The 72,089-nt window shown below is 42.8% G+C and overlaps 1 protein-coding gene across 3 annotated transcripts; it reads left to right on the forward strand.

Annotated features, from left to right (window-relative positions):
* The first annotated feature begins 243 nt into the window (after positions 1-243).
* PRPS1 (phosphoribosyl pyrophosphate synthetase 1) lies at positions 244-39,691 on the forward strand. 3 transcript variants are annotated; one of them, XR_013997332.1, is made up of 8 exons: positions 254-505; positions 21,506-21,689; positions 23,778-23,876; positions 26,334-26,458; positions 30,645-30,818; positions 34,535-34,694; positions 34,792-34,956; positions 38,037-39,150. XR_013997332.1 is itself a non-coding variant. In XM_081115354.1 (7 exons), exons 1-7 carry the CDS (start codon positions 384-386, stop codon positions 38,127-38,129), a joined length of 957 nt encoding a protein of 318 aa, XP_080971480.1. In that variant the 5' UTR covers positions 244-383; the 3' UTR covers positions 38,130-39,691. The 3 variants fall into 3 exon arrangements, 1 of the variants encoding a protein (XP_080971480.1); XR_013997333.1 differs by having other exon boundaries at positions 34,792-34,934; XM_081115354.1 differs by lacking the exon at positions 34,792-34,956 and having other exon boundaries at positions 244-505; positions 38,037-39,691.
* The last annotated feature ends 32,398 nt before the right edge of the window (positions 39,692-72,089 follow it).

Raw genomic sequence — 72,089 nt, forward strand, 5'->3', positions numbered from 1 at the left:
AAGAGCAGAACGTTTCAGCGCTCTTCGACCAGCTTCCCCCCCGCCCCCCAACTGCCTTGCTACCAGGGACAGGGCTGCTTTTAGCCTCTCCCCTTTCATGGCCTCCATCTAATAATACCTGAGTTTGCTGGTTGTGGGCAGAGCTGCAGCGAGGATCCGCCCGCTCGTTGCTTCTCAACTAATCGGAGCGAGTGGGGGTGGAGGCTTCCCTGCCGGCCCCGCCCCCTGGGCACTGGGCAATTTAGAGCCGCGCGCCCGCGGGAACGTAAGATGGCGGAGTAGCAATGCGAAGCTTTTAGTACTGAGTCTCTGGGCTGACTTTGGTTCAGGGCTTGCAGCAGCAGTGATCGCTGAGCAAAGAGTGCCTAGGGTCATTGGCCAAGATGCCGAATATCAAAATCTTCAGCGGCAGCTCCCATCAGGACTTGTCCCAGAAAATTGCTGACCGCCTGGGCCTGGAGCTAGGCAAGGTGGTGACTAAGAAATTCAGCAACCAGGAGACCTGGTAAGGGTGAAGTTGGGATCCCCACCGCCACACCTGCCCGAGCTGCAGGGCGACATGTGGGCGGCAGAGAGAAGGGGCAATGGGGCTGCCGCGTGAGTTCTAAGGGACAGGGTTTTGGGGGGAAGGGTCAGCTCTGAGGCTAGCGTGCTCTATGGACTGTTTCCGTTATTTTACCTCTCGCGGCGGGTGAGGGGGTGCCACATTGGTTCTCACCATGGTGGTGGGGTGGAGCCAAGATTGAGCTTGAGGAGAAGCTTCTGGGTTTGAAGGCCAGGGTTGGAGGACCCAGCCGGAGGATAGTGGCTGCCTAAAGCCACGAGAGGGGGAAAAACGCTTAGCCTGGGCTGTGGGGACACGTGGCTTTGTCGCTTCGCTGTTGAGCCACCCAGGCTGGACAAGTTCCTCTTGGACCAGCTTGCATGAGAGAGCGTACTGAATACTGAGCCCTCCTGGTGTTTCTAGATTAGAATCTAAGAAGCAGTTTATCAATTAGAAACTATGTTGTGTTTGGTATGAGGGAAATTAACATGTGTTGTAACATGTGCTGAGGGCGCCAAAATGATTACTGAGGACTTCCGTAGGTTGGCAAGCGTTGGCTTTCACAACTTTAGAGTTGCATGTTTAGAATATTAGAGCCATACTTATGTTAAATCTAGTTGATATGGTAATGATGCATTAACTGCATCCTCATTGCCAGCATCTTAGCTTGAGTCATCCAGAAAATCTTACGGAACCTTAATCCTGGAATTCTTGACCTTCCCCAAATGCAGCTACTGGTACAGATAATACAAAAACATATATTTTAGTAGTGAAGTCTATCCCGAATGGGTCCACTTCTCTTTGTGCTGTGTGGGAAATTAAGTCCACAGTTTTGAATGTTAAGATAATTGAGGAAAGATACTAATGGAGTCAAAGACCTGGATGACTTAGTGTCTTGCAACTCGATTTTTTTTCATTGCTTTGCTAATTAAAATCCCTCCCACCCCCACTTCCACCCTCCTGCACCTTGAGGGCCTCTTAGAGATAACTTGGTGTGTCTGGGCTTTTCCATATACCTTCCACCTAAATGTAGAATCCTCTGGTTCTGATAGGCCTACTTTATGTTTTGTTGTTACCCTGTTGATCAAATCAGAGCAGTGCTCACATTCTTAGGCGTCTGTTAAGGGGAAAGTTTATACCAAACCTAATGATTAGTTAAATAAGTTAAGATTGCTTTCAACATGTTTTCCTAAATGCTTTTATTTCCATTTTTCTTTCTTTAAACTTATTACCAAAGTGTAACTCTTGTTATACTTTGTAGACCCTGCTGATAAAAGCATTCATCTGTAGTGGACAGCTTCCTTCTGAATGTTGGATTATGCCACTGGTTGTGATGCAAATAATAGTGCAAACATTGATGCCATCCGTAACCAGGCAATACCTTAGTCAAAAGAGGCTAGTCAAGCTGCTGTCTTTAGCTTTGGCCACACCATTATGACTCATGGGCTGTATTAAAAAAAGAAGACAAAACATGACCAGACTTTGCAAATGGCAGTATAGCTAGGGGACAAGAATAATTTTCATTTAGAGGTTTTTGGGGGGATTTTTTTGGTCCCCTTATAAAACTGTGCTTATTAAATCCTTTTCTTATGCTTCTAGGAAAAATACAAAAACTTTATTCACCCTCTGTGTAGTGCAACACACCAGAACTTGAGACTATATTGGGAGAGAGGAGAGGGTGAGCAACTTATTTTTCAACTGATTGATTTATCTGAATTTATCAGCAATCTTAATCTACTTTTCTGAGGTGTAAGGCTGATTTCATTTTTAAACAACTGGACAGTAAACATGCCTGGAAACACTGGATAAGATTAAGCCCAATGTGGAAAGTTGCTGACTGGTTAGGTTTCTTTGTTTCTGGCTTAATCATTAGCTTTTTGGTTCTTTAGATGTTCTGAAATCCTCATTGAACATAACCAAGTATGTTGCATATGGAGCTTCCCCTCCTGACCAAACTTTGGCTTTTCTGCAATGCAGAAATGGTAACTGCAGCCCCGTGTGACTCTTAGAATCTAAAGATCATGGATAGGGCAGTTCAGTGGGTGCTGTGGGTCATCAGATGGGGAACTGCAGAGCCCATCCTCAAGTGAGACAGAGTTTTGCTATTTTCTGCAGTTTGGCAGAATCTCAGAGGTTGATGCTCTCTTGAACAGAATGGCTTTTCTTCTGAAGTCAGAAGCATCCATTACTGTCCAGTTATTAAAGAAATATGCATATGGTATAGCACATGCAAATAGTTAAGAGAGTTTAAAACTTAGGCCCTTGACTCAGAGAGCCTGGATCTGAATCCTTAGCCTTTCTTTGTCTCAATAATTTGAACTGTAAAGTGGTATCTACCCATAAAGACATTGTGAGGTTTGAAATAGGACTGAGGTTTTTAGATCTTTGTCCATTCAACACAATAAATGTTGGTAAGAAGGGGTGATGATGTTATTGCAGAAAATGTGAAATATGATATAGAAAAGAATGAGGGGTAAAAAGAAATCCCTCAAAATTCCACCATCCAAGACAAACTTCATTTTGATGTATGACCTTCCAGATGTTTGTGTGTGTGTTTATATACTTTTTTCCCAAAAATATAAGACACGTTATTTATAGCTTTCTTCACTTTGCAATATATTTTGAATAGTTTCTCCCCTTAATAATTATTCTACATGGTTTTAAACAACATTTATTTATTTATTTATTTATCCATTGGTTTTTAGAGAGAATGGAAGGGACAGAGGGGGTGAGAGGGGGGGAGAGAAAGTAAGAGAAACATCAATGTGAGAGAGATGCAGATTGGTTGCTTTCCACAACTCCCAGGGCACTTCACCAGGAATCAACGCCCCACATCCCAGACCCTTCAATGTGCGGGTTGACACTCTACCACTGACCTACACTGGCCAGGACTCAAACAGCTTTTAAACAGTATAGTTTGTTTTAGGGTTTTACCATAATTTTAGATAACCAAGTCCCTATTAGGTATTTCCAATTTTTTTTTTTTTTATGGAATAGTTTCAGGAATACTTTATTTTTTATCTATTTGATTTTAGAGAGAGGAAGGGAGAAAAACAGCGATTTATGGTTCCACTTGGTCATACATTCATTGGTTGATTCTTATATGTGCCCTGACCGGGGATGAAATCTGCAACATTGGCATATTGGAACAACGTTCTAACCAGCTGAGATACCTGGCTCAGGAATACTTAGAAAAGTAATAAAAATTGGGAAGAAGTATGCATCCAAACTGATCCAAATTTATTGATAACCTTCCCTTCCATTCCATTCCCCTCCCTTCCCCTCCCTTCCCGTCCCCTCCCATCCCTTTCCTTCCCTTCCCTTCCCTTCCCTTCTCTTCCCTTCCCTTCCCTTCCCTTCCTTTCCCTTCCCCTCCCTTCCCTTCCATTGAGGATGCTAGGCATCCCCCCCCATTTCCAATTTTGATCTAATGCTTTTAATATGAAAACCCTTGAATGTAAATCTTTGACCATTTCTTTTGTTCTCTCTTATTTAAAAGACATGTTTTTGTGTGTTTTTTAACCCTCACTGGGGATATTTTTCCATTGATTTTTAGAGAAAGTGGAAGAGAGAGGGAAAGACACAGAGAAATATCACTGTGAGAGAAACACATCGATTGGTTGCCTCCTGCACAAGCCTTGACCAGGGCCTGGGCAGGGAAGCAGCCTGCAACCAAAGTATGTGCTCTTGAACCCTTCACTGGAATCGATCCCAGGACCCTTGGGTCCGAAGGCCGATGCTCTATCCACTGAACCAAACCAGCTAGGACAGTGGTCGGCAAACTGCGGCTCGTGAGCCACATGTGGCTCTTTGGCCCCTTGAGTGTGGCCACGAAGTTTCAATCGCACTGTACGTACGCGCCCACACGTGGTATTTTGTGGAAGAGCCACACTCAAGGGGCCGCAGTTTGCCGACCACTGGGCTAGGACTAAAAAAATATGTCTTTATTAATTTTAGAGAAAGAGAAACGGAAAGGGGTAGAGAGAGACAGAAACATCAATCAGCTGCCTCTTGCATGCCCCCTACTGGGGATGGAGCCTGCAACCTGGTCTTGTGCCCTGACTGGGAATCAACCTGGTGACCTCTTTTTATATATATACTAGAGGCCCGGTGCACAAAAATTTGTGCACTCGGGGCAGGGGGGGGGGGTGTCCCTCAGCCCGGCCTGTGCCCTCTCACAGTCTGGGACCCCTTGGGGGATGACCACCTGCTGGCTTAGGCTCTCTCCCTGGGGGGATTGGGCCTAAGCTGGCAGCCAGACATCCCTCTGGCAGCCCGGGAGCCTTTGAGGGATGTCCACTTGCCAGCAGGGAGCAGGCCTAAGCTGCAGTCGGACATCCTTAGCGCTGCTGAGGAGGCGGGAGAGGCTCCCACCACCACCGTTGTATTGGCAGCCATCAGCCTGGCTTGTGGCTGAGCAGAGCTCCCTGTGTGGGAGCGCACTGACCACCAGGGGGCAGCTCCTGCATTGAGCATCTGCCCCCTGGTGGTCAATGTGTGTCATAGTGACCAGTCATTCCCAGTTGTTCTGCTGTTAGGGTCAATTTTCATATTACTCTTTTATTATATAGGAGTGCCTGGTCAGCCTGGGTTAGGGGTTGATGGCTGTTTGCAAGCTGGCCACAGCCCCTTCAGGGTGGGGGTCCCCCTGGGGTGCCTGGCCAGTCTGGTGAGGGGCTGATGGCTGTTTTCAGGATGGTCAAGCCCCCCAGCAGGGACCCTCACCCCATGATGGTGTGGCCAGCCTGGGTGAGGGGCTGAGGGCCGTTTGTAAGCTGGCCACAGCCCCTTCAGGGTGAGGGGTCCTGCTGGGGTGCCTGGCCAGTCTCGGTGAGGGGCTGAGGGCCGTTTTCAGTCTGGCTAAGCCCCCCAGCGGGGACCCTCACCCCATGATGGTGTGGCCAGCCTGGGTGAGGGGCTGATGGCTGTTTGCAGGCTGGTCACGGCCCCCAGCCACCCAAGCTCCCAGTGGAGGCTGGCTGGAAGCAGGTATCTGGGATTTATTTGTCTTCTGTAATTGAAACTTTGTTGCCATGAGCAGAGGCCACAGCCAGCTCAGGGCAGGCGGGAAGCTTGGCTTTCTCCATCACTCGGGCAACCAAGCCTCCTGCTTGCTCCAGCTCTGTGGCTGCCGGCCACCATCTTGGTTGGGTTAATTTGCATATAATTGCTTAGATTGGCTGGTGGGCGTGGCTTAGGGTGTAGTGAAGGTATGGTCAGTTAGCATCTTTGTCTTTTATTAGTGTAGATAATTTTTTTGATTGATTTCAGAGAGGAAGGGAGTTGGAGAGAGATAGGAACATAAATGATGAGATAGAATCATTGATTGGCTGCCTCCTGCACGCCCCCTACTGGGGATTGAACCACAACCTGGGAATCGAACCATGGCCTCCTGGTTCATAGGTTGACTCTCAACCACTGAACCAGGCCAGCTGGGCTCTTTGACCATATCTGATTATTTTCTTGGATAAATTTCTGGAAGGGGAATTACTAGGTTAAAGGCATATACCATTTTTAGGCTTTTGAATGTCTATTGCCAAATTGCCCTCCAGAAAAGTTGAACCAATTTCCACTCTGACCAGCAGTAATAACAATATTAGTAACAGTTAATGTATAGTGAGTACTTAAGATATGCTAGTCCCAGTGCTAAGCATTTTGTACACTTTGCATTTAATCCTTTCAACATTGCTATGAATAGTTACTCTCACTATCCCCGTTTTATGAATGAGGGAACTGAGATTTAGAGGTGAAGTAACTTGCCCAATTCTGGGTGTTGTCCTTTAAATTTTTTGCTGATACAATATCTCATCTGACTTTTAAAACTTTTATATATACTAAAATTTTTGACTCAATTCTCATCAAACTTTGGTTTATTTGGTTATTCTGGGTAGGCAAAGAGGTGAAAATTCTTAATTTTGGTTGCCTAAGATTTTCCTAAGAATTATATCCTTAGGTTAGTTAACTCCATGTATTTGGCATATGCCAAAATCTCTGTCTAAATTCTTGAGATTCTTTTTAATACCACCACATTTTAGATTACTTTATTTCCTCTTTGTGTTTCTTAACATCCCATGCTCATTGGATGCACTTATACCTGATGCTAAAGGAAAGAAAGGGTGAAGGAGAAGCTAGTTTTCTCATTGGATGGACATAGCCAATCATCTGGCCCAGGCGTGGGCAAACTACGGCCCGTTTGAAATGAATAAAACTAAAAAAAAAAAAGACCGTACCCTTTTATGTAATGATGTTTACTTTGAATTTATATTAGTTCACACAAACACTCTATCCATGCTTTTGTTCCGGCCCTCCGGTCCAGTTTAAGAACCCATTGTGGCCCTCGAGTCAAAAAGTTTGCCCACCCCTGAATTCTAGCCTCTTCAGAACAGCTGGGAGAATGATTGATCCAAAGCCATTTGGAAAACACATCATTAGCTAGGAGGAAAACAAGGCATATTAATTATCCTTTAAACTATTAAACCAGGCCCTGACTGATGTGGCTTAGTTGGTTGGAGTGTCGTCCTGTATTCCAGAAAGTGGTGGGTTTGATTCCTGTCAGGGCACATACCCAAGTTGCAGGTTCAATCCCTGGTTGGGGCATGTGCTGGAGGCAAATGATTGATGTTTCTCTTTCACATTGATATTTTGTTCTCTCTCACTTCCTCTTTAAAATAAAATAAATTGCTAATCCAGGTCTTTCCACTTGGACCATAGATTTGTGCACCCTAAATTATGTTAAGAGCAAATAGGTTTTAGGCACAATTGGTTTTTTTTGTTTGTTTGTTTTGTTGTTGTTTTTTAAACATTTTTTTTTATTCATTTCATAGAGGAAGGGAGAGGAGAAGAAAGATAGAAACATCAATGATGAGAATCATTGATTGGCTCCCTCCTGCGTGCCTCCCACTGGGGATCGAGCCAGCAACCCTGGCATGTGCCCTTGATTGGAATCGAACCCAGGACCCTTCAGTCCTCTGGCTGATGCTCTATCCACCGGGCAAAACCGGCTAGGGCTAGGTACAACTGTTGTACTGTCAATCACTACCTAACTTATTAGAGGAAACAATAAAAATAATATTAAGATTTTTTGAGGATTCAATGAACTATTTGTTGACCAAGCTGTATAATGAGTGTAATTCATGGCTTTTTAAGGCTTTTTAAAAATTTTTGTTTTATTGCTTAAAGCGTTACAAAGAGTATTATATATGTCTCCCTTTTTTCCCCCCTTGAAAGTCTGTACTCTATAATACTTACTGAGAGAGAGATTAGTCTTGACTAATGAAATTAGAATTATGCATAGTAAAACAAGGCAGTGTCCTGGTTTCCTTGTATCACTTTATTTTGAATATAGTTAAATAACTTTTTCAAGTTATTAGATGCATTTCTGGTCATAACATCCTTCTGTACTTAAGGGGAAGTTTTAGTCCTTAATTTGGCTTTGGGAAATGGCTTAACTGTTGGTTGATTATCATCAGATGCTATAAAGACACAAAAATGGTACTAGAACCCTGGCAGGGTAGCTCAGTTAGTTAGAGCATTGTCCAGATTCACCAAGGTTGCGCGTTTGATCCCCAGTCAGGGCACATACAAGAATCAACCAATGAATGCATGAATGGGTGGAACAACAGAATGATGTTTCTCTCCCCAACCCCCCTCAAATCAATCAATAAAAACAGGTACTAGTGATTGGGTTGGGTGGTGAGCTGGTGATATTTTAAGAATTAATTTTCAAACCTTATCTAATGTTAGAATATAATATTTAAAGGAATCATTTCCATTAAACCTATGTATTTAGCAAATGCTCTCTGATGTTTAAATTGGCAGTGATAATTTTAATGCCTTACCAGCTTTCAAGAAAGGATTTGAAGTGTGTTTCATGATCGTCAGCATACAAAAGGTTCATTAAATAGATACATCAGAAGCCTTATAGAACTAAGGATGATAGTAATTGTGCCAAGAAAGTGGCATAATGGGATTATAGAAGTTTAGTATTACTTTAACTGTATCCCTTGGCTTTCTAGCAGCCAAAGGGATAAAGGCATATGCAATTGATTATGTAGTCTTTTAAAAAATATTTTTATTGATATCAGAGAGGAAGGGAGAGGGAGAGAGAGATAGAAACATCAATGATGAAAATTATTGATCAGCCGCCTCCTACACACCCCCTACTGGGGATCAAGCCTGCAACCCAGGCATGTGCCCTGACCAAGCATCAAACCATGACCTCCTGGTTCATAGGTCGAAGTTCAATCACCGAGTCACACCAGCTGGGCGATTATGTAGTTTTTATTTTCATAAAACTCTTTAGATACTTCCAGGCAAAAATGTCCAAAAATTTTATGGGTGGGTTACTTAAATAATGATACTGAGTAACATGATGGGAAATGTAATCAGTGTGGTAGGTATTTTTATATTGACACTCATAGTTGAGGCATGTTGTTTCCTGTTCTTGGTAAAAAGAAAGCCTTAGAATAGATTGTTATACAATCCTTGATCTGTATTATCTTGGATCAATTGTCAAACTGCTGCTCTAGCTTTTGCAAGTGACTGGAGCATAGATGTCTGTTTACTTGACTGAAACAAGAGCCATAGGTTTCCAATCCCAGATGTCAAGGACACAGTTGACTTCTTTTTTTTTTAATATACTTTATTGATTTTTTACAGAAGGAAAGTTAGAAACATCGATGAGAGAGAAACATTGATCAGCTACCTCCTGCACACCCCCTACTGGGGATGTGCCCGCAACCAAAGTACATGCTTTGCACCAGAATCGAACCTGGGACCCTGCAGTCCGCAGACTGATGCTCTATCCACTGAGCCAAACCAGTTAGGGCCACAGTTGACTTCTTATGTGAAATCAATGTGCCTGACTTTTGTTCTTCCCCACGGAAATGGAGATTTTGGTAAAGGAAGTTCTATGGGGATGACTGGGTGGGATTAAAGCTTTCTTGAGTTTTGAAGTTGCACAAATACTTGAAGTACTTGGTCAGGACCCTAGAGTTTTGCACCATAAAACACAGAAGGGACTTTTTTAGCCTAGGACTTCTCAAAAGGCATGGAGTGTTATGCTAGTAAAGGAGACTGGAGAAGTCGTTCTACACTACTGCACCTTATAGAACATGCTCACCTCCAGGAGATGTTATTTAGTCTTATTTTAGTTCTTAAAATTTTTAATATCTTTATCCCAATATGTCCAAAATATTAAAATTTTAACATGTAGCCAATATAGAGTTTGATGTATTTTTTGTATATACATAGTATCTTCACAGTAAGGTGAGTATTTTATACTTATAGCACATCTCAATTCAGTTCCTCAGTCACACTAATCACATTTCATGTGTTCAATTACCACGTGAGGTCAGTGACAGCCATTTTGGACAGTGCCGTTCTAGGACCTACACTTTGGGAAACATGAAAGTTGCTCTTCCAGAAAGCCTTCCCTGCCTCCTTCCTGCCCATCAATTTGAATTTTGAAGAATGTCTTCAGAAATCAGTTTTGGCATTTGGCATAATTGAGACTGCTGACAGTTGTAATTCTTTAGGCTGATATTGGTGGTTAGTAGATGTCAACTCAGCTGGGTCCACAAAATTGCTATATTCATTATGTTGCTCAGTATCACTATTTCAGTATCCCACCATAAAATTCTTTGTAGCTATCACATCATGTTGGACCCATTAGATTATAGTTCTAAGAAAATTAAATATTAGATGAATATCTGTGAAGTGGTATGAGCAGATTTGTCAAATGAAGAAACATTGGGTGCACTTGCATGAAGTGTGAAATATGAAAGATGATAAAAGTCTTCTGAATTTTCATGATAAGCAAGCCTTGCAGAAGGTTCATATTCTGTCTAAAGTGAGTGGATCCAAGAGTCAGTCTAATCCTGAGGGGACATGCATTCATCCATTCATTTATTTTTTGTCACTAGCTGACTGGATATACAGATCAACATTACAGATCTGGTTCCTGCCTTCATAGAGCTTGAAATTAGGTGGAGGAGACAGAAAATAAACAATTGCATAAAAAATAGGGTGATAAGAAATTGTGATAAGTGTTCTGAAGGGAATAACCAGGGTGATGAGAATATAACTATGTCACTTTATTTATTGAACTTGATTATGGAACATTCCAAACATACAGAAGTAGAGAGAATAGTATAATGATCCTACCCACCCTACCTATCCTCCATGTACACATCACCCAGTTCAGTAGTTGGCAATTTGTGGCTAATGTTGTTTCATCTATTATTTCCCTTCCATATACACCCCCACAATTGAATTATTTTGAAGCAAACCTAGATATTATATCACCCATATATATATATTTCAGTAACCACATCTTACTGCCTAAAAATAATAGTTATCTCTTAATATCAAATAACTAACCAGTGTTCAAATTATTGTCTCTTAAACATGGGGTTTGTTTTTAGTTTGCTCAATTAGTATGCAAATAAAGTCTGTACAGTACAATTGGTTGGTATTTTTAAAAATATGTATTGATTTTTTTACAGAGAGGAAGGGAGAGGGATAGAGAGTTAGGAACATCGATGAGAGAGAAACATGTATCAGCTGCCTCCTGCACACCCCCCTACTGGGGATGTGCCCGCAACCCAGGTACATGCCCTTTACCGGAATCGAACCTGGGACCCTTGAGTCCACAGGCCGAAGCTCTATCCACTGAGACACTGGTCAGGGCGGTTGGTATTTTTTTCTTAAATGTTAATTTATTGATTTTAGGGAGAGACACCGATTTGTTATTTCACTTATTTATGCTTCTTGTATGTGCCCTGACCGGGGATCAAACTCGCAACCTTGGCGTGGGCAATGCTCTAACCAGCTGAGCTACCCAGCTAGGGCAGAGCGAAGATATAACTATGTATTTATATGTTTTGTTAATCCTCATCCAAGGATATTTTTTTTCATTGATTTTTAGAGAGAGAGGAAGGGAGGAAGGGAGAGAGCGCGAAAGCGAGAGAGGGAGAGAGAGGGAGAAAGGGAGAGAGAGATAGAAACATATATGAGAGAATCACATCAATTGGTTGCCTCCCAAATGCGTCCTGAAGAGGGCCAGGGGATCGAACCTGCAACCAATTTGTGCCCTTGACCTGGAATTGAACCTAAGACCCTTTGGTGCACAGGCTAACACTCTAAACTCTAACCACTGATTTATACCAGCCAGGGCTAAGGGAAGATATTTTGATTGGAGATCTGAGAAATGAATGAGCTAGTTGTAGAAGAGCATTCCAAGTAGTAGGAAGAGTGTGAATTATAAATTCACATGCAGTCGTAAAAAGTAATACAGAGAGACCTGGTGTACCATTACCCAGTTTTCCCTAAGTTCTGAAGCATAGTTTTTCCAACCTACAGTTTTCTTGCATAACTGTAGTATGATGCAACAATCAGGATATTGACATTGATGCAGCCAAGATACAAAACCATCTATATCAAGGATTCTTCCTGTTGACATGTTGTAGTCACACCCACCTTTCTTCTCCTCCTCTGTAGTTTTTCTTTTTATATTGCCACTAGTGACCTGGTACACAGCTTTGTGCACATTGAAAGGAAATTAATTAGAAGGTGGCCAGCGGGGCAGGACTGGGTGAGATGGGCCAGACACACCCTGGAGCCAACCTCCCGAGGTCCCTCCTCAGTGTCTGTGGAGTGGGGTCCCTCGGCCTGGCCTGCGGGGATTGGGCCAAAACCGGCTCTTTGACATCCCCAGAGGGGTCCCGGAGTGCGAGAGGGCACTCTGCAAAGTTGCTGTTGTACAGGGTGTGGAACGCAAAGTGAGCAGTAAACCAGATTTGGGGCCAACAGTGCCCCAGCAACAACATAATCCATGGCTGAAGATGGAATCACACGGCTCCTCGAGGAATCCGGCTCCCTCTTCTCTGATTTCAGGGTGTGTCACTCAAGAACCACTGCTACCAAGTCACTGCAGCTCAGCAGCTCCTGCGTTGAGCATCTGCCTCCTGGTGGTCAGTGTCATAGCGACTGGTTGGACAGTCGGACACTTAGCATATTAGCCTTTTATATATATAGATTCTCTGGTTTGGTATCTGGGTAATACTGGCCGCATAAAATGAGTTGGAAAATAATTCCCTCATCTGTTTTCTCAAAAAGATTTTGCTAATTCTTTCACTGTTTGGTAAAATTCTTCAATGAAGTTGTTTTAGGTTAGTCTTCTTAGAGGCTTATCAATTTTATTGATTTTCCTTCCCCCCCAAAACAACTTTTTGTTTCATTGTTTTATCTGTTTTGTTTTATTGTTTTAAATTTCATTGATTTCCGTTCTTATGGTTATTTTTTTCTTCCTTCTGCTTACTTTGGGTTTATATTGTTCATTTTCTAGTTTCTTTAAAAATTGATTTTAGAGAGGAGGGAGGGAGGGAGAGAGAGAGAGTAGAGAGAAATATCAATTGGTAACTGGCAATTTGCACATCTTAATCTCTTCCCTCTTTTCACCCATCCCTCCAACCCCACTCCCATTTGGTAGCTCTGAAAATGTTCTCTGTATCTATGTTTTTGTTTACTCATTTATATTGTTCTTTAGTTTCTACATATAAGTAAAATCATATGGTATTTGCCATTCTCTGACTTATTTCCCTTAGGATAATGCCCTCTAGGTCCATCCATATTGCCACAGATGGCAAGATTTTTTCTTTTTTATAGCTGAATAATATTCTATTGTACATATGTACCACTTCTTTTTTTTACTTTAAGATTTACATCTTTACATTTTATTTTTCAGTTACAGTTTACATTCAGTATTATTTTGTATTAGTTTCAGGTTGTATGACTTCTTTTTTTAAAAAAAAATATATATTTTTAAAAAAATATATTTTATTGATTTTTCACAGAGAGGAAAGGAGAGGGATACAGAGTTAGAAACATCGATGAGAGAGAAACATTGATCAGCTGCCTCCTGCATGTCCACAACTGGGGACGGAGCCTGCAACCCAGGCATGTGCCCTTGGCCAGAATCGAACCTGGAACCCTTCAGTCCTCAGGCTGACGCTCTATCCACTGAGCCAAGCCCGCCAGGGCTTGTATGACTTCTTCTTTTTTTTAAAAAAATATATTTTATTGATTTTTTACAGAGAGGAAGGGAGAGAGATAGAGAGTTAGAAACATTGATGAGAGAGGAACATCGATCAGCTGCCTCCTGCACATCTCCTACTGGGGATGTGCCCGCAACCCAGGTACATGCCCTTGACTGGAATCGAACCTGGGACCTTTCAGTCTGCAGGCCGACGCTCTATCCACTGAGCCAAACCGGTTTCGGCTGTATGACTTCTTTATCCATTTGTCTATCAATGGACACTTAGTTGCTTCCATATCTTGACTATCTAATCTAATAAAAAAGAAACATGCAAATTGACTGTACCTTCGCTATGCACAAGCCAAGCCCACCAGCCAATCAGAGCGACTATATGCAAATTAACCCATTGAAGATGGCGGCCGGCAGCCACTGAGCTGGAGCAAGCAGGAGGCTTGGTTTCCCCGGCAATGGGGGAAGCCAAGCTTCCTGCCTGCCCTGGATGGTTCTGGCCTCCGCTGAAGACAACAAAGTTTCAATTATAGAAGCTAAATAAACCCCAGATACCTGCTTCCAGCCAGTCTCCACTGGGAGCTTGGGTGGCTGGGGGCCATGGCCAGCCTGCAAACAGTCATCAGCCCCTCACCCAGACTGGCCAGGCACCCCAGCAGGACCCCCAACCCTGAAGGGGCTGTGGCCAGCCTGAACGGCCCTCAGCCCCTCACCCAGGCTGGCCACACCCTCATGGGGTGAGGGTCCCGCTGGGGCCCATGACCAGCCTGAAAATGGCCCTCAGCCCCTCAACCAGGCTGGCCAGGAACCCCAGGGAGGACCCTCACCCTGAAGGGGCTGTAGCCAGCCTGCAAACAGCCATCAACCCCTCACCCAGGCTGGCCAGGCACCCCAGCGGGGACCCCCGCCCTGAAGGGGCTGTGGCCAGCCTGCAAACAGCCATCAGCCCCTCACCCAGGCTGGCCACACCATCATGGGGTGAGGGTCTCCACTGGGGGGCTTGGCTAGCCTGCAAACAGCCATCAGCTCCTCACCCAGGCTGGCCAGGCACCCTAGGGGGGACCCCCACCCTGAAGGGGCTGTGGCCAACCTGCAAACAGCCATCAGCCACTCATGCAGGCTAGCCAGGCACCCCAGTAGGACCCTCCTTCCTGAAGTGGGTGTGGCCAGCCTGAAAACGGCCCTCAGCCCCTTACCCAGGCTTGCCAGGCACTCCAGCAGGGACCCCCCCCCCCACCCTGAAGGGGGTGTCGCAAGTCTGAAAATGGCCCTCAGCCCCTCACCCAGGCTGGCCAGGCACCCCAGCAGGAACCCCACCCTGATGTGGGACACCCTTCAGGGCAAACCAGCCGGCCCCCACCCATGCACCAGGCCTCTATCCTATGTAATAAAAGGGTAATATGCAAATTGACCCTAACAGCAGAAGGACTGGGAATGATTGGTCACTATGACACACACTGACCACCAGGGGGCAGACGCTCAAGGCAGGAGCTGCCCCCTGGTGGTCAGTGCGCTCCCACACAGGGAGCTCTGCTCAGCCACAAGCCAGGCTGACAGCTGCCAATACAGCGGTGGTGGTGGGAGCCTCTCCTGCCGCCTTAGCAGTGCTAAGGATATCTGACTGCAGCTTAGGCCTGCTCCCTGCTGGCAAGTGGGCATCCCCCGAAGACTCCTGGGCTGCCAGAGGGATGTCTGACTGCCAGCTTAGGCCCAATCCCCCAAGGAGCGGGCCTAAGCCAGCAGGTGGTTGTCCCCCGAGGGGTCCCAGACTGTGAGAGGGCACAGGCCAGGCTGAGGGTCTGCCCCACCCCCGAGTGCACAGATTTTTGTGCACCGGGCCTCTAGTTGTAAATAATGCTGCAATGAACATAGAAATGCATACCTTTTCAGATTAGTGTTTTGGGTTTCTTTGGATAAATACCCAGAAGTGGAATTGCAGGGTCCTTCTTTGTCTCCTGTTTTTGTCTTTGTTTTAACATCTATTTAGTGTGATACAAGTATTGCTACCTCCACTTTTTCTTTATTTGTTTCCATTTACATGAAATATATTTTCCCATCCCTTTGCTTTAAGGCTGTGTGTCTTTCAATCTGAAGTGGTTTTCTTATAGGCAGTATATGTATGGGTTTTGTTTTCTTATACATTCAGACATCCTATGCCTTTTGATTGGAACATTTAACCCATTTACGTTTAAAAGTGATCATTGATAGGTATGTAGTTATTGCCATTTTAGTATTCATATTTTTTAAATCCTCACCCAAGGGTATTTTTTCCATTGACTTTTTTAGAGTGGAGGGGAGGTGCAAGGGGGGAAAGAAAGAGAAACATTGATGTGAGAGAGACACATTGATTGATTGCCTCCCGTTTGCACCCCGACTGGGGCCACGGATTGAGCCTGCAACAGAGGTACATGCCCTTGACCAGGAATTGAACTCACAACCCGTTGGTTTAGGGGCCAGTGCTCTAACTGCTGAGCAAAACTGGCCTGGACTATTATTCATATTTTTGATCATTTTATTCTTCCTCATAAAGAAATCCCTTTAACAATTCTTATCATACTGGTTTGGTGGTGATCTCCTTTAGCTTTTTGTTGTCTGGAAATTCTTTATCTGTCCTTCCCTTTAAATGATTCTAACTTTGCTGGGTAGAGGAATCTTGGTTGTAGGTCCTGGCTTTTCATCACTTTGAATATTTTGTGCCAATCCCTTCTGACCTGCAAAGTTTCTGTTGAGAAATTAGCTGACAGTCTTATGGCAGTTCCCTTGTTGGTAACTAACTGCTTTTCTCTTGCTGCTTTAAAGATTCTCTCTTTGGCCCTGGCCTGGTAGCTCAGTTGGTTAGAGCATCCTCCCAATATACCAGGGTTGCAGGTTCAATCTCCAGTTTAAGAACATACAAGAATCAAACAGTGAATGTACAAATAATTAGAGTACAAATCGATGTTTCTCTCTTCCTCTTCCTCTCTGTCTAAAAATAAGAAAAAGATTCTCTCTTTAACATTTGTCATTTTAATTATGATGTGTCTTGGTGTGTGGGCCTTTTTAGGTTCATTTTGTTTGGTTCTCTGCATTTTCTGCACTTGTATACAAATACTAGTATGTCCTTTGCCAGGTTAGGGAAGTTTTCCATTATTTCTTCAAATAGATTTTCAATTCCTTGCACCCTCTCTTCTCTTATGATGTGAATATTGGTATGCTTGATGTCCTGAGCCCCCTTAAACTGTCCTCATTTGGGGGGATTCTTTTTTTTTTCTGTTCTGATTGGGTGTTTTCTGCTACCTGGTCTTCCAAATTGCTGATATGATCCTTTGCTTCATCTAATCTACTGTTTATTCCCACTAATAATATATTCTTAATTTCAGTTATTATATTCTTCATTCCTAAATTTTTAAATGTTTTCTCTGTCCATTTTTTAAAAATATTATTTATTTATTTTGAGAGAGAGAGAAACATGGATTTGTTGTTGCATTTATTTATGCATTCATTAATTGATTCTTGTATGTGCTCTCCAGTCTATCTCCATTTTTATAAGTACCGCGCGCTAACCGGTTGCGCCACTGGAGCTCCCCAGTCTATCTCCATTTTTATGTTTCCTATATGTTTGTTGATGTTCTCATTGAGATCATCTAGTCTTCCCTAAGTTCATTGCACATCCTTATAACCATTGTTTTGGACTCTGCATCTGGTAGATTGCTTGTCTCCATTTTGTTTAGTTCTTTTTCTGAAGTTTTGTTTTGTTCTTTCATTTGGGGACATGTTTCTTTGTCTCCTCATTTTGGCTGCCTCCCTGTATTTGTTTCTATGTATTAGGTAGAGGTGCCATGTCTTCTGGCATTGGTAGATTGGCCTAATATAGTAGACTAGAGGCCCAGTGCACAAAATTCATGCAGAGGTAGGGTCCCTAGGCCTGGCCAGCAATCAGGGCTCATCTGTGGGGTGACCGGTGGAGCGATCCGGGGGGCCCCCACTGGCACCCACCTTGGCTGGCCTGGAGCCTCCTGCTCACTGGCCCCGCCCCGCCTCCCCCACCAGTCACCTCCCTCTGGCACCCACCTTGTCTTGCCTGAGGTCTGCGGGCTGGGGGCAGCTCCTGTGTTGAGCGTCTGCTCCCTGGTGGTTAGTGCATGTCATAGTGACTGGTCATTCCACCTTTCAGTCGATTTGCATATTAGGCTTTTATTATATAGGACTAGAGGCTGGGTGCACAAAATTTGTGCACTGGTGGAGAGGTGTTCCTTAGCCCAGCCTGCACCGTCTCCAATCTGGGACCCCTTGGGGGATGTCTGACTGCCGGTGTAAGCCTGGTCACCAGCAGTTGGACATCCCTCTCACAATCTGGGACTGTTGGCTCCCAATCACTCGCCTGCCTGCCTGCCTGATTGCCCCTAACCACTCCCCTGCTGGCCCAATTGCCCCCAACTGCCCTCCCCTGCCGGCCCAGTCGCCCCTAACTGCCCTCCCCTGCCAGCCCGGTCGCCCCTAACTGCCCTCCCCTGCAGGCCTGGTTGCCCCCAACTGCCCTCCCCTGCTGGCCCAGTCGCCCCTAACTGCCCTCCCCTGCCAGCCCGGTCGCCCCTAACTGCCCTCCCCTGCAGGCCTGGTTGCCCCCAACTGCCCTCCCCTGCTGGCCCAGTCGCCCCTAACTGCCCTCCCCTGCCAGCCCGGTCGCCCCTAACTGCCCTCCCCTGCAGGCCTGGTCGCCCCCAACTGCCCTCCTCTGCTGGCCTGGTTGCCCCTCACTGCCCTTCCCTGCTGGCCTGGTTGCCCACAACTGCCCTCCCTTGCAGGCCTGGTTGCCCCCAACTGCCCTCCCCTGCTGGCCTGATCGCCCACAACTGCCCTCCCCTGCTGGCCATCTTGTGGTGGCCATCTTGTGAGCACATGGGGGTGGCCATCTTGTACAAGGGCATGATGGTCAATTTGCATATTACCTCTTTATTATATAGGATGTCCTGTGAGGCCCAGTGGGTGTTCCAGGTGTGTCCCTTATATGGGTTGTGTGTACCCTTCTGTTGTACTTGAGCTTTGATTGCTTTTGGCAAGTCAGTGGGAGGGATTAACCATTAGGTGGATTGGCTGTGAGGAATGGCCATAATTATAATGTAGGTGCTATTTGGCGGCTGACCCTATGGAGCAGGACTCACATAGGGTCATTCTCACATAGGGGCATTCTTGTGTCTGCTAAGTCTGCCCTTTGGGTGTGTCATTGATGAAAAGCCCTTGGAAGTGGCTTGAGTGGGTGTTCCGGGGCGTGTGCTCCCCTTTCTGCGACCCGCACGGGAAAGAGAGCTTGAACGGTTCCTTCAAATGGAGGTGTATTGAGGATTGAGAAAATGAAAGACAGACACAAAATAGAAAGTACAGCTGGGCCTGGGTGTGCTTCTGTCCTCTTCTGGCAGAGAGGTAGAAAGACCAAGTCCCAAAGCAGCTGTTTATTTTATAGTCCCAATTCCTCAAAATATCTGGAGGTTTCACTAAAACTCAAGATAAGGGAGGTATTCCAGGTACTTGACTGAATTTACATAATAAAAACCCATTCCCAGCACCTGGGCTTTGAAGAGTCCAGTTGAAGGCATTCTCACCTTTTGGCCAGAAATGTCCCCAAGGTAGGGCTATGCCCAAGCCTTGGGTTCAGTCAACATAACTTAAAGAAAGCCATGGCACCTTCCCTGGCAGGGGGCCTCCCAAAGGTGGGCCTGCAAATTGGGTGGGACAGAATCTCAGGGGATCACCAGGGCAGAGCCAACCTTGTTAGCTGATTGATGGAGACTCAGACTTGGCATCTGCCTATTCCTGCAGGCTGGATGGGGGAAGGCTCAGGGAAGGAACAATGGCTTCTTACAGCACTTCTGTCTGGGATAAAGCTTTCCTTCCAAGCCCTCGCCTTTAAGCCAGATAGTTCAGTGCCTCTCTGTTAGTCCCTGGTGCTTTTCTAGCTGCTGCCCCAGTGCTGGAACTCGGAGTCCATCAGCAAGTAAATTAATGTGCAGGCCCTTTAAGAGGACCCCCTGGGACTCCAGCAGCCCTCAGTCTCACTTGGACAAATCTCCTCAGCCACAATCCCTGCTGGTTTTCACAACCAGAAATTGTGGGGACTTTTCTTCCCAGCACTTCTCTTCCTGTGCTGGGGAGGCTTGTGTGGGGCGGGACTCCACCCTCCTGCTCCTCCAATCCATTCAGTGTCTTGTCTTCACTCCTTCTATCAATCTTACAGCTTCTTTTGTATATCCTTAATTATAAGACTTCTGTTTAGCTAGACTTCAGAAGGTTATCAATGATCATTGTTTTATAGTTTAGTTGTAATTTTGTTGTGGTCGTGGGAGGAGACTAAAATAATTATTGCATTTAGTGCTTAAAGAGGGTTTATTTCCAGGAATCTCAATGTCTCTGTTCTCATTTCTGGTTTGATTTTTTACGATTTGCTTTTATTTTTCTGGCTTTACTATATAGACTAACCCCATTCTTTTTAAAATTAGGTTTCTTTTCATTGTTATTTGAATTGGAAAGAAGTAAACATTAAATAATAATTACCACCTGTATTAGTTTTTTCTGGCAATAGAATTATCGCCTATTGAAGTTTTTCTCTTAATGTTGCCAACCATTCTGATTTATGCTTGTCTACACATACTACACACATATATACAAATGTGCATCCACAAACATCCCCAACTAAAGAATAAATAGGGGAAATGGTGTTTTGAGTTGTTATTACTGAGCTTAGTTTTTGTTTGTTTGTTTGTTTGTTTGTTTTTGTTAATCCTCACCCAAGGATATTTTTTCATTGATTTTTAGAGAGAGTGGAAGGGAGGGGGCGAGAGAGAGAGAGAAACATCAATGTGAGAGAGACACCGATTGGTTGCCTCCCACATGTGCTCTGTCTCACCAGGGCCAGGGATTGAGCTTGCAACTGAGGAACATGCCCTTGACTGGAATCTAACCTAGAATCCTTCATTCCACAGGCTGACAGCTTATTTTTAAACTCTAAGTTATTATTGTTAATGAACCAAGTATAGACATTAACATTTTCATTTTATGGTAAATGATAACCCCACAATTATAGTAACTTCCTATGGAATTTTCATGTACAAAATATGTTTTATTGATTTTAGAGAGGAAGGTAGAGAGAGAGAGAGAGAGAGAGAAAGAGAAACATCTATGTGAAAGAGGATCATCGATTGGCTGCCTCCTACACGCCCCCAACTGGGGATCGAGCCTGCAACCTGGGCATGTGCCACGACCAGGAATCGAAACAGCAACCTTTCGGTACACAGGACGAAGCTCAACCAACTGAGCCACAGCGGCCAGTGTTTCCTGTGGAAATTTTTAAAACAAGACTTATTAATTGGACCAGAGTATAGTTAGCATAGAATGAAGGTAAGGACCAAATGTGTTTTCTTCTCAATATGTACCTGGCACCTAGCACAGTGGCTGACAATGGAACATTTAATATTTGTTGAGTGAATGGCCAATATGGTAGATGTGATACTGTCTTCTGTACAAGGCATCTTTATAGAGCAGAAGTGATTCATTCCTTATATAACCTTTCTACTTTTGTTATATATGGACTGTGATAGTCACAGATGCTATATCAAATTTGCATTCACGTCTTGTACCTGAAATGAGATATAGGCTGTCTACTGAAATTATGGTTCAATTACCTGTGAGTACTTTAGCCAATATTTTTCTGTCATTTCCCATATAAAAAATAAGTAATATTTGTATAGTGTACTGGAGTAAACTGAGGCACTAAACTGCTTCTGCAAAAAGGGCCATCCAGAAGTCCAAGGCAATAACTGTTCACATGCAGCTGTAAACCATTCATAGCATACTGGTAGAAAGCTATGGTTTTTAGACCTTATTGTCTGTAGAAGTATAGTGCTTTAAAATCTATTGTTTTTGTTGCCCTTTCCTGTTTGTAGTGTTGAAATTGGCGAAAGTGTCCGTGGAGAGGATGTCTACATCGTTCAGAGTGGCTGTGGTGAAATTAATGACAATCTAATGGAGCTTTTGATCATGATTAATGCCTGTAAGATTGCTTCAGCCAGCCGGGTTACTGCAGTCATCCCATGCTTCCCTTATGCCCGGCAGGATAAGAAGGATAAGGTAGGAGCAGAATCTCCTTTATTAAAAAAATGTTTATAAAAGGAGACTTATGTAAGATTTTAAACAATAAAGACTTTAAATTTTAAAAAAATGTTTTTAATCAGGGGAATCATGAGCACTTTCCAAAAGTCACAAAAATAGTCCTTAATCATCAGATATATATCTTTTTATTTATTTATTTATTTTTAAATTTTTTTTTAAGGGGAAACAAAGTTTATTGAGAAATAGATGGACTCTGCAGCAGGGAGGTCCAAAGTGGGTTGCCCATCAGATATATATTTAGAGGGGTTATTTATTTATTTATTCTCTAAAGTTTTACATATGTCTCCTTTTTCCCCACTTGACCCCCCTGCCCCAGCCATTCCCACCCCGGGCAAGCCCCCACCACCCCAGTGTCTGTGTCCACTGGTTATGCTAATATGTATGCATACAAGTCCTTTGGTTGCTCTCTAACCCACGCCCCTACCATTTGTCTCTGGATCTATTCCTGTTCATCAAATTATGTTGATCATTATATCCCTATTTAGAGAGGATTTTTAAAATCACATTCTTTTAGGCGTTACCTTTTCTTTAAAACAATTGGCATGTGATTGGTTTGTATAAAGCAACACATTTGTAGACTGTATATTTTGTTCTAGTCATCATTTGTGACTTTCAGTTAGCTCACTGCTATTATTTAATTATATCAGTAAGACTAAGCTCCAGCTCCCATGGAGTAGAATATTTTTTAAACTATTGTAGATCCCCTGGGACCCTAGTAAGGTTATAGTTGTGACCTTTTCATAAAACTTGAAGTCTGTTACATGAATACTTGGTCTCATTACACACACACACACACACACACACACACACACACACACACACACACCTAGCCTTAGCCTTATCTGGTATATTAAAGGACAAGGTATATACATAAAACTTTGCAGGTCTATTTTGTCTGTTGTAATCAATGCCCAAAATTTACATACAGTGCATTGGAGAAGGCCATATATGCACCACTATATCCATAGCAGCATTACTTACAATAGCTAAGTTCTGGAAACAGCCCAGGTGCCCATCAGTAGATAAGTGGATAAAAACAAACAAACACTGGTACATATGCATCTGTAAAAAAGAAGGATCTGTTACCTTTTGAAACAACAGGGATGCACCTGGAAATTATTATACTAAGTGAAATAAGCCAGTCAGAAAGAGACAAATATCACATCATCTCACTTATATGAGGAATCTAATGAACAAAATGAACTGATGAACAAATAGGCCCAGAGACATGAAAGCATGGAACACACTGACAGACCTCAGAGGGAATGGGGGGAGGGGGGTGAGATTAACCAAAAAACTTATATGCATACATGCATAGCCCATGGACATAGACAATAGTGCAATAAAGACTTAGCGTAGGGTGGGAACTGGGCAGAGGGGGACAAGTGGGAGGGAATGGGGACATCTGTAATACCCTTAACAATGAAAATAAATTTAAAAAAATGGCAGAGAAACTGAAAAAAAAAAAAAAAAGGCCAGGTGTTTTAATTCCAATAAAGTATAGTGCTCCTCCAGAGTACAGAGTAAAGGGCATGGTCTTGGCCATTTTATAGTGCAGCAGGTGTGTTTGCCTATTATTTAAGGGTTTGCGATTGCTAGAAGGTTGACCTTCAGATCAGTAAGGGAGTGGTGTAATTTACAAAATAAACTGTAGGATTACATGTTGGATGTTATACAGGTTTGAGTATGTATGTGTTAAATGATTTTAATAAAATATTTTGAAAAAGATTGTGTAATTTAAATTGAGCATTGGAAACGCTTGAATACTAATAGCTAAAAATCTGTACATTAAGTTAAGAAAATGAAAGGTAGGAAGGCATTTTCTTTCATTTAATATGTATCCTGAGTTAGCAAAGTGACATTCCATTTAATTGTGCTAGATTGTGATGTACTTAAAAGTCAGTAACCATGTCACTTCCTTTGAATTTCCTGATAGCAAGAGCCTTAAACATAGTAGGTACATAATAAATAAATGCTTCTTGTGCAAATGAATTATTTCTCAAATTGGCTCTTTGTTGTTTTTTTTCTTTTGTCCCCTCCATTTAGAGCCGGGCTCCAATCTCAGCCAAGCTTGTTGCAAATATGCTTTCCGTAGCAGGTGCAGATCATATTATTACCATGGACCTTCATGCTTCTCAAATTCAGGTATCAAAGGAAGCTAAATATTACCTTAGATCAGCGGTTCTCAACCTGGGGGTCGCGACCCCTTTGGCAGTCGAACGACCCTTTCACAGGGGTCGCCCAATACCATCCTGCATATCAGATATTTACATTACGATTCATAACAGTAGCAACATTACAGTTATGAAGTATCAACGAAAATAATTTTATGGTTGGGTCACAACATGAGGAACTGTATTTAAAGGAACAGAAGGTTGAGAACCACTGCCTTAGAGGTAAGAAGGGGAAAGAGGACTGATAATGCTGAAGATTGCAGAGAAGCATAACGCTGCCCATGTACAGCTCAAATAAACTAGATATTGACAACATTTTAAGCATTCTCACATTGATCTTAGATCATGGATTTAGTCATTTGGGGTGGTTGAAAAGGGAGGCAGTCATGTATTCTTGAAAGAGTGTAGGCTTAGAGATCAGACCTATTTGGAAATACTGGCTCTAACACCTATGAGCTTTGTAACATTGGGCAGGTTATTTAATTTCTCTGAATATACACTGCTTTGTTATTGTATTAAATAGCATATTAAGTAAATTCATAAGATAATGCCTGGTTTCTGACAGGAGCCAAATAAATGGAAGTTGTTATTGTCATCATTAAATTTATTTTTTATTTATTGATTTTAGAGAGAAACATCGATTTGTTGTTCTACTTATTTTTGCACTTATTGGTTGATTCTTGTATGTGCCCTGACTGGGGATTGAACACACAACTTTGGTGTACTGGGACAATGTTCTAACCAACTGAGCCACCCCATCAAACAGAGCCCTGGCCAGTGTGGCTCAGTTAGTTAAGCATCATTCCTTGCACCAAAAGGACACTGGTTTGATTCCCAGAGCATATGCAGGAGGCGTGTAGGAGGAAGCCAATTGATACTTCTCTCTCTTATTGATGTTTCTCTCTCCCTTCCTCTCTCTAAAATCAATAAAAAACATTAAACATTTTTTTAGAGCCACAGATATTGGAACCTACTTTCTAGCATAAATCCAGAGTAAGAGGAGCAGAACACTACCTTATGTATATACTTTTTATACTTTTTAAAGATACTTTCAAATCATGGTCATTAGAGGCTTATGGCAATCTAGTGAGGTACATAGGACAGGTGAATATACCCATTTTATAGAAGAGGGACAAATTAGTTGAGAAACACAAATAATCTGTAGCAACTAATATTAGAACACAGATCTGGCTTCTAGTTGCTCTCTGTGACAATCTATATATATAAAAGCCTAAGCGACCATCTGATCGTTCGACTGGTAGCTATGATGCACAATGACCACTAGGGGAAGACAACGCACAAGCATAGAAATGTGGAACAGACTGATGAATCTCAGGGGATGGGGGAGGAGAGAGGGCGGGAAGAGATTAACCAAAGATCTTAGATGCATACTAGAGGCCCGTGCACCAATGGGGTCCCTCAGCCTGGCCTGCGGGGATTGGGCTGAAATTGGCAGTCCGACATCCCCAGAGAGGTCCCGGATTGCGAGAGGACGCAGGCCAGGCCGAGGGACCCCACTGGTGCACTAATCTGTGTTCCGGGCCTCTAGTTTATGATAAATACCTTCTACTAAGTTTATATACTACTAGAGGCCCAGTGCACAAGATTCATTCTCTGGGGGGCAGGGAGGCGGTCCTTCAGCCCGGCCTGTGCCCTCTCCCAGTCCGGGAGCCCTTGGGGGATGTCCACCTGCAGTCAGACATCCCTCTTGCAGTCCAGGGCTCTCGCCGTCCGGGACCCCTTGCTCCTTACCGCCCACCTGCAGTGGAGGCGGGAGAGGCTTCTGCCACTGCCACTGTGCTCTCCAGCTGTGAGTTCAGCTTCTGGCTGAGTGGTGATCCCCCTGTGGGAGTGCACTGACCACCAGGGGGCAGCTCCTGCATTGAGTATCTGCCCCCTGGTGGTCAGTGCACATCATAGAGACCAGTCGTTATGCCATTCGGTCAGTTTGCATATTACGCTTTTATTATATGGGATAGCATCTCAAAATGGTTTACCAGTTAGCTTTTGCTCCTTAGCATAAAGCAGTATAAATTTTTATCATCTCATGAGTATGCACATTGGCTGGATAGTTGTGGTCCCAGCTGAACTTGGCTATTTTTCTCAACAGTTCACTCCTGCCTATGGTCAGTTGTGGGTTAGCTGAGGGTTGACTTTGCCCATTATGGCTGGGTTCTCTTGCACAGCCTGGATTCAAAGGGACTGTTTTTACAGTCTCTCACATTGGGTATACCTTCTAATCAGTCTGAATGTTGCAGTTAGGTATTCTTTGGGCAAGTCACTATTCTCTGTTAGTTGTTTGTGAATAAAAGAGAAGGGTATACCTTAGACTCACACAATGTTACATGCCAAATTTATTCAAATAAAATAAATACATAAATGGAAGAGAAGGAAAATGAAGCAAAACTAACCCAGCTCCTTCCTGCAGGGCTTTTTTGATATCCCTGTGGACAATTTGTATGCAGAACCAGCTGTCCTGAAGTGGATAAGGGAGAATATATCTGAGTGGAGGAACTGCACTATTGTCTCACCTGATGCCGGGGGAGCTAAGAGGTATGGTTGAAATTTATATTATTCTCAATGTATTGGGAAAATCTTTCAGATAGTTGTCAGAAAGTGATGTTTTTCTATCCAAGTGGCAGTTTTTAAGTACTTCAGAATGGATGTACTGATAGCTGGGACATAGGTTGGATATAGTTTTATTCCTCTTCCTGGCCTGAAAGTCACTATCTGAAAGATAAGGCAGCAATAGAGGGGCTCTAAATCTGGTATTGTGGCCATTACCCATTAATAACTTTGCAGTCAGGGCTAGCAACACTGCTAGACGCCTATCAGAAAGGGGAGAAAATTTGGTTTTCTAATGAGTGGCACCTGCTGTTAAACCACATGCTAATAATGGGCTAGGAAGCTTTTACGTACGTACTTCTAAATGCTGTTGTTGGTTAGACCATTTTGATCCTTTGGATTAAGTATTAAGCAGGAAGGAAAATAAAGTGTGGTAATTTTGTTTAAACCCAAGACCTTAACATTTTAAACAAACTGCCAGGAATTGCCAGTTGCAGAGCTTTACAGCTCACATGGTGCCGACTAAGAGCTTTTGATTTCCTTAGTGGGTCACTCATTAGTAATGCATTCAAAAGTGTGACACATGCTTTTCTTGTTGTGGAAATAGAATGAAGAGCTACAAAACACAGATGATTAGGAAAAGCTAATTCAGATCTAAGAGCCATACAAATCTTCAGTGACTGTTTCTTTGCAAGCTCTTTCTTTCAATAACTTCAACAGCACTGATAAGCTGAGAACTTGAGTTCTGTTATTCAGCCAGATGTATGGCTTTGTCAGGCTTATGTAATTGTCAGTTATCATCTGTAATATTAGAGACAGAACCTAAAAAACATCCCCCTAATAGTAGTTGTCATACTTGTCTTAACTTGTGCATTATTTTCACATCTTGCCATGGGACTTAGAAAATAGTCCCATTTGAAATAATCAAGCAGGAATTTCTTTCCAAAGTGGGTTACAGAAAAACTGCCTTTAATAGATGACTTGTTGCTACATGGTTTGGAGTGGTTATAATTTTCTTTCTTTTTTTAAGGATAACTTTTTAAAAATTGTTTTTATTGATATCAGAGAAGGAGAGAGAGGGACATTAATGATGAGAGAGAATCATCGATTGGCTGCCTCCTCCATGCCCCACATCAGAGATCGAGCCCACAACCCAGGCATGAGCCTTGACCGGTAATCTAACTGTGACCTGGTTCATAGGTCATTGCTCAACAACTGAGCTACACTGTCCAGGCTATAATTTTCTTCTAGTGATGAATTATATTCAAAGTGAGTCTCTATCACTTCTGTGTTGGCTAGATTTTTGTAGGAGAGAGAGATCCCTGTGTATTTATGACTTGTTCATAGTTCTCCCCTCAAGGACACAGGGAGTGACTTTTTCTAGCCCTTTATGCTTTATTAATCACTGAGTTTGTTGGCTTTTTTGTATGAACAATTTGGGATACTTGAACTAATTGATCATGCATTTGCCTTGGATCAGTAATCATTCCAAGCAGATTGGTTAGTCATTTTTTAAAATATATTTTTATTGATTTCAGAGAGGAAGGGAGAGGGAAAGTTAGAAACATCAATGACAAGTGAGAACCATTGATTGGCTGCCTCCTGCATGCTCCACACTGGGGATTGAGCCTGCAACTTGGGCATGTGCCCTGACTGGGAATCGAACCATGACTTCCTGGCTCATAGGTCAGTGCTCAACCACCAAGCCATGCCAACCAGGCCAGATTGGTTAGTCTTGAAGTTATGTGCCCACAAAGTAGTAGTAAAATGAACACAGAGTGTGGTTCATTTAGGTCAGCGTATAAGTGTTGCCTAGCTTGTCATTTAAACTTTGTGTGTTCTCTATTATATGGTTACAGGTTCTTCCATATCTAGCACAGACTTAGATATGTGACCATCATCACCAGGGAAACAAAACATAATGATCTGGTTGGACTAGTATATTAAAAAAAAAGCACAGACCTCATCACACATGATAAAAGGATGGCACAGTAGAGCATGGATTACATGCCACTGGGGCAGCACACTGTCATATACACTGAATGGATTTCTGTTTGAGTGAATGATATGGTATTTTGTCACCGGTTTTGTCTTCCATCCCACTTTTTAGTCTGTTTCATATTATCTTGTAATTTTTATTTTATTTTTTAGTCTATTTTTATTGATTTCAGAGAGGAAGGGAGAGGGAGAGAGATATAAACATCAGTGATGAGAGAGAATCATCAATCAGCTACCTCCTGCAGGCCCCCACTGGGGATTGAGCCCATAACATGGGCATGTGCCCTTGACTGGAATCAAACCCGGGACCCTTCAGTCCATAGGCCGACATTCTATCCACTGAGCCAAACTGGCTAGGGCAGGGGTGGGCAAACTTTTTGACTCGAGGGCCACAATGGGTTCTTAAACTGGACCGGAGGGCCGGAACAAAAGCATGGATGGAGTGTTTGTGTGAACTAATATAAATTCAAGTAAACATCATTACATAAAAGGGTACAGTCTTTTTTTTTCTTAGTTTTATTCATTTCAAATGGGCCGGATCCAGCCCGCGGGCCGTAGTTTGCCCACGGCTGGGCTAGGGTGTATTATCTTGTAATTTTTTAAAAAAAATCCTATTTTTTTATTTATTGATTAAGGTATTACATATATGTTCTTCTCCCACCCTGCACCCTCACCCCCACTCATGCCCTCGCCCCCCTGGTGTCTGTATCCATTGGTTAGGCTTATATGCATGTATACAAGTCCTTTGGTTGATCTCTCCCCCTTACTCCTACCCTCCCCTACCTTCCCTCTGAGGTTTGAGGATCTGATCAATTTTGATTTGGAGATCTTTGGCTATACATTGAGATGTCCAGTTTGCCTGGTTAATTAATATATGACTTACTTTCTAGCAGTCATTAAAGAGTTCCCGAGCTTGATTTCCAGGTATAGTTGACATTGAAAATCTGTGGATCACTGAGGGGAGTGTGATTAGGGGGTGGGCACTGGAACAGGCCGAGTACTGCTATTCTCCAGCCAGGTTCAGGTTCACTTCTTACCACATAGACATGTCAAACTGGGATAGTCTCCATTCCTAGCAATCCACTAAATGAATGTCCCTTAGCATTATACTGCTTCTTGGAACTTTGAGGACGTTGTCTATCTACTACTGTAACTCAGAATGAATTAACTTAAGTTTGACTGATACATTTATAAACTATTCTCAGGTTATGGAGGCATCTACACTAATAAAAGAGAAACATGCAAATTGGTGTCACTCCGCTACACCCACCAGCCAGTCAGGATGAGTATGTAAATTAACCGAACAAAGATGGCGGTTAATTTGCATACGCAGGCACAGAGCAAAGACTGAAGGCTCTGGCCAGAGTGAAGAGCGAAGACTTAAGACTGAAGAGGCTTGGCTTCTCCACTGTGGCCACAGCAGAGAAGCCAAGCCTCGCTGCGGCCAGAGGGGAGAAGGCTAGCCTTGAGGTGTGGCTTCTCCACTGCGGCCGGACCAAAGGCCTGGGTCCCGGGTGCCGGAGGAAAACCGATGCTGGCAGCCAGGGGAAGGAAGGCCTATTGTGCGAATCTTCGTGCAATGGGCTTCTAGTTAATTTATAAAACCCATTTTCTGATGTTAATAAATTAGTCGCTTTCTTCTAGCCCTGAGAACTGTTTGGTTTCAAGGAGTATTCTCCCCCAGAAAACAAGCCTGTTATTTAGTCTACTTATTGATTTAAAAAAAAATTTTAAATACATTTTTATTGATTTCAGAGAGGGAGAGAGAGAGAAATATCAGTGATGAGAATCATTGATTGGCTGCCTCTTGTACAGCTTCTATTGGGGATCAAGCCCACAATCCGGGCATGTGCCCTGACCAGAAATCAAACCGTGACCTCCTAGTTCATAGGTCAGTGCTCATCCACTGAGCCACACTGGCCAGGCTATTGAATTTTTAATTTTTTTGTTTATTGAATTTAGAAAGAGAAAGAAAAACATAGATTTGTTGTTTCGTTTATTTGTGCATTCACTGCTTGATTCTTCTATGTGCCCTGACTGGGAATTGAACTCATAACATTGGCATACTGGGACGATGCTCTAACCATCTGGGCTGCCTGGCCAGGGCTAGTCCATTTCTTTTGGTCTTACAAGCCATACACAGCCAGGTTTTAACTGCAGATACCCTGTTTTGCAGAGTTACCTCCATTGCAGACCGGTTGAATGTTGACTTTGCCTTGATTCATAAAGAACGAAAGAAGGCCAATGAAGTGGACCGCATGGTGCTGGTAGGAGACGTGAAGGATCGAGTGGCCATTCTAGTGGATGACATGGCTGACACTTGTGGCACAATCTGCCATGCAGCTGACAAGTGAGTGCTGAGCGGTGGGGCCTGTGGTTAGAAGTAAAAAGCTGATTGCTCTCTGAATGACTTAAGCTTGATGATTCTTTTTGGAACTGAATGGAGGGATGATAACTAGCTTTGGGAGTTTTTCATCACCCTAGGCTTGAATTTCAATATGTATAAATTGATGACTATTCCTTTTCCCCCCAGTTTTCCTTAGTTTTTTTCTCTTGTTATTGTGCTAAATTGTATGTAAAATAAACTTGCCATTTTTAACCATTTTAAGTATACTAGTATATAGCAAGTTAAGGTAGAAATCCACAGGCCGGAGTAGACATATTTATATTTTACTTAAAACAGAAACCCTGGTCTTATCTCTCTCTTTTTTTTTAGTCTTACCTTTTTAGTGTCCATTTTAGCTGTTACTACCTTTATTCAATACTAGAGGCCCGGTGCACTGGGGGGTGTCCCTCAGCCCAGCCTGTACCCTCTTCAATCTGGGACCCCTTGAGGGATGTTGGGCTGCCCATTCAGGCCTCGCTCTCACAATTCAGGACTGCTGGCTCCCAACTGCTCACCTGCCAGCCTTCCTGATTGCCCCTAATTGCTTCTTCCTGCCAGCCTGATCACCGCTAACCACTCCCCTGCCAGCCTGATCGATGCCTAACTGCTCCCCTGCCAGCCCAGTCACCCCTAACTGTCCTCCCCTGCTGGCCTGGTTGCCCCTATCTGCCTTCCCCTACTGGCCTGATCACCCACAACTGCCCTCCCCTGCAGGCCATCTTGTGGTGGCCATCTTGTGGCCACATGGTGCAGCCATCTTTGATCACATGGGGGCGGCCATCTTGTGTGGTGGAGTGATGGTCAATTTGCATATCTGGTTGTGACTAATTAGCATATCTGGTCGTGGCTAATTAGTATATCCCTCTCTTATTATATAGGATTAGTTCTCATCTCTTGCCTGTTCTAAATCGCCTTACCTCTGTTATCTCTGTTACCAGTCACCAGTCTTTTACCTTCCCAGATAATCTTTCACAGTGCCTTCCCACTTGCTAATCTTCCTAAAACTAAGGCTAGATCTCATCACTTCTCAGCTTTGAAAACTTAAGGGGCTAACCATTATTTACAGTCCAAGTTACTATGGATAGCATTGTCTCTCAAACTTTTTTTTGATCTATGAGTTTGCTTTGCACATGGCCTGGTGTATAATGTGTGCTAAAAAATATTTGTGTGCTCAGTGAGTTCTGATTTGGATCCTGGAGTGTACATTCATAAACTTGCTTATGTCTCTTTGTATTAGTAAGGTAATGCTAATTGCTATAATAGATCAACTCCTGAAGTGTTGGTGGCTTAATAAGATAAAGTCTTTTTCTCATTCATGGTGTATTCCAATGTGAGTATTCCTCTTTCAGTCATGTGTCACTGCATCTTTAACATGTGCTTTTCAAGATTACCTTGAAAGACATTTTCATTTTGGCCACCCAGAAAGGGAAAAGAGCATGGGAGATCGATTACCCAGTTATTATTATTATTATTTTTAGAGAGGGAGGAAGATATAGAGTGGGGGAGAGAGAGAGAGAAACATCAATCAGTTGCCTCCCCATACACACCCTGACCAGGGCCGAACCCGAAACCTGGGCATGTGCCCTGACTGGGAAATCAAACCAGCGATCTTTTCCATGCAAGGAACAATGCTCAACCAACTGAGCCACACTGGCCAGGGCCCATGGAAGACTTTTATAAGCTCGGACAAGAAGTGGTGTACATTGTAGCTACCCACATTTTGATAGTCAGAGTTAAGTCACATGGTCATACCTAACTATGCAAGCAAGGCTGGAAAATGTAGTCTAGTTGTGTGTCCAGCAAGAAGAAGTGATGGCTTTTGTTGAGTGTAGCAATCTATCACAGTTCTTTTATAAGAATCCAGATCTTGAAGTAAGTTCTTAGTATGGTTCTCTCTCCTTTAAAAAGAAATTGATATTTAGAGAGAGGAAAGGAGGAAGGAAGGTAGAGAGAGAGAGAAAGAGAGAGACATCCACTTATTGCCTCCCGCATGCGCCTAGATCAGGGATCGAACCGACAACCTAAGTATGTGTTCTGACCAGTAATTAAATCTGCTACCTGTTGGTCTATGGAGCGACACTCCAACCAGCTGAGCCACACTGGGCAGGGCCAGTTCTCTCTCCTTGATATTGACTGAATGGTAGCTCCCTAAAATCTGATGCATTGAAACCCTAACCCCCGGTGTGAGACCTTTGGGGAGGTATTTAGGTTTGAATGAAGTCATGAGGGTAGGGTCTTTATGATGGGATTATTGTCCTTATAACAAGAGAATAGAGAGCTTGCTTCCCCCCTTCTCCCCGGTACATGTGGAGGTCAGCGATGTCAAAGAGGTCATGTGAACACAGCAAGATGGCAGCCACTAATAAGCTAAGAGAACAAGCCTCAGAAGGGGAAAAAAAAAGGAGAGGCAGCCTCAGAATGAAACCTGTCTGCTGGGGTCCAACCCCAGCAGGTCCAGGGGTTCCCAAAGGTGTGGACGGAGTCGGCGAAGAAGGAATGACATGGAGGCAGCCTTCGGGTGATCATCATAGCCAGGTTCCTCTAGCCAGGATCTCCAGCCAGGATCTTTGTCCCTGTTCTCTTGCTAGGTTCTCCAGCCAGGTTCTCCAGTTTCTCCAGCCAGGTTCAGTCGCCAGGTTCTAGTCAGGTTCTCTTGCCATGTTCTATCCAGGTTCTGTAGCCAGATTCTGTCTCTAGGTTCTGTCCAAGATCTTTTGCCATGTTCTCTCGCTAGGTTCTGTCTCTAGGTTGTGTGGCCAGTTTCTGTCCAGGATCTTTTGCCATGTTCTCTCGCTAGGTTCTCTTGCTAGGTTCTGTCTCCAGTTTCTGTCCAGGATCTTTTGCCATGTTCTCTCCAGTGAAGTTCTTCTGTCTCTAGGTTCTGTGTAGGTTCTGTGTCTAGGTTCTGTGTCTAGGTTCTGTGTCTAGGTTCTGTGTCCTGTTGTCTTGTTACATCTGTATTTATACCAGTTGATTCCAATCCTATCAATCTCTATTCCAAAGGTTAGGGCGTTTCTTATCTCCATTCCAGGGAGTAAAGATTATGTAGCTTAAGCATGATTGTTCGTAGTTTAAGTGATTAATTACCCACCTGGCACTTAGTTAAGGGGTTTTATTCCCTCCCTAACTTCAGGGGAAAATCCCTACCTGGGGAAACAACCTTTCCCAGAGAGGTGACTTTGGTTAAAACACATAGTGCCAAGAAGGTGAGCAAACATATTAAGAACAGTGTGCCATATATGCCAGGTCCCTTGAAACAGCAAGGATGGACCCGCTCCCGGCACCTGTCTTGCTACCACCTTGATCTTAGACTTTGCAGCCCCCAGAACTGTGAGAAATAAAATTCTGTTTAAGCCACCCATCTGTGGTATGGCACCCAAGCTGACCAATAATATACACTTCTTCTTAATCAGGTTTTATAGCAGGAGTGGGAAACCTTTTTTCCTGCCAAGGGCCATTTGGATATATATAACATCATTCACAGGCCATACAAAATTATCAACTTAATAATTAGCCTGTTATATCTGGTCAAACATTTAATTAACTCACCCCTCATGCCTTGGCAGGGCCAGACCAAATGATTTCCAGGGCGTTATACGGCTTGCAGGCCAGACGTTCCCAACCCTGTTCTATAGTGACAGGTAAGATTAATCAAAATCAACTCTGCTTTTTTCCTGTAGACTTCTTTCAGCTGGAGCCACCAGAGTTTATGCTATCTTGACTCACGGAATCTTTTCTGGCCCCGCCATTTCTCGCATTAACAATGCATGCTTTGAAGCAGTAGTGGTCACCAATACCATACCTCAGGAGGATAAGATGAAGCATTGCTCCAAAATACAGGTGAGGATGAGATTCTTGAAAAACAAAACTCCACTAAGTATTCAGGAGCTGGTAATATGTGTTGAATTACCAAAAGAATTCCTCCTTTCCTCTTAAGGGCTTATTCTACCATCAGGATCTGTGTTCCTAAAGTAAAACATCACATGCTTTAAAACTCAGATTGCTCGACTCAGAATCTCTAGAAGATGGAGCCTAGAAGTCTACGTTTTAACAGGCTCTTCCAGTGATCATGATACTCAAGTTTGCAAATCTATGTTTTATAGTATGTGTGTGTGTGTCACTCTTAACTATTGGCCCCTGCAGACATAATATGAATCCTTCAAACTGATGTCATATTCCTTAGATCTCCAGTGTTTCTCAAAGTTGCTCTGGAACCAAAGTAAGTTAATTACTTGGGGTTCTTAATATGCAGATTACTTTGCTCCATCCCAGACCTACAAAACCAGTAGTCCTGGGACCACTACTTTAAAGTAATTCCCCAAGTAATTATTAGGCACTTGAGTATGAATGTTGTTGCACTAAGAGAAGGCCTTTGCTTAATTAAAAATATATACAGTAATCCATTAGCTTTCTGAGATATGTATAATTGGAGGGTTGATGTTATTCTTAAAGGGATTTTTTTTTAATTAAATCTTTATTGTTCAGATTATTACATTAGTTACTCTTTTTTCCCACCATAACTCCCCTCCACCCAGTTCCCACCCCACCCTCCGCCCTCACTCCCCACCCACTGTCCTCATCCATAGGTGCACGATTATTGTCCAATCTCTTCCCTCACCCCACACCACTTCCTTCCCCCCCACCCCCCCGAATAGTCCATTCCCTTTCTATGTCCCTGATTCTATTACAATCGCCAGTTCATACTGTTCATCAGATTATTTATTCACTTGATTTTTAGATTCACTTGTTAATAGATGTGTATTTGTTGTTCATAATTTGTATCTTTACCTTTTTCTTCTTCTTCCTCTTCTTAAAGGATACCTTTCAGAATTTCATATAATACTGGTTTGGTGGTGATGAACTCCTTTAGCTTTTTCTTATCTGTGAAGCTCTTTATCTGGCCTTCACTTCTGAATGATAGTTTTGCTGGATAAAGTAGTCTTGGTTGTAGGTTCTTGGTATTCATCACTTTGAATATTTCTTGCCACTCCCTTCTGACCTGCAAAGTTTCTGTTGAGAAATCAGCTGACAGTCGTATGGGTACTCCCTTGTAGGTAACTGATTTTCTTTCTCTTGCTGCTTTTAGGATTCTCTCTTTGTCTTTTGCTCTTGGCATTTTAATGATGATGTGTCTTGGTGTGGTCCTCTTTGGATTCCTTTTGTTTGGGGTTCTCTGCGCTTCCTGGACTTGTAAGTCTATTTTTTTGACCAGGTAGGGGAAGTTTTCTGTCATTATTTCTTCAAATAGGTTTTCAATATCTTGCTCTCTCTCTTCTTCTGGCACCCCTATAATTCGGATGTTGGCACGCTTGAAGCTGTCCCAGAGGCTCCTTACACTATCTTCGTGTTTTCGGATTCTTTTTTCATTTTGCTTTTCCAGTTGGGTGTTTTTTGTTTCTTCGTATTTCAAATCTTTGACTTGATTCTTGCGATCCTCTGGTCTGTTGTTGGGAGTCTGTATAATGTTCTTTATTTCAGTCAGTGTATGCTTAATTTCTAGTTGGTCCTTTATCACAACATCGAGGGTCTCATTAGATTTCTTGAGGCTCTCACTACATTTATCGGCGGTCTCACCAGTCTTTTCGAGGGCTTTATTAAGTTTATCGGCGGCTTCTAGACAGTTCTTTAAAGACCTTAAAAGTGTGGTTTTGAACTCTATATCCAGCAGTTTGCTTTCCTCCAATTCTGTCATTTGTGTCCTGTTTCTTTGTCTCAGCATTTTTTATGCTTCGCTGTGTCGATAGAGTTCCTTTCTGTGCTAAGTGTCCCAATTACCTGAGGTAGACACTCTTGGTGCACCCCCTTGTCGGCTTTGTGCACAGTCTTGTTGTAATTAGCCTGATTGTTGTAGTTATCACTGTGAGGAATTGACCTCCAGGCCAATTGGCTGTGAGAATCAGCTGTGTCTGCAGTAGGAGAACTTCTGTGCTGGAAACACCCCTCTGGGGCTAGACTTGCTTCAATGGGGCTTTGGTGCTCACTGAGTCTTCCCCCTGAGTGTGTCTTTTACGGTTCCACAGAGCTGTAAACTGGATGGTCCCACTCTGACCTCTGGGTACATTGGCTCCTGGATCTCTAGGGAGGTGCTAATCTAGCCTTTGCCTGAGGCTATCCAGCAAAAGCCTCCCTGCAGGGCTTGGGCGGGGCGGGTCCCACGGGATCAACAAGGCGGGGTTAGCAATTATGGCTGCTCTCAGTCTTGCCCTCAGAGGCTCTGCTTCCCAGTATCCCAGCAATCGCTGCAAGCCCCACGGAGAGAAAGCTGCCCTAGGGTTCTGAGCGATGCCAGACAGTCCCGCTTCTCCCGTATGAGTCTGGGTCCCTAGAGACTCGCCCGGAGCTGGAGCTCAGAGTCTGAGACTCCCTCCCGATTGAAAACAACAACCGCGCCCTCAGCCGCCAGCCCGCTCCACATGCACTCCGCACCTCAGTATCCCACTTCAGCACTGCGCCTCCTCTGAGCCTCGGTATGTTTTACTCTTTTCTCCTAGTTGTAGAACTTCCACTCAGCCAGCCTTCCTGTGGTTCTGGATGATGTCCGTTCCGTCTTTTAGTTGTATTTTTGAAGTGGTTGTTCGAGGCAGCAAACTCCGGTGTTTACCTATGCCGCCATCTTGGTTTCTCTCTGGGATTTTTTTTTTTTTTCAGCTTAAATATTCATTCTTAAAAAATAAAATTTAAATGTCAACCTACCACCATCTTGGTGAGTCTGAGTCAGAAATTTTCCTCTGTTAGCATTTTAACTCTATACTATGTGGTTATATTAAAAATGTTATCACCTGGCCAGAGGGGTTCAATTGGCTGAGCATCATCCCATGCATGGAAAGGTTGTAGGTTCAATTCCTGTCCAGGACATATACCTGGGTGGCAGGTTCAATCCCCAGTTAGGGCACATATGGAAGGCAACCAATCAATGTTTCTTTCCCTCTCCCTCTCCCTGTCTCTCTCTCTGTCCCTCTCCCTCGCTCTCACCCTTACCCATACCCTCGCCCTCCTTCCTTTCCTCTCTCTAAGCATGTCCTAAGGTGAGGATTTAAAAAATGTTATGAATAGCTGGGTGCAGACTCATGAGGTGAAACAGCACAGTGAAGGACTCTCATTAGACTTCTCATCATTGTCTGCAAATTGGCCAGTCATCTCTGTTTATAGGATACTAACTTGGTGTTTTTCATGTCTTTCTAGGTGATCGACATCTCCATGATTCTTGCAGAAGCCATCAGGAGAACTCACAATGGGGAATCTGTTTCCTACCTGTTCAGCCATGTTCCTTTATAACAGAATAACTTCTGAGGCTTTTGAAAAATAAAGTGAACCCCTTCCCTTGTTTTCCCTTGGTGTTCGATGGAAAATTCAGCAAAAGCCCCAGCTTGCTCCAATAGCTTTCTACATCCCATTCCAGGTATATTAACTTTTCTCCAAAATTAGGGAAAGACAGATTGAGACTACTCAGGTTTCCTACCTGCATTGTCTCGTTCTGGCTTCTTTGATTTTGTGGGCCTTGCAGCTTTAACTATAACTCAGCTTCTGCAAGATTTCAGACTTTGAAGGGTGTTGTGTGGGGGTGCTTGAATGTGTTTGGGGAAGCTCAGACTACTTTTCACGTGAATGCTTCTGGGATTCCTAGGTTCAGAACTACTAGCAACAGAGCCAAGCCCAAATAAACAAAATAAAAAGAACAAAGCCAAACTAACTCCCAACCCCCCTTAACATGTGACAAGTTCTCTAAAGTCTATACTAAATTACAACAAGAGCCCTAGGCAGCCCAGAATCCAGCTCTGGTTGCTGATTCCCTGTAAGGCAGGCAGCTCTCAGGTAGGAGCCTGAGGGAAGGAAGGCAGCACACAGTGCAGCAGATGCTTCTTGGGAGGAAAAGAGCCTGATCCCTCAACCTCTGCTAGGAAACTGTCACTTAGTCTCTTTTGTACCTGTTCCTTTTCCATTTGGTTTGACCTTCAACCATCTTGACCTTTTCCTGGCTAAATACCTTCTTGGGCCCAAATGATCCTTGTACCATAGTCTTCTGGAAAGCAAACCTCACTTTTTGCTGTGTATTCTTTAACATTTACATGAGATTATTTTGCTGTAGCTTAATCTTAGCCCACTATCACTGTGGTAGAAGGTTCTAGGTGGTTTTGTACTGCCTTTTGATTAATTTAAGTATTTAATTTTCATCTTATTTCATTGGATCTGTTTGGCCTCTCAAATGACCTGAGGTTTCTGTTAAAAAATTGATGTTACTAGCTTGTGTAGAGGAAACTAATAAAGTATCTGTGTGTGATTGTGGGTCTATATCATATCTGTACTACTCTCTCTGCTAAATGTTTAGTTTAGGTATCTTGCTGCCTAATGATAGTTCTTATTATTTGTTTCCAAACTATTAACTGCACTGTTAAGCCAAAAGAAGACATTGGCAGCAACTTTATTCAGCTGTAAGACCTTAAGATGTCTGGGGTTTACTTAGAACTATATATCTATAGTAATTATGTGCATTATACTGCAATTATAGGATGTTTAATGCCTGCTGGATCTCTAGTTCTTATTACTGGGAATTAGGTATTCTCTTACTAAAAGAGAATAGCTTCTATAATTTATTCATTTTGAACCAATTTTGCCAAATGTGAAATTTCTCTACATCAATAGTTGAGACACACATTTGGTATTTGATTTCAGCCCTTCCAAATAAAAACTATTGTAGAAGGTAAATGTGCAAAAGTTAAGAATGAATTATAATGCATGGCAAAATTTTAAGTGAGTTTCTTTGTATATCATCAAATAAGGGCATTCTTTTATTTTGGGAAGCTACATTCTTCTGGAGCTTTATAAACAGTGCTCCTTTATCCTGGTTCTGGTTCTGTTTCCTTTGTATTTGTTTTATTTTGAATATTGGGATACTCATTTTACAATGAGTCTTGAAAAAAGTGGTGCGGAGAACCAAGATGGCGGCATAGGTAAATAACTATACTTGCTGCCTCTCACAACCACATCAAAATTACAACTAAAAAGCAGAACAACAACTACCCAGACCTGCAGGAAAGCTGGCTGAGTGGAAGTTCCACAACTAGAGAGGTGAAGAAAGTGCATTAAACTGATAAGAGGTGCAGAGGCACGGAAAGTGCTGGCACCTGGATGTACTGTTCTTTTAATCAGGAGGGAGATACAAGCTTCTGCTTACTCTGAACTCCAGTTCCGGGCGAGACTCTGGGGGACCCAGACATACACGGGGAGAAACTGGACTGTCTGGCATCAGGACAGGAACACAAGGGCAGCTTTCTCTCAGAGGTGCTCACAGCGATCATTGTTCCTGCACGGGGGCGCAGGACACAGAGACCCGGGGTCCTCTCCAGTGTAGGGCTGACTGGCAGCCATTGCTGTTTGCTCCGCCCTGGTGATTCCCAGAGACCCCACCCCACCCAATTTACAACCCTACCCAAGCTGTGCTCATTGGCTTTTGCATATGAATGGCCTGTCCTTTATCCGTCTAAAACCTGTGAAACTGCAGTTGGGTCAGAGAGCCCCAGAGCTTCCAAAAGAAGGCCCAATGTCCAGCAGCAGCAGCCTGCCTTGCTTCACAGCTGGACCTCGCCTGGGCACTTCCAAACCCCATACAAAGAGGAGGAATCTGCAGATGTCTCTGTAGCTCCTGCTGAGTAGCCCCAGACAGTGGCTGACCTTGCACCTCCTTGGAGATCCAAGAGCCAGTGTACCCAGTGGCCAGAGTGAGACCATACTGGATTACAACTCTTCATATCCATAAGAGACACACTCAGGGGGGAGACTCAGTGAGCACCAAAACCCTGCTGAAACAAATCCTGCCCCATAAGGGTGTCTCCTGTGCAACAGATCTTCCAGTGTAGACACAGCTGGTCATCACAGCCAACTGTCCTGGAGGTCAATTCCTCCCAGTGATACCAATAGCAATCAAGGCTTAACTACAACAAGACTGTGCAAACAGCCCACAAAGGGGTGCACTGAGAGCGTCCACCTCAGGTGACTGGGGAGGCTAAGCCACTGGGCCCTATAGGACACCTACCACGCAAGGCCACTCTATCAACTCAAGGAGACTTAGCAGCTACCCAATACATAGAAACAAACACAGGGAAGCAGCCAAAATGCGGAGACAAAGAAACATGCCACAAAGGAAAGAAATGGATGAAAGCAAAATACTGGATATAGAGTTCAAAACCACGGTTATAAGGTTACTCAAGAATCTTCTAGACACCTCTGAGAAATTTAGTGAGACCCTCCAGGATATGAAAAAGGGACAATCAGCCCTGACCGGTTTGGATAGAGCATCGGCCTGTGGACTGAAGGGTCCCAGGTTCGATTCTGGTCAAGGGCATGTACCTGGGTTGTGGGCACATCCCCAGTAGGGGGCGTGCAGGAGGCAGCTGATCAATGTTTCTCTCTCATCAATGTTTCTAGCTCTCTATCCCTCTCTCTTCCTCTCTGTAAAAAAAAAAAAATCATATATATATATATATATATATAAAGTAACAATCAGAAATTAAGCATACACTGACTGAAATAAAGAATAACATACAGAGATCCAACAGCAGACGAGAGGATCCCAAGAATCAAGTCAAAGATTTGAAATACAAAGAAGCAAAAAACACCCAACCGGAAAAAAAGAAAAGAAAAAAGAATCCAAAAATATGAAGATAGTGTAAGGAGCCTCTGGGACAACTTCAAGTATACCAACATCCGAATTATGTGGGTGCCAGAAGAAGAGAGAGGAAGATATTGAAAACCTATTTGAAGGAATAATGTCAGAAAACTTCCACAACCCGGTGAAAGAAATAGACTTACAAGTCCAGGAAGTGCAAAGGACCACAAACAAAAGGAATCTAAAGAGGACCACACCAAGACAAATCATAATTAAAATGCCAAGGACAAAAGACAAAGAATTTTAAAAGCAGCAAGAGAAAAACAGTTACCTACAAAGGAGTACCCATACGACTGTCAGCTGATTTCTCAACGGAAACTGCAGGCCAGAAGGGAGTGGCAAGAAATATACAAAGTGATGAATAGCAAAAACCTACAACCAAGATTACCCAGCAAAGCTATAATTTAGAATTGAAGATCAGATAAAGAGCTTCACAGACAAGAAAAAGCTAAAGGAGTTCATCACCACCAAACCAGTATTATATGAAATGCTGAAGGGTATTCTCTAAGAAGAGGAAGAAGAAGAAAATGGTAAAGATAAAAAATTATGAACAACAAAGTGACAACAAATACCTATCTATCAACAAGTGAACTAAAAATAAAATTAATAGAAAAACCTGATGAACAGAACAGACTGGTGAATGTAATAGAATCAGGAGCATGGAAAGGGAGCAGACTGACAATTCTCAGGGGAAAGGGGTTGTGGGGGGTGCAGGAAGAGATTGGACAAAGATCTTACACCTATGGATGAGGTCAGTGGGGCGGGGGGAGGCCTGAAGTGGGGTGAGATCTGGGTGGAGGGGAGCTATGGGGGGGAAAAGAGGAACATCTGTAATCTGAACAATAAAGATTTAAAAAGAAAAAAAAAGAATAAAGTGATTCGGAAGGGACCAGGGTGACCTATGACCCTCTAGCCCCCTTTTACCCAAAAATCTTTGCTCTGGGAGGAACTGGTGTGGCACACTGATGCTATAACTTGCTGATTAATTCCTGAAGGTTTGGATTCGTTTATTGGAGTTTGACCATGTCAGAAAATTTTGTCATAAAACGTCTACTGTGGGCCCCCTTGGGTAATCCAGTTTCTTAGATGAGGTTTTGAGGTCATTCAAGAAAGTTCCTCCGTCACCATCTTTGATCCTTATGCCCAGGGGAGGGTCAATATTCAATTTCCTGTGACATTCAGCAAAGTGCCATAAACACCTCCAAGGCCATTCCTTTTTTTTTCTCCAGTGGGAGAGACCCAAGTGTCCTGGATGGAAAGTGATTCTTCACTGGGGAACAGTAACAGGAACATAGCTGGTGGGCTGAATGGCATTTCAGTAAGAGCACAGTTGAAACTACCTGGGATAGCTATGTGACTAATTCTAAGCAAAAGGCATCACCAGGTTCTATTTCACATTCCCTTACCTCCTCCCAGCCTCAGAACCAGAGAAAAGGAGATTAGTTGGACCAAAGATAAGCTCATCAAGTCCCCAACCTAATGCCCTAATAAAAGATTTATTTCATGTCAAATTGGGGCTGTTAGTCTCCTTTCCAATTTGGAATGGAAGCATTTTCTACTGAAGGGTTTATTTAACTTGCCCATTAATATTATGTAGTCTAATAACCTGAAGGTTACTAGAATCATGAAAAGCATGAGGTTCAATAAGAAAGCATTGTCTCTCCCACTGACCTATTTATTCTCTTACCATCTCCCTCTGACTACCTCTTGATTGTAGGGAAGAGAGAAGACACCTTAGGAAAGGAGTCTGGTTTCTTGGTGGCACCTCCCCCACAAACTCCTAAAGTGAGGATGAAGTAAGAAATACTGCACTATTGTCCAGGGCCCACCACTCAGATAGAGACCACTGAAAGAATAAGTGCCCTATTTGTGAAAAGAACCATTTATTTTCATTCAGTGAGGAATGGAACCAGCCTCTGACCCTTGCTTTAGTCTGAACCTCCAGCCTTTAGCCAGATGCTTCCTTCAGTTGATTGGTTCCTGAAGACCTGAGCCTTGGGTTCTTCTGCCTCTGGTTTGTTCTTGTTCTTCCTTTGCAGGGGATTTGCTTTCATTGTCTGTGACAAGGCCTTTTGCACCCAGTGCATAATATGACCAAAACAGGTTCTGTTATAGGAGGGCCATGTGTCTTTGGAGTCCTATGTCATGTGGTAACTAAGGTTGCCAGGGTCATCTATATAGTCCTCCTGTTCATAGCTTCAAATGAGAGAAGAGAAGATTAGAATGAACACCACCATGGGGTGGGAATACCTCATGCCCAGTCATGTGTCTATTAGTCCTTTGCAGCCTTTTGTAGGTGATTATTCAGAAACACACTTGGCAGTCTCCTACCCCTGAGAAAGGTTCACTGGCCCCTGCACACTGCTGCTTGAAATGGGTGGCTTTTGTAATGAGAGTCATGATTTAAAGGCAAAGGGTGCTAGAATTAAAGACTTTACTTTTCTGCTATGTTTTGAGACCTATTTTTCTCTCACAGCTTTTTCACCAGTCTGAGACTCCTTATTTAAGAGTAGAGCAAATTCTGCTCCAAATTATGATGGGCTCAATGTTTCATAGAATCTTGGTTCAAGCATTTCTTCTGAATCACCTTTTTAAAAGTCTAGGTCTTTGGGGAACAACTTCAGAGGAACTAAGGTGCTAATGGGCATATCCAGACAATTAAACGTGTGTATTAGCATCTGGGTGCATTCTGTTGGGGGAGGGGGTCACCATGTGTTTCCAGTGTGGAATTGAAATGGGGTAAGGAATATAAGGAGTAATATGAAGTGATGGTCTTTCCTTAAAACTTCAGGAAGTTAATTAGATCCAGCACACCTTTGATAACAGTTGTTCAGTTGTTACTCTACATGGCCCCCAAGATTGCAAAGTAAGGGGCTTTCAGGTGCTGGAAAGATTCCTGCTGCCCCGCACTTCCTGAGACTGCTGGTCTCAACACTAAGGGCCATGAGAAAGAAGACACTTCCTGACTACCACCTCATATTCCCCTCTCCCCCACTCTCTTGCTCTTAAGCCTGGATGCCCCTAGCTTTTGATGTTTGTTTTTTGTTGTTGTTGGTGGTGGTGGTTTTTTTTTTTTTTAAATTCTTTCATTTTATTTTATTTTTCCCCTATTGTTTTTTTAAATTTTATTTTCTTTTTTAAAGTATTACAAATAGCAGTACATATGTCTCCTTTTTCCCCCATTGACCTTCCCCCGGCCTCCCCTACTCCCTGGCACATGTCCTTACCCTCCCCCGCCCCCCAGTGTCTTATGTCCATTGGTTATGTTTATATGCATGCATATAAGTCCTTTGATTGATCTCTTACCCCCTTCAACACTCCCCAGCCTTCCCGCTGTAATTTGACAGTCTGTTCAATGCTTCTCTGCCTCTGTATCTATCTTTTTGTTCATTAGGTTATAATGTTCTTTATTATCCATAAATGAGTGAAATCATGTGGTATTTTTCTTTCACTGCCTGGCTTATTTCACTTAGCATAATGCTCTCCAATTCCATCCATGTTGCTGCAAATGGTAAGAATTCCTTTTTTATAGCAGCATAGTATTCCATTGTGTAGATGTACCATAGTTTTCTAATCCACTCATTTGCTGATGGGCATTTAGGCTGTTTCCAAATCTTAGCTATTGTAAATTGTGCTGCTATGAACATAGGGGTGCATATATCCTTTCTGACTGGTGTTTCTGTTTTTTGGGGATATATTCCTAGAAGTGGTATTACTGGGTCAAATGGCAGTTTCATTTTTTAATTTTGTGAGGAAACGCCATACTGTTCTCCACAGTGGCTGCATCACTCTGCATTCCTACCAGCAGTGAAGCAGGGTTCCTTTTTCTCTGCATCCCCTCCAGCACTTGTGATTTGTTGATTTGTTGATGATAGCCATTCTGACAGGTGTGAGGTGGTACCTCATTGTTGTTTAGATTTGCATCTCTTGGATGATTAGTGACTTTGAGCATGTTTTCATGTGTCTCTTGGATTTCTGAATGTCCTCTTTCAAAAAGTGTCTATTTAGGTCCTTTACCCACTTTTTTTTTTATTGGATTGTTTACCTTCCTTCTGTTAAGTTGTATGATGACCCTGTAAATGTTGGCGATTAAACCCTTCTTGGAGATAACATTGGCAAATATGTTCTCCCATGCAGTGGGCTTTCTTGTTGTTTTGTTGATGGCTCCTTTTGCTGTGCAGAAGCTTTTTATTTTGATGTAGTCCCATTTGTTTATTTTCTCATTAGTCTCTCTTGTGCTAGAATCTGTGTCTATAAAGATGTTGCTATGACATATGTCTGCCTATGGAGTCTTGTAGGGTTTTTATGGTTTCCCGTCTTACTTCCAAGTCCTTTAGCCATTTTGAGTTTATTTTTGTGTATGGTGTAAGTTGGTGATCTAGTTTCATTTTTTTTTTTTGCATGTATCTGACCAGTTTTCCCAGCACCATTTATTGAAGAGACTGTCTTGACTCTAGTGTATGGTCTTGCCACCTTTGTCAAATATTAATGGACTATAATGGCTTGGGTCAATTTCTGGATCCTCTATTCTGTTCCATTGGTCTATATGTCCTTGTGCCAGTGCCAGGCAGTTTCGAGAACTGTGGCTTGGTAATATAGTTTGATGTCTGATATTGTGATCCCTCCAACTTTGTTCTTCTTACTCAGGACAGCTGTGGCTACTCGGGGTCTTTTTTTATTCCAGATGAATTTTTGGAGAGTTTGTTCTAGATCTTTTGAAATATGCTGTTGGTATTTTAATAGATATTGCATTGAATATATAGATTGCTTTAGGTAGTATGGACATTTTAAAGATGTTGATTCTACCAATCCATGAACATGGGGTGTTCTTTCATTTGTTTATGTCTTCCTCTATCTCTCTTTTCAATGTCCTGTAGTTTTCCTGAGTAGAGGTCTTTTACGTCTTTGGTTAAGTTTATTCCTAGGTATCTTAATTTTTTTGGTGCAATGGTAAATGGGATTGTTTTTGTTTTGTTTTTTCATTTTGCTTTCTGTGAGTTCATTATTTGTGTATAAAAAGGCCATAGATTTCTGGGCGTTAATTTTGTATCCTGCTACATTGCCGAATTCATTTATTAGGAATAGTAGTTTTTTGATGGCGTCTTTGGGGTTTTCTATGTATAGTATCTTGTCATCTGCAAATAAGGATAGTTTTACTTCTTCTTTTCCCATGTGGATGCCTTTTATTTCTTATTCTTGTCTGATCACTATGGCTAATACTTCTAGTACTATGTCAAACAGGAGTGGTGAAAATGGGCATCCCTGTCTTGTTCCTGTTCTTAGGGGAAATGGTTTTAGTTTTTGGCCATTGAGTATGATGTTGGCTGTAGGTTTGTCATATATGGCTTTTATTATGTTGAAGTATGATCCCTCTATTGCCACTTTGCTGAGCGTTTTTATCAAGAAAGGGTGTTGAATTTTGTCAAATGCTTTTTCTTCATCAATTGATAGGATTATGTGACTTTTGTCTCTCAGTTTGTTTATGTGATGTATCACATTTATTGATTTGCAGATATTGTACCATTCTTGCATCCCTGGAATAAATCCCACTTGATCATGGTGTATGATCTTTCTAATGTATTGCTGAATCTGATTTGCTAGAATTTTGTTGAGCATTTTAGCATCTATGTTCATCAAGGATATTGGCCTGTAGTTCTCTTTTTATGTGGTGTCTTTATCTGGTTTTGAAATTAGGGTAATGCTGGCTTCATAGAAAGAGCTTGGAAGTGTGCCTTCCTCTTGGATTTTTTGGAATAGTCTGAGTAGGATAGGTTTTAGTTCTTCTTCGAATGCTTGGTAGAACTCCCCTGTAAATCTGACCAGACCAGGGCTATTGTCTGCTGGAAGATTTTTTGATTGCTGTTTCAATTTCTTTGGTAGTTATCAGCCTATTCAGGTTTTTTGATTCTTCTTGGTTGATTTTGGGGAGCTTGTATTTTTCTAAGAATATGTCCCTTTCATCTAGGATGTCTTTTTTTGTTGGAGTAGAGTGTTTCATAGTTTGTTTGTTTTTTTATAATCATTTGTATTTCTGTGGGATCAGTTGTTATTTCACCTCTTTCATTTCTAATTTTGTTTATTTGGGTCCTCTCTCTTTGCTTCTTGGTGAGCCTGGCTAGAGTTTCATCAATCTTGTTTATCCTTTCAAAGAACAAGCTCTTGGTTTTGTTGATCTTTTGTATTGTTTGTTTGGTCTCTATTTCATTTATGTCTGCTCTGATCTTTATTATTTCCTTCCTTCTGCTTACGCTGGGCTTTTCTTGTTGCTTTCTTTCTAACTATTTGAGTGGTAGTGTTACATAATTTATTACCATTGTTTCTTGTTTTTTTGTGGTAGGCTTGTAGAACTATGAACTTCCATCTCAAGACTGCTTTCACTGTGTCCCAAAGATTTTGGATTGTTGTGTATTCATTGTCATTTGTTGCCTTGATGCTTTTTATTTCTTCTTTGATCTCTCTGGTAACTCAGTCATTGTTTAATAGCATGCTATTTAGCCTCCAGGTGTTTGATTTTTTTTATTGTTTTTATTGTAGTTGATTTCTAGTTTTATGTCATTGTGCTCTGAGAAGATGCTTGATATGATTTCTATCTTCTTGAATTTGAAGAGACTTTGCTTGTGACCCAATATATGGTCTGTCTTTCAAAATGACCCATGTGCACTTGAGAAGAATGTATATTCTGTGGCTTTGGGGTGAAATGTTCTGAAGATGTCAATTAATTCCATCTGATTTAGTGAGTCATTTAGGATTGATGTTTCTTTGCTGATTTTTTGTTTAGAGGAATTGTCCAATGGTGATAGTGGGGTATTAAAGTCCCCTACTATTGACTGTATTGCTGTCAATCTCTCCCTTGATATCCTCCAGGAGTTTTTTTATGTATTTGGGTGTTCCTGTATTGGATGCATATATGTTTACCAGAGTTATTTCTTCTTGTTGGATTGCTCCCTTTATCATCATGAAGTGGCCTTCCTTATCTCTTGTTATGTCCTTCACTTTGAGATCTAATTTGTCAGATATAAGTATTGCTACACCAGCTTTTTTTTTCATTTCCATTAGCCTGAAAAACCTTTTTCCATCCCTTCACATCAGTCTGTGTGAGTGAGTCCTTTTTTCTGAGGTGGGTTTCCTGTATACAGCAGATATGTGGGTCATGTTTTCTTATCTATGCAGCTAGCCTATGTCTTTTGATTGGGGAATTTAATCCATTTACATTTAAAGTTATTATTGATAGGTACTTGTTTGTCACCATTTTTATTCTTTATGCCCGTGTTTCTTCTTCACTTCCTATTTCTTCTTTTTATACCAGACCCTTTAGCATTTCTTACATTGCTGGATTGGTGATAGTAAACTCCTTTAGTTCTTTTTTGTCTGTGAAGCTCCTGATTTCACCCTCAGTTTCGATTGATAGCCTTGCTGGGTACAGTATTCTTGGATTCAGACCCTTCCTTTGCATGACTTTGTATATTTCATTCCATTCCCTTCTGGCCTGATGTGTTTCTGTTGAGAAATCAGTTGCCAGTCTGATGGGGGGATCCTCTGTAGGTAACTTTCTGTCTCTGGCCACTTTTAAGATTCTTACTTTGTCATTGGTGTTTGCCAATTTAATTATAATGTGCCTTGGCGTTGGTCTTTTGGGGTTCATTTTGTTTGGGACTCTGTGAGCTTCTTGGATTTGTGTGAGTTTTTTCTTCCCTATATCAGGAAAGGTTTCTGTCATTATTTCTTCAAACAGGTTCTCTATTCCTTGTTCAGTTTCCTCTCCTTAGACACCCCTATTATGCAGATGTTGTTTCATTTCGTGTTGTCACAAAGTTCCCGTAGGCTCTCCTCCTGTTTTTTAAGTTTTTTTTCCAGAAGCTGCTCTGCTTGGGTATTTTTTTCCTACCTTGTCTTCTAGCTCACTGATGCAGTCCTCTGCTTCTTCTAGTCTACTATTGATGCTTTCTATTGAGTTCCTTATAGCAGCAATGTCATTTTTCATTTTTCCTTGGTTCTTCTTCATTTCCTCTTGGTTTTTACACATATTGTTGAATTTGTCTTCCATTCTTTTCAGCAACCTTATTGCCATTTCTCTGAATTCTTTCTCCGACATATTGTTTGCCTCCATTTTGTTTACTTCCTTTTCTGGTGATGCCTCCTTTTCTTTCATATGTGGGCTATTTCTTTGTCTCCCCATGATATCTCTTCTCTGGGTGTCTGGTTTTGTAGCTCTCTCTCTCTCTCCTTTCCCTAGGCAAAATCTGACCTTTCCGTGAGAAGGTGCAGAGCTCCTCGGAGTCTGCGTATTCGCGCTGCTAGAGATCCGGTGTTCCTGGGTTCGCAGCTGGTTGCTGGGTGTTGTGATTGTAGAGTCCCTGGATGTATAGGCCTCCAATAACAGCCACTCTCCCCTTCAAGATGGTGTGGTCTTCGCGGCAGAGCTGGTCGCTCCAGGAGAGATTTCAGCAGTAGTGGCGGCTGCCCGGTCAGGGGAGCTGGGTCTGGCAGTCCCCAACAGTCCCTTGAAGTATAGCTGTCCCTCACCCACAAATATACATGCTCCATACATCCATACGTTCTCCTTTCATTCTCTCCCTCTCACACTATCTTGCAGTCTGTCTTCCCATCGGCAGCCATCTTCCAGATTCCTGCTTTTGATGTTCTTAAGTGGATCTTGCCAAAAAGCTTCTTAGGCCCTCTGTTATAGAGGATGTTCCCTTGTTTTTTTGCTTGTGGAATGACAGGGAAGAAGAGACAAAGGGGCAGAGTAGATTTTTCCATCCCAACCCTTGGTAACCTTACCAGCCCCAGAGGCTCAGAAACCTGGCTAGCTCCTTGTTCTTCCTGAGTCCATGTGGGTGTGATCCTCTTTACTGTTGGCCTATTGTTTGCCCCTCGGTGACAGCCTGCTGTCCCTGCCCCATGCCCTAAGGAAAACCAGAAGATTGCCACTGGCCACCTGAGTCAGGCTCTTCCATCTTTTCCCTTTCTTGAGCTCTTGTCCCCAACATATTTTCTCCAATAGCCTAATTGGAAACTATAGAATTAAACATGGAAGGAGGGGAAACTCATTTTGAAGCAAAAATATCTGAAACTGTGCAGTGTCACAATAGGCCTTACTCCCATTCCCCTCCCCATCACTTTGTCTTTTGTTTTTTTTTGTTTTTCAACTGGTTCAAATCATATATTCTTCAAGTTTCCATAACCAAACTCAGCTGTTCACTCACTGCTGCAGCCGGGTGTTGTTGCTTCACCCATATAGTTCCATGAGCTAATGCACAGCTTGTGGTTTTGATTCACGGATTGAATATAAAACAAAACAGGGCAGCTAGGCTTGACCAATTGATTTCGCTTGGGCAATACACTGACCAGAGTTTTTTGACCTCCAGTATATAAATCAGCCTAGAAGCATACTGCCCAACTTTAGTCATCACTGTCAAAGTTCCTGGTAGAGCCTCTAATGATGTAGTGGATGGGAACTTTGAGGTGTGGAAGGGCTGCAGCAAAGCAAGGGAGGAGCATCCAGGGGAGGGCTGCCCAGCAGTTGAATCCTGGCTGAGGACACTCTCCTCCAGTCCCTTTCCTGCATCAACCTCCTGGTCCCTGGGACCTGTCACTACTGCCTAGCTGCTACTAGGGTGAAGGGTAGAGACACCTGGGAAAAATGGCTTGGGACTTGAGAAGTGGCATGAGGGGCAGCCTCAGTTCAGGTCTCCTCTTCTCCTTTACATCCCCAGCAGCCCAGGTGACAACAGGATGGCCAATTCTTATTCATTCAGGAGAAGGAAAGTCCACAAAGTGAAAGTATAATCCGAGGTGCTCTTGTCAAGACGGGGAACAGGACATTACAACTTGGTCTGATAAGGACTATGATGAGGGAAGAGTGAAGTCTGATGGGAGCACAGGAAAGGACACCTAAGCCAGTGTTGGGAGTCATGGAAAGCTTCCTTAAGAAAATTATTTTGACTCTTGAAGCAGTTGATTAGAAGTTAGCCAAAGATGGAGTGGGGAGAAGGGTGTTTCAGGCAAACAGAATATGGTAGTGTGTGCTTACCTGGACACCCAAAAGAATGTGACTAGCATGTGGGTGTGTGTGAGGGTAGGCTGAGCTATGATGAGGGATGGGGCTGATGAGACCAGATCATGAAGGATCGTATAAATAGAGTGACCATACAGGTATTGTCCCAGTATACTTATTAATAGCACCCACTTTCATTCTCAAGTGTCCTGGTTTGGATGATATGGTAACCTTATCATATGGTAACCCTACTTGTAAGACTAAGGAGTTTCAATTTTATCATGGGAGCAATGGGGAGCCAGAGAGGGTTTTAAGCAGGGCACTGACAGGGTGGAGTGAACGGGAAGGAGAGACAAAGTTAAAATTGACTGGCAATAATGTGAAAAATGGATTGGGTGGGGGCAAGAGTGAAGAATGGCAGACCAGTTAGGAAGCCATGCAGTCGTCCAAGTGAGAGATGAGGGTGACAAAGGTAAGAGAAGTGCTGGTGAAGAGACCAATATACAATATATTTTGGAGGAAAATGTAGCAACAGAACTTGGTGATGTGTTGATGTAGGAATTGAGGGAGGAGTAGTCCAGGACAATTTCCATTTTTCTGGCCTGAGTTCCTGGTGGATGCTGGTACTGTGGAATATGAGGGATGATGCTAAGTTTAAGTTGTCTAGGGGACCTCACCAGTAGGACTCAACCAGCAGCCATTGAAGTCAGCAGATAGATTGAGGTCACCAATACATTTTTGCAAACATCTTTTCCAGATAGTCAAGAAGTGGTGGAGCTGTACACTAGGCTTGCTTTATGTATCCTGGGTGTTTAATGCAAAGGGCAAGTGAAAGTGGGAGAGGTTATGGAACAGGAGTAAAACTAGGGAACAATAAAGAAAGGTAACAGATTTTAAACGCATAAGATGAAAATCTAGGTTATAGGTTACCTAAAGGATAAAGATAAATAGAAGTCAACAAAGAAGGCTCTAAAAGAGATGTGGGTCTTTTTTTTTAAATATGGACAGTCTACAACAGCATTACAGACCATTTGGGAAACGTGTGTAAAAAGCCTTAACCCATAATCTGCTGCTTCATTACAATGATGATTATTTTGATGTATTTGGAAAGTATGCATGAGGGAAGCAAGAGTGGTAGCATCAGGTTAAGCAAAGAAAATCTACGGTAACAGTTTAACAGGGTCCAAGGCCAGACTTGGAAGGCTACATCAGCAACCCAGATAGGGAATGGCAATCAGGGCCTCAATGAAAAGGGGGGCAAGGGCTTCAGAAAACAGAACAGAGAATCCCTATGCCTTTGTTTAAATTAAAATGCTGACTTTGAGAAATGCAAAGATTCACATACAGTTGTCTCATGTGCCCTTTACCTGGCTTCTCCCAATTGTATCATCTTAGAGAATCAATACAGAAGAGACAAGCAGTGCCATCACCACAAGGAGCCCCCAGGGACCCTTGTACAGCCACAGCACTTTCCTCCTACCCTCTTCCCTCTTTAACCCCTGACAACTACTAATCTGTTCTTTATTTCCACAATTTTGTCATTTCAAGAATCACAGAGCTTGTAGCTTTTGGGGATTTACCTTTTTTTTCCTCAATCTAATTCCCTGTAGTTTTTAATTTCTTCTTTCTTTCTTTCTTTCTTTCTTTCTTTCTTTCTTTCTTTCTTTCTTTCTTTCTTTCTTTCTAGAGATGAGGGGAGAGAGAGAGAGAGAGAGAGAGAGAGAGAGAGAGAGAGAGAGAGAGAGAGAGAAACATCAATGATGAGAGAGAACCATTGATTGGCTGCCTCCTGCATGTCCCACACTGGGGATCAAGCCCAAAACCCAGACATGTGCTCTGACTAGGAATCAAACTGTGACTTTCTGGTTAATAGGTCGACACTCAACCACTGAGCCATGCCGGCTGGGCTAATTCCCTGTAGTTTTATCCAAGTTGCATATATTAATAGTTTGTTCCTTTCTAGTGTGAGTAGAATTCCATCGTATATATGTACCACAGTTTGTTTAACCATTCAGTCACTGAAGGTCATACATGTTTTCAATTTTGGACTATTAAGAATAAAACTGGCCCTGGCCAGGTAGCTCAATTTGTTAGAGTGTCATCCTGATATGCCAAATTGTGGATTCAATCCCTGGTCAGGGCACATACAAGAATCAACTAAGGAATGCATAAGTAAATGGAACAAAAAATCTCTCTCCTTGCTCTCTCTAAAATCAATTTAAAAAGAATAAAACTCCTATGAACATTGATATACAGGTTTTTGTGTGAACATAAGTTTTGACTTCTCTAAGATAAACACCAAAAAATGCAGTTGAGTCATATGGTAGATGCATGCTTAGTTATTTTAAGAAACTGCCAAACTGATTTTCACAGTGGCTGTACTATTTTACATTACTACCAGCAGTGAATTAATGGTCCAGTTTCTCCCCATTTTCACTAGCCTTTGGTGGTGTTGCTGTTTTGTTTTGTTTTAGTTTTTGTTGTGCCATTCTGATAGGTATATTGCAATCTCATTATAGTTTATTTGTATTTCCTTAATAGCTGATGATGAACATTTTTTTCATGTGTTTATTTGCCATCCTTTCTACCCTCTTGGATGAAATGTCTGTCAAATGTTTTTGGATCTTATTTAAGCCTTTTGTTTTAGCTGATTCCCTCTGACACCACTCCAGCAAGGGAAGGAGGGGTGGGGCACCACCTGATATGCTAAATTGTGACTACCTGCTGGGGGTCCAAAATTAAAGGTCCCCACTCAGTCCCCATTGACAACTAAGTTAGGAACCTCCCTGTTTCTTCTAGGAGAGGATGAGAGTCCCAGACTCCACTAAGCCTCAACTGATACTTCCTGTCTGGGAGGGGTAGAAGTTCCTCATTACTGCTCTCCACATGGCCTCCCCTGACAGCACAGGGTGAGGAGGGTATGGCCCCATTACTGCTGGGTGATGATGAAAGTCATAGCTCCCCACTAGATCTGACACCACCCAGCCAGGAAGGGAAAAGTCACCTTGTAACTGCCTAGTGGGGGTGGAAGTCTGAGCTTGCCATGTGGTCTCCAATGACACCCCTGTGGGAGGCCTTGAGACCACTCAGCAGGGATGAAAGTCCCAGCTCCCTACTAGGCCTGCTCTAACATTCCCTGGTAGAGGACACAGGTAGGAAGCCTGGGGGCAGGGTGTCCTTTCAGCCTGAAAATGAAGTATCTGCTCCCCAATAGCAACTTTGCTGGCAGGGGTGGGACCATAGTTTTTCCTGTGGTGTTTAAGTTACGGTAGAGAAATTAGTATCTACAGTTTTCTGACTTCCTAGGCTGCCCCTTTTCTAGAGAGAGAGAGACGACTTTTGCTGGAGCTTTTTTCTGTCTGCATTTATTGGCATTTCCAGATTGTCAGCTTCTTCAACCAAGTCTGGAATATATGAGGCAAGAAGGAAACCCAGGGAACTCACCATCATATTATTCCTTGAGTCTGCAACCCTTAGTCAGTCTGCTTTCTCTCTACTTTTTAGAGCCTTCTATGGTTTTTTCATATATACTGTCCAGAGTTTTCTGTGGTACTTAGCAGAAGGAAAAGGCAAAAGTATGACTTACTCCATCTTCCCAGACTCAATATGCTTTTGAAAAAAACACAAAACTTTTTATTGACATAAACACACAAGAAAGTGCATATTTGATAATTATATAGCTCAATAAATTTTCACAAACTGAACATGCCTAGACTCAGATCCAAAAACAATATTATCAACACCCCAGAAGTCCTTTTTTACGCCTTTCAGCCACAACTCTCCACACTAGAGTAGTTTCTCCCTCTTAGAAGAAGGGCATTGAAAGCTTGCAACCTATTCTGACTGGCCTAAAACTCTCTCCAGTGTGTGTGTGTGTGTGTGTGTGTGTGTGTGTGTGTGTGTGTGTGTGTCTGCGCGTCTGTGCGTGTGCATGCAATCAAGCTTGTGTGCACATACACCCTTGAGCATAGGCCTGGGATTGTTGGCAAAAAACTATCAATTTGATTTCCTTGCCTTGGCACCTTAGGTTTGAAAGATCTGGACATCTGAGTTCAAATTTGGGTTCCATTGTTTACCAAAAGTACAGTGTAGTGACTGAGAGCATGGGCTTTGGAGTCAAACCTAGTTAAAATTCCAGTTCTATCATTTTTCGCTATGTAGCCTAGGAAAAGGTGACAACAGTACCAACCTTGTGGTGTTGTCATGAAGGTTAAATTAACAACTCGTGAACTTTTTTTGTTTGATTTGCTATTTTTATTAAATCTTCCTTTAAATTCAGGTGATTCTCTCTTTTTAAATAAGTATGTTTTTTTAACTGATTTTTTTAGAGAGGAAGGGATAAGGATAGAGAGCTAGAGACAATCTGCTTCCTCCTACAAGCCCCCAACAGGGGATCAAGCCCACAACCCAGCATGTGCCCTGACCAGAAATTGAACCGGGAGCCTTTTGGTTCCTGGGTCAATGCTCAACCGTTGAGCTACACCATCCGGGCTCATGTGAGTTGTTTAAATGGTGCTGAGTACACAAGCCAACCCTCAATCAATGGTAGGAATTGCTGTTACTAGTATTAGGACTCTTGTGAATATTAAGTGATATAAATTATGTAAAGTACCTGATACAGCTCCTGGCACTCAATCTTTTTAAAAAAAATAATTCTTTATTGTTGAAAGTATTACATATGTCCCCCTTCTCCCCCATTGACTCCCTCCAGCCTGCCCCTGCCCTCTCCACCTTCCCCACACCCCAAGCCTTCAGCACTCTATTGTCTGTGTCCATGGGTTATGCATATATGCATACAAGGTTTTTGGTCAATTACCTCCCACCTAGCCATCCTCCCCCACCTTCCCTCTGAGATTCCCCACTCTCTTCCATGCTTCCATGTCTCTGGATCCACTTCGTTCATTAGTTTATTTTGTTACTTAGATTCCACATATGAGCATGATCATGTGATACTTGTTTTTCTTTGACTTATTTCACTTAGCATGATACTCTCTAGGTCCCTCCATGCTGTCTCAAAGGGTAAGAAATTCTTCTTTTTTTACCACTGCATAGTATTGCATTGTGTAAATGTTCCAAAGCTTCTTTATCCATTCATCTACTCATGGGCACATGGGGTTTCCAGATCTTAGCTATTGTAAATTGTCCTGGCACTCAGTCTTTGTTCTCTTCTTTCCTACCTGCAGGGGAACAAGGGGTTTTACCAATTGTAACTTTAGCCTATGGATTGGAGGGACGTCAAGAAAAGCTTCAGTGGGGAGAGTAGCTGTGCTTTAGTGTCCTTCTCAGGGCCTTCTGGGAATATGCAATGTGCTTCCTTTTAAGAGATTCCCTTCCCTTGCTCAGGAACAAGGTCAGCTCCCATTGTCTTCATTTATGCCCCTACTGAGGACTCTTATTAGTGAAGGGCTACATAGAGCAGAAAGCAATGCTGATAGGAAAGCCAGCTTCTCTTCATGGCCAGTAGCTCTAACACTATTCTACTTTCCTCTTAGTTTGGTGAAGTAAAATTCCTGGAGAGTCCTAGGCTAATATAACTTCATGTCCTAGCTTGGCCTCTATGAATCCTTTCCTCTCTCTGGCAAATGGTATCAGCTGCCTTTGCCCAGGCCTGCCTCAGTGAAACCCGAAGGTGGCTCCCAGTACCCTAATTTAGGGATTAAGGAGAGAGTTTGTCACTAAATATCCAAAATGTGATTTGATATCACCTTCATTTTTAAACTATGTTACCACACATTATTGTGAGGAGAGCAGGAAATAGTATCGTAAAGATAAAAATAATTAAGGCATCATAGCTCCCCAAAGTTTGGGGGTTGGCTAGCTACTCTCATGTTAGAATGTAATTTATGAACTCCCAAACACCTTGTGCTGCTGAGAAATTTGCTATAACCTCTAGATTTAAGGTGTTGCCCTTCTCTCTGCAGACAGCAGAGGGCCTCATTAGAACAAACTCAATGTCACTGGCAAATACATGGGAAGGGAAGTTTGCCAAGGTTCTAGAAGCTCAATAAAATTTTGATTAACAGAAATGTGTAAGCAAATTGGCTATTCAGCTTAATTCCCTTAAAATTTTTCTGAGTTAATAGAGGTTACACAGAACCCTCTAAGTGCTCCACTCCTGTGGTTGAACATTCATCCAAAATTCCCAAGTCATCTTCACTGCCTGAACTTGTAATAGGAATCCTGAGTAGGGTTACCAAATTTAGGAAAGAAAAATACAGCGTATCACTCAAAACCATAAAAATCCCAGAAGAAAATATAGGCAGTAAAATCTTGGACATTTCTCATAGCAATATTTTTTTCTGATATATTTCCTCAAGCAAGAGGAAACAAAAGAAACAATAAATAAATGGGACTACATCAAACTAGGATGTTTTTGCACAGCAAAGGAAACCATCAACAAAATGGAAAGACAACCCACTGAATGGAAGAACATATTTGTCAATAATACATCTGATAAGGGGTTAATATCCAAAATTTATAAAAAAACTTATAAAACTAAACACACACACACACACACACACACACACACACACACACACAAATCCAATTAAAATATGGGCGAAAGACCTGAATAGACACTTCTCCAAAGAAGACATACAGATGGCTAATAGACATATGAAAGAGGCTCAATGTCACTAGTCATCAAAGAAATGCAAATTAAAGCTATAATGATTGGGCAAAGATGGCGACTGGCAAAAAGGTAGGGAGGGAGAGTGTGTGAGAGAGTAAGGGAGCGATAGAGGAGTGTGCGGACGTGTGGTGTGTGTGTGTGTGTGTGTGTGTGTGTGTATGTGTGTGTGAGAGAGAGAGAGCTAGGGACAGTTAGATCCTGCACTTCTTCCAAGGGGCTGCTAAACCTGGCAGCCATAGATGGCGAAACTCCACTGCCACCGCGGATACTCTGGGAGCTGACATCGCGGGCACAGAGACCACACCATCTTGAAAAACAGAACTGCTTGAGACTAGGATCCTAGCCTCACCACCATCCAATCTGGTCTCAGACACAAACCAGAACCCTACAGCCACTAGGGACAAAGACCTGCGACCACAGCTACAGACCCACAGACACCAAGAATCCAGACATCCTGGCCGCAGATTTCTGTTAGTAACAGAGCCCATCCCCCTCCCCGCAGGCTCGCTGCAGTGCCATAAGAACTGCTAGACCCACCCTGTGCCAGCAGGCCTCCTGCCCTCAAAGGGCAGCTCCAATACCGGAATTTGAGCATGGGCGTGTGGACATTGGAAGGCTACTTCCCTCAGCGGGCACTCCCGCGACCAGACCCCAAGCCCACACAGGGCGGCTCCGCTTCCTGAATTTGAGCCTGGGCATGCGGACACTGGGAATCTGTTTCCCACAGCACGCAATAGCATGACCAGACCCCACACCCACACAGGGTGGCTCTGCTTCCTGAATTTAAGTCTGGGTGTCCGAATACTGGGAGGCTGTTTCCCGCAGCGCGCACTCACGCAACCAGACCCCACTCCCACACAGGGTGGCCATGCCACCTGACTTTGATTCTGGGCAAGCGCACACGGAAGTCTGTTTTCCATAGCACAGGAGTGGACTTCCTGCCGACACAGGGTGGCTGTGCAACCTGGTCCCCCAAGCAGACTGGAGACCCTGATTCTTCACACGAAAGGTAGCACTGAGCACCTGTGACTAGACTTTGTTTCTCATCGCACCTGCCTGGGATCTCTGACTCCCAGTGCACGCACACTAAAAGCCAGTGATTCCAATTCTTCGGGCATGAGCACACAGAGATCCTGATTCTCAGCATGAGGCCACACCAAACAACAGAGACTCTGATATTCGATTCTCAGCACAGGCACAGGGGTACTCTGACTCCTGGCATGTGCTAGGGGATTCTGATTTTTGGCACACACCAGTGGGGGTCTCATTTTCAGCATGGCACAGGCAGGGTCCCAGATTCTAGTGCACACACGAGGCTGCATGGAGCACTGGTGACTCTGATCCTGGGTGAGCGTGGCTCCCACCAACCCATGGCAGCCACATGTCTTGGTGTTGAAATATATATATTAGGGGCCCGGTGCACAAAATTCATGCACTGGGTGTGTGGGGGGGAGTGTCCCTCAGCCCAGCCTGCCCCCTCTCACATACTGGGAGCCCTCAGGCGTTGACCCCCATCACCCTCCGATCGCCTGATCGGCCCCTTGCCCAGGCCTGACGCCTCCACCAGAGGTGTCAGGCTCGGACAGGGGACCCCCATCTCCCCCCGATCACTGGCTCTGGCCCCCGCCCAGGCCTGAGGCCTCTGGACCAGGAATCATGCCTGGGCAGGGGACCCCCATCTCCCTCTGATCTCTTGCTCCAACCCCCGCCCAAGCCTGACGCCTCTGACCCAGGCTTCAGGCCTGGGCAAGGGGACCATCATATCCCCCCAATCCCCAGCTCCGCCCCCCACCCAGGCCTGATGCCTCAGCCAGAGGAGTTGACCCTCATCACCCTCCGATCACCAATCACCGGATTGGCCCCTTGACCAGGCCTGAGGCCTCTGGCAGAGGTGTCAGGCCTGGGCAGGGGACCCCCAGCTCCCCGCGGTTGCAGGCTCCACCCCTGCCCAGGCCTAACGCCTCTGGCCTAGGCGTCCGGCCCAAGCAGCGGGGACCTGCAGTGGCAGCGGGAAGCGCCGCGATCGTGGGCTCTGCTTTAGGCCCAGGCAAGGGACCCCTAGCTCCTGGGACTGCCAGCTTCGACCGTGCCCAGCTCCCATCGCTGGCTCCACCCCTACTTCCTGCTATCACTGGCCAGGGCGGCAAAGGCGCCTGATTCTCCGATCATGGCTGGGGGGCAGGGAAAACGCGGCCCCAGGGCCGCCTTTGCCCTGCCCCCCAGCTCTTAGCTCCCCCCTGGGTTTCAGATCACTGTCAGTGGCAGGGGGCTTCTTCCTGCTTTCCCTTTCGCCTCCCTGCATTGTGCCTACATATGCAAATTAGCCGCCATCTTGTTGGCAGTTAACTGCCAATCTTAGTTGGCAGTTAATTTGCATATAGCCCTGATTAGCCAATGAAAAAGGTATCGCCGTATGCCAATTACCATTTTTCTCTTTTATTAGTGTAGATATATATATTTGATTATTTTCAGAGAGGAAGGGAGAGGAATAGAGAGTTAGAAACATAGATGAAAGAGAAACATTGATCAGCTGCCTCCTGCTGCCTCCTGCACACTCCCTATTGGAGATGTGCCCGCAACCAAGGTACATGCCCTTGACCGGAATCGAACCTGGGACCCTTCAGTCTGCAGGCCGATGCTCTATCCACTGAGCCAAACCAGTTAGGGCATGGTGTTGGAGCTCTTTATTGACACTCGGGTGGCGCGAAGCTCCCACTGTACACAGCCCAGGCCCCTGCAACTCGGCGTTTGAACCTTCTGGTGATAGTTAGAATGGGGAGACAACGAAACAATCCCCAGAGGAAAGAAAAATAGGAATCACCAAGAAAGGAAATAAGTGTAACAGAGGCAGGCATGCAACATGGCAGAAAAAGAATTCAGAGTAATGGTTGTACAGTTCATAAACCAGATGGACAAGAAAATCAACAACCTATGCAAAAATCAGGAAGAAATCAAAAGTGATATAGCTATAATCAAAAACGCCATGGAAGGTTTCAGCAGTAGACTAGAAGAAGCAGAGGACCGAATTAGTGAGTTAGAAGGTAAGGTAGAGAAACAAACCCAATCTGAACATCAACTAGAGAAAAAAATTAAAAGGAGGATAACCTAAGGGAGCTTTGGGACAATGGAAAATGAAGTACCATATGTATAATAGGGCTGCCAGAAGGACAAGAAGAGCAGCAAAAACTAGAAAATATATTTGAAGAAATAATGACAGAAAAGATCCCTGATATGGGGAAGATAAAAGTTACACAACTACAGAGAGTCCCAAGCAAGATGAATCCCAAGAGAACCACATAAAAACAGGTCAAAATTACAATGACAAATGTTAGCAAGAAAGAGAGAATCTTAAAGGCTGAGAGAGAGATACCTACAAAGGATCCCCCATCAGATTATCAAATTATTTCTCAACAGAAGCACATAAAGTTAGAAGGGAATAGAAGGAAGTATACAAAATGATGCAAAGCAAAGAACTGATTCCAAGAATACTCTATCCAGCAAGACTATTAATCAAAATTGAAGGGGAAATAAGGAGCTTTGCAGACAAAAAAAAAGTTAAGGGAGTTTATCACTACCAAGCCAGCAATGCAAGAAATGCTAAAGGGAATGCTGTAAAAAGAAGAAATAGAAAGGAAGGAAGGAACACAGGCATAAAGTACAGAAATGGCTACAAACAAGTACCTATCAATAATAACATTAAACGTAAATGGATTAAATGCTCCAATCAAAAGACATCGCATGACTGAATGGATAAGAAAAACATGACCCATATATATGCTAACTACAGGAGACCCACTTCAGAACAAGAGACTCACATAGACTGAAAGTGAAGGGATGGAAAAATATCTACCAGGCAAATGGAAATGAAAAAAAGAAAAAAAAAGCTGGGGTAGCAATACTTATATTTGACAAAATAGACCTCAAAGTGAAGACCATAACAAGAGACAAGAAAGGCCACTTCATAATTCTAAAGGAATCTATACAACAAGAGGATATAACTCTGGTAAACATTTATGCAGTCAATGTGGGAGTACCCAAATATACATAAAAACTTCTGTAAGATATCAGGGGAGAGATTGACAGCAACACAACCATAGTAGGAGACTTTAATACCCCATTAAAAAAACTGGATAAATCCTCTAGACAAAAAATTAGCAACAACAACAACAAAAAATCAATCCTAAAGGACTCACTAGACAGATGGACTTAATTGACATCTTTAGAACATTCCACCCCCAAACTACAGACTATACATTCTTCTCAAGCGCACATGGGACATTTTCAAAGATAGACGACATATTGGGACACAGGCAAAATCTATCCAAATTCAAGAGGATTGAAATCAAATCAAGAATCTTCTCAGATCATATTGGCATAAAATTAGAAATCAACTACAGTAAAAACAATCACAAAAATTCAAACACTTGGAGGCTGAATAACATACTATTAAACAATGAGTGGGTTACTGAAGAGATCAAAGAAGAGATAAAAAACATCCTGGAAAAAAATGACAATGAAAACACAACAATCCGAAATCTTTGGGACACAGTGAAAGCAATCCTGAGAGGGAAGTTCATAGCATCACAGGCCTACCTCAAAAAACAAGAAAAACTGGCAACAAACCATCTAACTATGCAACTTGAAGAATTAGAAAGAGAGCAGCAAGAAAAGCCCTGTGTGAGCAGAAGGAAGGAAATAATAAAAATCAGAGTAGAAAAATGACATAGAGACCAAAAAAAACAATACAAAAGATCAACAAAATCAAGAGCTGATTCTTTGAAAGGATAAACAAGATTTATGAACCTCTAGCCAGGCTCACCAAGAAGTGAAGAGAGAGGACCCAAATAAACAAAATCAGAAAGAGGTGAAATAACAACAGACCCCACAGAAATATGAAGAATTGTTAAAAAAAAAATACTATGAGCAACTCTACTCCAACAAACTGGTCAATCTAGAAGAAACTGACATATTCCTAGAAAAATATGACCTTCCAAAACTCAACCAGGAGGAATAAAAAAATCTGAATAGGCCAATAACTATGGAGGAAATTGAAGCAGTCATCAAAAAACTTCCAACCAACAAAAGCCCTGGACCAGACGTCTTCACAGAGGAGTTTTATCAAACATTCAAAGAAATAAAACCTATCTTCCTCAGACTATTCCAAAAAATTCAAGAGGAATGAGCATTCCCAAACTCTTTCTGTGAAGCCAGCATTACCCTCATCCCAAAACAAGATAAAGACAATACAAAGAAAGAGAATTACAGGCCAATGTCCCTCATGAAGATAGACGCCAAAATCCTCAACAAAATTCTAGTAAATCGAATCCAGAACTACATTAGAAAGATCATACACCATGACCAAGTGGGACTTATTCCGGGGATGCAAGGACGGTACAATATCTGCAAATCAATAAATGTGATACACCACATAAAGAAACTGAGAGATAAAAACCATATAATCATATCCATTGATGCAGAAAAACCATTTGACAAAATCCAACACCCTTTCTTGACAAAAACTCTCAGCAAGGTGGAAATAGAAGGATCATACCTCAACATAATAAAAGCCATATATGACAAACCTACAGCCAACATCATACTCAATGGGCAAAAACTAAAACCATTTCCCCTAAGAACAGGAACAAGACAGGGATGCCCCCTCTCACCACTCCTGTTTGACATAGTACTAGAAGTACTAGTCATTACAATCAGACAAGAAGGAGAAATAAAAGGCATCTAAATTGGAAAAGAAGTAAAACTGTCCTTATTCACAAATGACATGATATTGTACATAGAAAACCCCAAAGACTCCATCAAAAAACTACTAGACTTAATAAATGAATTTGGCAATGTAGCAGGATACAAAATTAACACCCAAGAGTCTATGGCTTTCCTATACACCAATAATGAACTCACAGAAACAGAAATTTAAAAAACAATCCCATTTACCATTGCACCAAAAAAAATTAAGATACCTAGGAATAAACTTAACCAAGGAGACCAAGGACCTGTACTCAGAAAATGTCAGGACGCTAAAAAAAGAGATAGAGGAAGACATGGAAAAAATGGAAGAATATACTTTATTCATGGATTGGTAGAATTAACATCATTAAAATGTTCATACTACCCAAAGCAATCTATAAATTCAATGCAATTCCCATTAAAATGCCAATGGCATACTTCAAATGACTAGAATAAATTCTCTAAAAATTCATCTGGAATAAAAAAAAAAAAAGACCCCAGATAGCTGCAGCAATGTTAAGAAAGAAGAAAAATGTTGGAAGGATCACAATACCAGATATCAAGCTATTCTACAAAGCCACTGTCCTCAAAACTGCTTGGTACTGGCACAAGAGCAGACATATAGACCAATGGAATAGAATTGAGAACCTAGAAATCAACACAAGCCAGTATGCTGAATTAATATTTGACAAGGGAGGCAAGAGCATACAATGGAGACAAGACAGTCTCTTGAATAAATGGTGTTGGGAAAACTGGACAGATACTTGCAAAAAAATGAAACTACCAACTTACACCATACACAAAAATAAACTCAAAATGGATAAAGGACTTAAACATAAGATGGGAAACCATAAAAATCTTAGAAAAAGCCATAGGCAGCAAAATAGCAGACATTTGTCATAGCAATATCTTTACTGATACAGCTCCTAGGGCAATGGAAACTAAAGAGAAAATAAACAAATGGGACTACATCAAATTAAAAAGCTTCTTCATAGCAAAAGAAGCCATCAACAAAACAATAAGAAAGCCCATTGCACGAGAGAACATATTTGCCAATGTTATCTCCAAGAAGGGTTTAATCTCCAACATTTACAGGGAACTCATACAACTTAACAAAAGGAAGGTAAACAATCCAATAAAAAAAAAAAAAAGTGGGCAGAGGAAAACCAAGATGGCGGCATAAGTAAACACCGGAGATTGCTGGCTCGCAAAACCACTTCAAAAATACAACTAAAAGACGGAACGGACATCATCCAGAACCACAGGAAGGCTGGCTGAGTGGAAATTCTACAACTAGAAAGAAAGAGAAAAGCATGCCGAGACTCAGAGGAGGTGCGGTTCAGAAGTAAAATACAAAGGTACAGAGGCGCATGTGGAGAGGGTTGGCGGCTGAGGACAAGGTTGTCTTTTTCAATCGGGAGGGAGTCTCAAGCTCTGAGCTCCAGTTCCAGGCAAGTCTCTGGGGACCCAGACTCATACGGGAGAAACTGGGCTGTCTGGCATCGGTTGGAACTCGAGGGCAACTTTCTCTCGGGGGTGCTTGCAATGATTGCTAGGGCACTGAGAAGCAGGGCATCTGAGGGCAGTAATGAGAGCAGCCATAACTGCTCACTCCACCCTGTTGATCCACTGGGACCCCGCCCGGCCCCGCCCAAGCCATGAGGCTTTTGCATATGAAAGGCCTGGCCCTTTGCAATCTGATAATTACCTAATAAACTGCAGCTGGCCCAAGGCCCCCAGGCAACTTGCATTGCGTCACAGCTGGCTCCTGCTGGATAGCCTCAGGCAGAGGCTAGATGAGCACCTCCTTAGAGATCCAGGAGCCAGTGTGCCTGGTGGTCGGAGTGGGACCATCCAGATTGCAGCTCCTTGGATTCATAAAGGACACACTCAGGGGGCAGACTCAGTGAGCACCAAAGCCCCATTGAAGCAAGTCTTGCTCTGGAGGGGTGTCTCCAGCACAGAAGTTCTCCCACTGCAGACACAGCTGATTCTCACAGCCAATTAGCCTGGAGGTCAATCCCTCCCAGAGTTACCTACAATAATCAAGGCTTAACTACAACAAGACTGTGCACAAAGACCACAAGGGGGTGCACCAAGAGTTTCTACCTCAGGTAATTGGGGAGGCTGAGCCAATGGGCCCTATAGGACACCTAGCACAGAAGGCCACTCTATCGACACAGCGAAGCATAAAAAAATGCAGAGACAAAGAAACAGTACACAAATGACAGAAATGGAGGAAAGCAAACTAATGGATATAGAGTTCAAAACCACACTTTTAAGGTTTCTCAAGAATTTTCTAGAAACTGCCGATAAACTTAATGAGACCCTCAAGAAATCTAATGAGACCCTCGAGGTTGTGATAAAGGAACAACTAGAAATTAAGCATACACTGACTGAAATAAAGAATATTGTACAGACACCCAACAGCAGACTAGAGGATTGAAAGAATCAAGTCAAAGATTTGAAATAAGAAGAAGCAAAAAAACACCCAACCGGAAAAAAAGAAAGAAAAAAGAATCCAAAAATATGAAGATAGTGTAAGGAGCCTCTGGGACAACTTCAAGCGTACCAACATCCGAATTATGGGGGTGCCAGAAGAAGAGAGAGCAAGATATTGAAAACCTATTTGAAGAAATAATGACAGAAAACTTCCCCCACCTGGTGAAAGAAATAGACTTACAAGTCCAGGAAGTGCAGAGAACCTCAAACAAAAGGAATCCAAAGAGGACCACACCAAGACACATAATAATTAAAATGCCAAGAGCAAAAGATAAAGAGAGAATCTTAAAAGCAGCAAGAGAAAAAAGTCAGTTACCTACAAGGGAGTACCCATAGGACTGTCAGCTGATTTCTCAACAGAAACTTTGCAGGCCAGAAGGGAGTGGCAAGAAATATTCAAAGTGATGAATACCAAGAACCTACAACCAAGATTACTTTATCCAGCAAAGCTATCATTCAGAATTGAAGGTCAGATAAAGAGCTTCACAGATAAGGAAAAGCTAAAGGAGTTCATCACCACCAAACCAATATTATATGAAATGCTGAAAGGTATCCTTTAAGAAGAGGAGGAAGAAGAAAAAGGTAAAGATACAAATTATGAACAACAAATACATATCTATCAACAAGTGAATCTAAAAATCAAGTGAATAAATAATCTGATGAACAGAATAAACTGGTGATTATAATAGAATCAGGGGCATAGAAAGGGAGTGGACTGACTATTCTTGGGGGGGAAAAGGGTGTGGGGGATGTAGGAAGAGACTGAACAAAAATCGTGCACCTATGGATGAGGACAGTGGGGAGGTGATTAGGGCAGAGGGTGGGGTGGGAACCCGGTGGAGGGGAGCTATGGGGGGAAAAAGAGGAACAACTGTAATAATCTGAACAATAAAGATTTAATTAAAAAAAAGTGGGCAACCCTAATCTGTTTGGCTCAGTGGATAGAGCATCGGTTTGTGGACTGAAGGGTCCCAGGTTCATTTCTGGTCAAGGGCATGTGCCCTGGTTGTGGGCACATCCCCGGGGGGGCGGGTGTGTGGGAGGCAGCTGATCGATGTTTCTCTCTCATTGGTATTTCTAGCTTCTATCCCACTCCCTTACTCTCTGTAAAAAAAAATCAATTAAATATATATTTTTTAAAAAAGTGGGCAAAGGACCTAAATAGACATTTTTTGAAAGAGGACATTCAGAAAGCCAAGAGACATATGAAAACATGCTCAAAATCACTAATCATCCAAGAGATGCAAATCAAAACAGCAATGTGGTACCACCTCACACCTGTCAGAATGGGTATCATCAAGAAATCAACAAACCAGAAGTGCTGGTGTGGATGCAGAGAAAAAGGAACCCTGCTTCACTGCTGGTGGGAATGCAGAGTGGTGCAGCCACTGTGGAAAACAGTATGGCGTTTCCTCAAAAATTTAAAAAATGGAACTGCCATTTGACCCAGTAATACCACTTCTGGGAATATATCCCAAGAAAACAGAAACACCAATCAGAAAGGATATATGCACCCCCTATGTTCATAGCAGCACAATTTACAATAGCTAAGATTTGGAAACAGCCTAAATGCCCATCTGCAGATGAATGGATTAGAAGACTGTGGTACATCTACACAATGGATTACTACACTGCTGTAAAAACAAAGGAATTCTTACCATTTGCAACAGCATGGATGGAACTGGAGAGCATTATGCTTAGTGAAATTAGCCAGTCAGTGAAAGATAAATATCACATGATTTCACTCATTTGTGGAATATAAAGAACATTGTAAACTGTTGAACAAAAATAGAGGCAAAGAAGCATCGAACAGACAAACTACAGCAGGAAGGTAGGGGAGGGTGGGGGGTGTTTAAGAGATCAACCAAAGGACTTGTATGCGTGCATAAAAGCACAACCAACAGACACAAGACACTGCCGGGGGGGGGGGAGGGCAAATACGGGAAGCGGGGGGTGGGGAGGGGGTAAGGGAGGCCAGAGAGAAGTCAATAGGGGGAAAAAAGGAGACATATGTACTACTATTTGTAATATCTTAAACAATAAAAACGTAATAAATAAAAAATAAATAAAATAAAAAGGAGAAAAAAATCTATAATGAAATATCATCTCATACCTGCCAGAATGGCTATCATTGATAAATCAACAAACAAGATGTGCTGGCGAGTATGTGGAGAAAAGGGAACCCTAGTTCACTGTTGGTGGGAATGCAGACTGGTGTAGCCACTATGGAAAACAGTATGGAATTTCCTCAAAAAATTAAAAATGGAACTGCTGTTTGACCCAGTGATCCCACTTCTAAGAATATATCCTGAAAACCCCCAAACACCAATTGGAATATATACGTCTCTATGTTTATAGCAGCGTTATTTATACTAGCTAATATTTGGAAACAGTGAAAGTGCCCATCTGTAGATGAATAGATAAAAAAAAAAAAAGCTGTGGTTCATTTACACAATGGAATACTATACAGCTGTGAAAAAGTAGGATCTCCTTACCCTTTGAGCCAGCATGGATGGACTTGGAGATTATGATCTTAAGTTAAATAAGCCAGTCAGAGAAAGACAAATGTCACATTATCTCACTTATCTGTGTAATCTAATGAATAAGATGAATTGACCAACAAAATAAGTTCTGAAGCTTGGAGGCATAGAACAGACTGACGTATCTCAGGGTGGTGGTTGGAGGGACGAGAAGAGATAAACCAAAGAACTTATATACTTACTAGTGCCCTGGTGCATGAATCCGTGCACATCGAAAGGAAACTAGGAGAAATATTTTAACTTCGCTACTTGTCCTTTCTCTATAACAGAAGTGTCAACCAAATTCACAATCAACAATGACAGATCAAAACACACGTGTGCGATTGGCACCAGTGAGAGCTTTATATGTATCGCACATATGCGAGTCAACAGCCTTTTATAGATATAGAACAAACTTGCTTAATTAGACCTGCTTTCTAATTTAGCTAAACTTTTTCCAGCCTAGTGAAGCACCCCAACTTCTCTTTCAGGCAGTTGTCAGCAACACAGCAGGAAATATCAACACGAAGCAGATTATTATTGTAGATCACATAGGGAGAACAAAGGGTAAATATTTAACTGTAGCAGTGTTTGCACAGTGAAAAAACCTGAAGTCACTGTCAAGGTCCACCATTTCTTACTTATTTTCAGTTGTGTCAAGTTTCTAAACTTTCTAAATCTCCATTTTCTGGCTAATGAAAAGAAAATAGGATTCTACTGAGTCTCCTATCTACCTACTCCAGGACTTCTGTGAGGATCAAATGAGATGAGGCATGTAAAAATGATTCAAAAACATTTGGTTAAATTGTAAAATGTTTATACCTGGCAATAAAGCAAGTCATGTTCCTGGGCTGAAGAAACACCAAGGAGGCTAGTCTCTAGGGAGAGGAAGCTGGGCATTGCTATGTGATGTCATTACTTGGCTGGCTGGGCTGTGGGCCAAATTTTGCACCATGGAATCTTGGCAGCGTTGGCTGTGATTTGGTGGGCTGTTGCTCTGGGGTGGTGGCAGGGCCTGCGTCTCACTTGGGGGAAGCCGAGGGTCTGTCAGCACCAGGTCTGCGATGCAAATGGCCAGTGCGCGTCACAGCAGCTCCTGCATTGAGCATCTGCCTTCTGGTGGTCAGTGCACATCATTGTGACTGGTCAGAGGGACACTTAGCATATTAGCCTTTTAGATAGATAGATAGATAGATAGATAGATAGATAGATAGATAGATAGATAGATAGATATGCATAGCCCATGGACACATACAATAATGTGGTGAAGGCCTGGGTGGATAGGGGTTGGACAGAGGGGGATAGAGGGGAAGAAATGGGGGACATCTGTAATACTGTCAACACACATGTATCTATCTATCTATATACAATAAATCAACAAATAGCAATTTTTGGAAAGAATGTGGAGAAAGGGGAACTCTCACTGTTGGTGGGAACGCAGAATGGTGTAGCCATTGTGGAAAGTAATATAGAGTTTCCTCAAAAAATTTAAAATTGAGCTGCCTTATGACCCAGAGATTCCACTTCTGGGAATTTATCTGAAGAAACCCAAAACACTAATGTGAAAGAATATATGCCCCCCTATGTTCATTGCAGTGTTATTTACAATAGCCAAGATTTTGAAGCAGCCCAAATGTCCATCAGTAGATGAGTGGATAAAACAGCTATAGTACATTCACGTAATAGAATACTGCTCTGCCATAAAAAGGAAGAAAATTTTATCCTTTGTGATAGAATGGATGGACCTGGAGAATATTATGCTAAGTGAAATAAGTGAGTCAGAGAAAGACAAGTATCACATTAGCTCACTCATATGTGAAATCTAATTAAAAAACTGAACTAAAAAGCAAAATAGAGACAGACTCAGAGAGAGCAGGCTGATAGCTCTGGTGAGGGTAGTGGGGGGATTTAGCAAAAAGGAAAATAAAGAACTCATGGACACGAGCAACAGTGTGGTGATTGTGGGAGAAAGGGTGGAGGTGGAGGAAGGTTTAGGGAGGATAAATGGTGATGAAAAAATGATACATGGTGTCAAATAACAACACTGCACATTATATCTTTTTAAAAATAAGATAGATGGAGTGAGGAAGGCAGACCAGCTACGGTTCTAAGGACCTGAGAAACAGCATAGCAGTGAGTTCCCTGGATTTTCTTTTTTCCTTATAAATCCTGGACTGGGTGCTAGAAAGACAGGCCACCCAGGAATGCCAATGGGCACAGACAAAAAGGCCCTAACAAAATCCACCTCTCTCTAGGTAAGGGAGCAGTAAAAAGACAGCTTAAAAAGACAGAAAACATATAGACAATAATCATTCTATGGCAACCAAACACCATAAAGAAAGCCTGCCCTGCCTGCCCCATGCCAGCAAAGACCTAGTGGGAAGCCAAGATGTCCACTCTCACCAGGCTGTAAGGAGGTTCCAAGAATCCCCACTAGAGGTGGATTCAGAAAAAGCCAACATAGGGCTGGGGCTTTCATTACTAATAGATGGTAAAGAGGCCTCTCACCCCATAGTGTCAGTGGAGGCACATCCCATCCCTCTCAGTAGGGGCCTGATGGGGAGCCTGAACTCTCACCCTTGCTCGACCTCTGGGTGTCAACCAAGACTGAGTGGGGACTCTGGACTTCCATCTCATATGGCTGTTATGAGACCATGCCCCTTTCTTCCACCAGCAGTGTGTCTAAGGAGGCTGGCTAAAACAGAAGGTTTAAAGAAGATCCGGATTCTCATATACCCCAAATGTCCAAGCTGCAAAAAAAAAAAAAAATAATAATAATAATATTTTCCCAAGAGCCAGGAAGATCTCAAATTGATTGGAAAAAAGATCATCAATAGATGCCAACACCAGGATAACAGATGTTAGAATTATCTGACAAAGATTTTAAAGCAGCCATCATCATAAGAATGTGTCAGTGAACAAATATGAGCATACATGAAACAAATGGGAAAAATAAAAAGTCTTAGCAAAGAATAACGGTATAAAGAGACAATTGGAAATTTTAGAACTGAAAAATGCAAAAACTCAATGGATGAGCTAAACGTCAGAGTGGAGGGTCCAGAGGAAAGTGTCAGTGAACTCGAAGATAAAACAATAGACATGACCGACATGACCCATTCTGAACATTAAAAGTAGATGGGAAGTGTAAAAAGGAACAGAACCTTGGGGACTTGCATGGCTA

Source organism: Myotis nattereri (genome assembly GCF_964212035.1).
Source record: "Myotis nattereri genome assembly, chromosome: X".
Taxonomy (NCBI): domain Eukaryota; kingdom Metazoa; phylum Chordata; class Mammalia; order Chiroptera; family Vespertilionidae; genus Myotis; species Myotis nattereri.

What these genes read in the sequence shown, in the direction of transcription:
- PRPS1 (XM_081115354.1), top strand. Translation starts at nt 384, where the DNA reads ATGCCGAATATCAAAATCTTCAGCGGCAGCTCCCATCAGGACTTGTCC. An exon ending in TTCAGCAACCAGGAGACCTG is followed by an intron (nt 506 to 21,505) that starts GTAAGGGTGAAG and finishes TCCTGTTTGTAG; the next exon opens with TGTTGAAATTGGCGAAAGTG. An exon ending in GGCAGGATAAGAAGGATAAG is followed by an intron (nt 21,690 to 23,777) that starts GTAGGAGCAGAA and finishes CCCTCCATTTAG; the next exon opens with AGCCGGGCTCCAATCTCAGC.